General features: G+C 33.2%; 5 protein-coding genes and 1 long non-coding RNA gene across 6 annotated transcripts; all 6 read right to left on the bottom strand.

Moving 5' to 3' along the window:
- Positions 1 to 22,798: 22,798 nt before the first annotated feature.
- On the bottom strand, positions 22,799 to 26,307 carry LOC111999578 (protein BUD31 homolog 2). Its single transcript, XM_065778984.1, has 4 exons — positions 26,178 to 26,307; positions 23,875 to 23,976; positions 23,585 to 23,772; positions 22,799 to 23,105 (listed from the first exon to the last, which is right to left on the bottom strand). The coding sequence occupies exons 2-4, from the start codon at positions 23,966 to 23,968 to the stop codon at positions 22,950 to 22,952; spliced, it is 438 nt and encodes a 145-aa protein (XP_065635056.1). The 5' UTR covers positions 23,969 to 23,976; positions 26,178 to 26,307; the 3' UTR covers positions 22,799 to 22,949.
- A 4,414-nt stretch (positions 26,308 to 30,721) lies between these two features.
- Positions 30,722 to 31,888, bottom strand: LOC136069894 (uncharacterized). The gene is made up of 2 exons (XR_010631101.1): positions 30,981 to 31,888; positions 30,722 to 30,866 (listed from the first exon to the last, which is right to left on the bottom strand). It is a non-coding gene; the product is annotated as an uncharacterized LOC136069894 (long non-coding RNA).
- An 814-nt stretch (positions 31,889 to 32,702) lies between these two features.
- LOC111997452 (BTB/POZ domain-containing protein FBL11-like) lies at positions 32,703 to 36,509 on the bottom strand. Its single transcript, XM_065778998.1, has 4 exons — positions 36,221 to 36,509; positions 34,580 to 34,725; positions 33,448 to 33,786; positions 32,703 to 32,972 (listed from the first exon to the last, which is right to left on the bottom strand). Exons 1-4 carry the CDS (start codon positions 36,507 to 36,509, stop codon positions 32,703 to 32,705), a joined length of 1,044 nt encoding a protein of 347 aa, XP_065635070.1.
- Positions 36,510 to 36,908: 399 nt separating this feature from the next.
- Positions 36,909 to 39,896, bottom strand: LOC136060982 (pentatricopeptide repeat-containing protein At5g03800-like). Its single transcript, XM_024029538.2, has one exon. The coding sequence runs from the start codon at positions 39,853 to 39,855 to the stop codon at positions 37,042 to 37,044; it is 2,814 nt and encodes a 937-aa protein (XP_023885306.2). The 5' UTR covers positions 39,856 to 39,896; the 3' UTR covers positions 36,909 to 37,041.
- Positions 39,897 to 43,669: 3,773 nt separating this feature from the next.
- LOC111997474 (BTB/POZ domain-containing protein FBL11) lies at positions 43,670 to 58,313 on the bottom strand. The gene is given in 21 exon segments (XM_024029569.2): positions 43,670 to 44,120; positions 44,651 to 44,719; positions 44,834 to 44,878; positions 45,642 to 45,722; positions 46,153 to 46,208; positions 46,511 to 46,754; positions 47,238 to 47,576; positions 48,351 to 48,496; positions 49,626 to 49,754; positions 49,757 to 49,876; positions 49,879 to 49,905; positions 51,200 to 51,755; positions 53,150 to 53,301; positions 53,407 to 53,443; positions 54,221 to 54,326; positions 54,411 to 54,499; positions 55,766 to 55,815; positions 55,945 to 56,086; positions 56,754 to 56,874; positions 57,747 to 57,797; positions 57,965 to 58,313. Coding segments are annotated over 21 exon segments (2,913 nt in total). The 5' UTR covers positions 58,153 to 58,313; the 3' UTR covers positions 43,670 to 43,955.
- A 2,139-nt stretch (positions 58,314 to 60,452) lies between these two features.
- Positions 60,453 to 66,363, bottom strand: LOC111997460 (serine/threonine-protein kinase D6PKL1). The gene is made up of 3 exons (XM_024029546.2): positions 66,087 to 66,363; positions 63,077 to 65,060; positions 60,453 to 61,548 (listed from the first exon to the last, which is right to left on the bottom strand). The coding sequence occupies exons 2-3, from the start codon at positions 64,828 to 64,830 to the stop codon at positions 60,699 to 60,701; spliced, it is 2,604 nt and encodes an 867-aa protein (XP_023885314.1). The 5' UTR covers positions 64,831 to 65,060; positions 66,087 to 66,363; the 3' UTR covers positions 60,453 to 60,698.
- Positions 66,364 to 72,089: the final 5,726 nt, after the last annotated feature.

A 72,089-nucleotide genomic window follows, 5' to 3' on the forward strand; every position in this document is an offset into this window, starting at 1 on the left:
TAACAAATACTAACAACTACTAGAATAGCTATAGGGGGTTTCGTATTGTTCTATCTATAATACTTTGACTGGAGTTGAGCAGATTGAGTATTGGTGCTTCAATAAATATGCTGTGTTGACGTTAATAGACTCGGTCTTTGTACCGTTTTATCTAATACTCCTTGTTAGGGGTTAGGAGTTGAGCGATTTAAGTAATTCTAATAAGAAGAAAACTTCATATATAGACAAAAAAAAAAAAAAAACGTAAATATATAAAGTTTTACAATTTTTTTCTATGAATTTTCTTATTTTGAAATCGTTGCATTATAGTTTTATTATCAAAATGCTACAAGCTATATATCTTTTAATTTTTCTGTTAAATAAAATTTTTCTTTGACTTTTTCTTTTTGTTTGTAAGGACTTAATATATTATTAAAGGTACAAAAGTTTAAGGACAAAATTTTGTTACAAAATTAGTTGTAGCCTAAAGTTACAACTCTCACTAAACAAATTAACATAACTATATATTTTGAAAATATAACCGTTGAATTGTATGTTCTTTATGTTCTTAAAATATATGTTAAATTTTATGTCAATCGGATGATATTTACTATTTAATCCATAAACTTATTTTCTATGTATAATTTTAAATTACAAAAACTCAAAATTTAAAATTTTGATTAATGACATAACTACTGATATATTTTTTTAAAGATAAAAAAATCATAAAATTTTTTTAAAATTTATTATTATAATAATTGGAGCCGCCCTACCACAATGATAGCCTAATCAAAATTTTAATAACATAACATATGTGAGATTATCTCTTACCGTCACGCCCTATGCGAATATCACTATTTGTTTTCTTTTTAAAAAAAACTAATAGGATTAACTGATTAAGTAATGGATAACGACACTCTTGACCTCTTGAGTCTTGAGGGCGAACGTGAACCCCATGAATTATTCCAAATGGATAAGATTGGTTGGTCACTAAATGCTAGACTTTTTTTTTTAAGAATAAGTTTAGTGTCACAAATTTTTTCACAATATTACTACTTACAACTTTGCTACATAACAATTTATGAATAGTAAAATCATAAATCCACATAAACCAACTATTTTATTTCCACGTATCAATATGTAACAAAATTGTAGTAAAGTTATGAAAAAAATTGTGATACTAGACTCTCTTTTTTTTTCTTTTTTTAAAGAATCATTGAAAGCTAGACCACTGTTTATGTTTAATAAATATCATAAAATTTTAAAAGAATAATAGTTGCGGGGAGCTATACGAAAATGACATTTCTGTCTGATGATTTTGATTTCGTGTATATCCGTGAACTATTTTTTGTTTGTTTGCTTGTTTTGTTGTTTGTAAGTACTGGTAAACATCGATATTAATGACTTAGAGTTTTCAGAATTGCTGGCGGCGAGGTTGGTGACCACAACAATAGAACTTACATTTAACAACTTCCCGACCATTTCGTGGAAGAAAAAAAATCTTTGTTAACTGCCCTCTAGATTGATAACGATATTACAATATTAATATCTGACTGTTTCAGTTGATTGTTGTTGGCTTGGCCATACAAATTTTATCACAACTTACTTCAGCAAATAAGAATATTAGGCTCAATTGAACCTATTATAAAAATAAATAAAAATTCACTATTTGTGTCTTTATTTTATTAAGTTTTTGTGTTTGCTTCTTGAGAACTTCCTATTTGGATCATGTATGGATGGTTGTAAATAAAATAAGTAACAAGTCACAAAAAAAAAAAAAAAAAAACGTATAAAATAGTTATAAGTGTTGATATGTTTGGCTGAATTTTTAACTGTATATTTGGAGCTTTTGGCATTATTTTATATGTTTGCTTTAGCTATAATTTTTTTTTATTTTTAAGAGAGTTTCGACTTATGACATCCGTTTTTAATAGTGATTCTTTATCCTTACACAAGATATCAATTAATTTTTGATATAGGCGGGGATTAAATACTGAATCTCTTATTTAACTATCAAAAACTTTATCAGTCGAGATAAATAAAACCCAAATTAGTAATAATAAATAATAAAAGTTTAGATTTTATTTGAATTTTGAGCCCTTTTCAAGACGGGGTCAATAAAAAGATGGTGCTAAGGATTTATTAGGTGAGACTTGGCATTTTTTTTTTTTTGGTTTTTGATGCAGTGACTCTTGACATTTGACATTTGACTATCTACATAATTTAATTACATTGCAGTGACTTGTTAGAATCGGGCACAACCAAGCTTATAAGGTGTCGCTTTTTTTGCTTAATACTACACGTCAGAGTATTTAAATATAAGGTGTCGGCTTCACACGCACAAATTTTATGCTGTTATAAAAGGGTGCTACTATGTAGTTGTTAAACTTAGCTTAATCTAGCTAGCCGGACTAGTAACCTAGTCAACAAGTACCCATGTGAGTTCGATTGTTTAATTGGACAAGTTATCCATTGAACCAGTAAAGCCCAACACAACGCAGTGGTTTTTTGGCCACCAGTGCAACCCGGACAAGTTGTTTTCACCTTGTCAATTTTTTAATTTTGAACAAAATATCTTTGCATATTCATTACTGAATTTGGAACATAATATAAAAAAAATACAGTATATTATAATGAGGTTGACACTAGACTTTTTAAGGGGAAAATTGGTAAATATCTTTAATTTAAAAACTATGTAACAAAATACCTCTTTTATCAAACTTTTTNTCCACCAGTGCAACCCGGACAAGTTGTTTTCACCTTGTCAATTTTTTAATTTTGAACAAAATATCTTTGCATATTCATTACTGAATTTGGAACATAATATAAAAAAAATACAGTATATTATAATGAGGTTGACACTAGACTTTTTAAGGGGAAAATTGGTAAATATCTTTAATTTAAAAACTATGTAACAAAATACCTCTTTTATCAAACTTTTTAGTAAAGTGTCCCTGTTTTTGGAACTCAACATTAGTAATGTTGAGTTCTATGCATATTTTGCCACTTAATTTTTTTTTTTTTTAAATTTAAGTGGAACTCGACATTAACAATATTGAGTTCTTCTTAAAAATACACATAAACCTCAATTTTAAAGATGTCGAGTTTTACAATAAAATAGAGTTCCAAAATAGGGGCATTTTGCTGGGGAAAATAGGCTTTTGCCCTTATTTTAAATTAAGAAAAAAAAAATCTAGCACATTATCCCTATTTTGAAACTATTTAGTAGGATGTCCCTGTTTTTGAAACTCGATTTAATAAAATCGTGTTATATGTAAATTTTTAAGTGAAATTTGAATTTAGCAAAGTCGAGTTTCACTTAAATTTTCAAAAAAAATTAAGTGGCACAATATGCATAGAACTCGACATTACTAATGTCGAGTTCCACCTTTAACTCGATTTTTTTAAAAATTAAGTTTCAAAACAGAAACACAATGCTTAATAGTTTCAAAACAGGGACATTATGCTAAATTTTTTTTAAAAAATAAGAGCAAAAGCCCATTTTCCCCCATTTTGCTAAATAATTTGGAAAGAGGGGTATTTTGCTACATACTTTTAAAATCAAGGGTATTTACCTATTTTGCCTGACTTTTTAATAAAGATATAGTTTCAAGACTTTAGAATGTAATGCATGAGATTGAGATATGCAATATACATTTAATGTGACTTTGAAAATTGAGATATACTTTTTGTGCGGGTCGCAAATGAGGCCAATGGGCTCAACCCCACTTGGGCTCACAACAAATTTTTTTGTTGGGCTGAATTTCCTACTGTGGGTAGTTCTACAACCAAGGACTCAATGAGATCACTTTTCTCCTTCTCGGCAACACAATCTTTCCTCCAACTCCTTTCGGACTCTCTGTTTCTCTTCTCTGTTACCCCTGTTCTCTTTTCTCCCCTTTTTGTGACCAACCCCTCTTTCTTATCCTTCCCTCTTATTTATAGTGCTCAGCTCAGGCGTAGGTTATCAATGCCCTCATGTTTGTGCAACAGAGGGTCCAGTAGGATTTTCTCTAAGTGGGAGATTAGGTATGGGTGGCTTTGGGACTTGGTTCCCACCTTCGTCGGCAGCTCGGCAGGGTTGGTGCGTGCTTAGTGCTACGGAGGGTCCAATTAGGGGGATGGTAAGTGTGAGTCTCGGCCTGGGTGGCTTTGGGACTTGTTGCCCACTTCAAGTTAGAGCTAGGTAGTGGCGCTTGGAGGGCCTTCTTTGAGCCGAACAAAGTTGATGCGCTGTTTAATGATACCTCCGAACATGCTCGGTAAAAAATGTGCCGATCATAACTTAGCAGTGAAGTCCGGCACCCCCAAGCTGTGCTAGCGAGGGTTGGGCCGTAGGGTGAGTGAGGATTGGGCCCAAAGACCGCGTGTTTTGGTGCGGAGACTTGGGGCTGAGTAGGCCCAACAGTTCGGGCGCCGCACACTTTTATTCCTTGAATTTTAAGCCATGCAATGTAATAGAATTTTATTTAGTAACAAATTTGCTATAATTCCATAACATCCATTCATTTTATGTTCTCTAGAGTTGTTACTTATGAAACCTTTGGTTTAAATTATATTAAGTGGTTAATTTTACACTTAATTTTTAATTAGTAATTTTAAGCTTATCTATTTTTCAATTCTACATATTTATTTTATAATTTTCCAACCTTTTATATATATATATATATACACACACACTTAATCATGCAATTTGACCAATAATGGACTGGTTGAAGTAGTGCCCAATAACTCGACTCCTAGACTCGGTTAATATCTAGTTTAGATTTAATAAATAAGGTGCCAACTATTGAAATCGACTATATTGAACTGTATAGTACTTAGGAAAAAAAAAAAAAAGTCAATCCTCAACTACTCAAAGGGGTCTCAATAAATATTTTGTACATGGATATTATTGATGCTACATAGATTATAGGGTAGATTTAATCAATCTTTCTTAACATTCATGTAAATGACACTCCCCCAACATCTATATAAATGAGTGACAGACCTTCATAAAATTTTTATAAACGCAACTAATAAGTTCATGCCTTCTCACCATGTTACTTTCCAAATGAAATATTGATTTTTTTAATTATAAAAATTAAATACACATGCATTTATTCAAACCTTAAGTGATTGGAGTGTTTATATAAACTTCAAGGTAGTGGGAGTATTACTTATTCCATAGTTTGGGAATAGATCTCTTTAAAAATTAGAATATTCCATTATAAAAGTTAGGTATGGACTTATTTGTCTCATTTAAACAAAATTATAAAGGAGAATATCATCTTATTCAATTTTTTTTTTATTTGAATACAAGATAGAAATTTTAATATAACCTAATCTAAGTGTAAAAGTATGTGAAACTCCCTCATGGAGATTTGAACTCACCGCCTTTACCCCCCACACTCCACGAGCATTTATACTTGTGGAGTGACCACCGCACTAAGTACCAAAAGTGCGCGATAGTTATCATTCAATATTTAAAGGGGTGTTATTTTGTAAAACTTCAAAAGAAATTGGTTTAATCACGGAAAGAACGTTGCACACTCTATCCTTTTCTTTAGAGCTAATGAGGTGATCATATTAAAAAAATGAAAGTGGGAGGAATATAACAGCAAGTGAGAAAGGGATGGTATAATTAGTTGAAGCACACATCACATGATAAGTATATACTATCTATTGCATGTGTTTTGATTTGATCTCCTCATTGCTGTCATGTTTGTCCTAAAGCGAGAACATGTTCTACTGTTTTCCACAAGAAAAGAATACTATAGAGTTTGCTTAAGGTCCAAGGGGACAAAAATTTATTAAGGAAAAAAAAAAATTTCCTAATAGATCTGCGTGAAATAACAATAAACTTTGAACATATATAATTACATTTTTCGTATGTTTTTTTTACTTGTTCAGTTATAATATTCATCATTTAATAATCAAAATAAAGATACCTTGACGTGCATGGTGGAAACTAGTGCCTGGAAATTAATATAGCTCCCCCGATAGGAATATAAGATACATACCCCAAGTCAAATTTATTCAAGTATCTTGAAGAGAAGTCACACTTGTAAATTGCAAATTTGAGAAAGTATTGTTTGAGGGACAAAATTTATGTACAGTACACTTATATTCTATGAGAAAAAATCCACATGGCAGAATCTTAAAAATGGAATCTAAGGAACAGTACCTAAGTATTATACTTAAGTCTTGCTCTTCTTTGAGTATATGTTATTTCGGAAAGCATGGGTGCGCCTCCAAGGGTGGTGCATCCACATTCGACACGCATGGATGCACCGTGCGGTCGTTGACGCAGTTGCACGCGCTTCTATGGCAAATCTTTTTTTTTTTTTTTTTTTTTATTCAAGCCAAAATAAGTGTTTTTTTTTTTTTTTAAAGTAAAAAAATACGGCAAAACGCGCCATTTGACTCTAGTGCTTTCTTTCCCTTTTTGTTCCCTTTTCCATGTCTTCTTTGTTTATTTTTTTAAAAAATTTCCCAAATAATTTGGTAATTGTATCAATTTAAATAATTACTTATCATTAAAAAATAATATTATTTTGTAAAATTTACTCCATTATATATCGGCTTGTTTCCAAAGGTTCTTTATCTACTATTACTCTTAAATTGGTATATGTTTACTATTATATGAAAAAATATGCTTAGCAATATATAGAAAATATAAATAAAAATATATTTAATAATTTATTAATAAACGTATCCCGCCGCATCCGCACCCTACTTTTTCAAAAATTGCCAAGTCACCGCACCCGCACCCGAACCCGAACCCGAATCCGAATCCAAATCCGAATCCGCACTCGTGCTTCCTAGGTGTGATTGTGTTTTAATCCTTCAATGAAAACACACTTATACCTCTTCATCTAGCTTCACATTCAGGAATGTCAGTTATTACATCAATTTGATATAGCTTATCAAAATGTGCTATCAAAGCTAGTGGTGATCTTGGGTCTGGTTCGATCAAGTTTTGTTCCACCCAACACCCGGCTCAAGAACTTTGGTTTCAAAAATTGGCAATTGTCGTTGTAGGAACCACAATTGGGCTGTTATGAACTCAGTCATTCAGTTTATGGTATAATTAATCTTAAAGTGAAAAATAGAAAATTACACTATTAGGAGTAAAAAGGTCACAAAACTAACCTAAATTGCAGAAATAGGTCAACTTTCTTTCTTTTTGATTAGGAAAGAGTCATTGCACTTAAAAAGAGTACATAATCGCATCAAAAAAAAAAAAAGAGTACATAATAATTTTCACCGGATAGTAATTTCTTTTATTTCTATGTCTTGGATGTCAAATGTTGTATTTAAATTTTCAACAACTCAATATATATATATATATGTGTGTGTGTGTGTGTGTTTTTACACGCACGCGCGCATGTGAACCCCTCACATATCACTAGTTTTGACAATGCTCAGATTGTGCGGATGTGTGTGCCCAATACTTTTTTCCTCCATAAATGTTGCTTAGCAAACGGTCATGACAATAATAGGAACTAAGAAGTCAAACTATTACTAGAGTGCTTATGATCACCAACAATTCAACAATATAATGAAAAAAAAAAAAAACATTGTGGAAAATTTGTACATTGCTTTGGCATACAACCGGTTGTTGTAGAGCATTAGCTGGTAAATCTTAATCACTATTTGCTATTTGCCATAAGACTACAAAAGTAGACTGCCTTCAACTCTAAGCTAGGAGGCGCAGAAATGAAAATCAAATTATTTTGCAGGATGTGAAATATATATATATATATATATAGATGAGTTCAAGTTACACTTGGTGTAAGTTGTTATTGGTTCAAATTTGAAACTAACACTGAAATTGCTTTTTTGCCCTAACAATAATAACCAGTAACAACCTGCCACTTAGGATTTGTTGTAGAAATGTTGTAAAATTGTTGTAGACGTATCATTTCTCAACTTTTTATTCTAAAGAGTTACACATTTTCTAAACCATTGGATTTAAGTAGATTCAATGGTTAAAAAAGACACTCATTAATGATAATATTCTGATTAGGATCTCATTAATTATCTCTTATTTATTACATTGCATACCTATCTCTAAACCAAAAAATGTTCTAAGTTTTTCTCTCTCTCTCTCTCTCTCTCTCCTCCATAATTCACGTTTTTCTTTGCTCTCTCTTTCTCCTCCACTCAAATCCCTCAAAGATGCAGTTGAAATTTTGGAAAGCTGAGTTGAAGAAGGAAAAGCGACACATGCGAATTAAAATCTGTAAAATCTTTCCAATTCTCAAATGGGAAAAATGTGACATCAGATCTTATTGGGAATCAGATTTTAAACACCTGTGTCCAAGACCAGAAATCAATCTTCACTTCATTGTGGTGAAAAATTGAAAAGAAGGTTAAAAAATAAAAATAAAAAAAGGATTTGACATTGTACACAGAATCAATAATTTTTTTTTTTAGTTTTTTTTTTTTAAAGTTACCAGGGTTTTGTACATAGACACTCTTTTCTTTACCTCAGATCATTAACAATTTCCACCAATGCCAACGTAAATCCAATTGAGAGAGCAAAGGTATGCAAAACTACACAATATTCTCAGCCATTTCGTGCTCATTTAATAGTTCCTGCCTACACAAGTTTGTCATATGTGCAGGCTTATACCAGAGAAGCAAGACATTAAATAATCCATCATCACATCTTACTCTATGTTGATTTGCTGTAGGGTATCTCATGTCACATTGGTGTTATTACATAATAAAAAATTCTTAGCCGTCTTCGACCACAATGTAGCCCATTTAGAACTGCACCAGAGGTAGTAGCCATCACTCTTAGGTTGGTTGGTGATGAGAGAAAGTAGATAGAGTACATTATGGAGGAGAAAGAGAGAGCAGAGAAAAATGTGAATTATGGAGGTGAGAGAGAGAAAAACGTAGGCCATTTTTTTGGTTTAGAGATAGATATGGAATGTAATAAATAAAAGATAATTAATGAGATTCTAATCAGAATATTATCATTAATGAGTGTCTTTTTTAACCGTTGGATTTACTTAAATCCAATGGTTTAAAAAAAGTGTAACTCTTTAGAGTTACAATAGGTGAAACTTGAACCCATCTCATATATATATAGGCAAGTTTAAATGGCGTTGCTCAATTTCCCAAAAAGAAAAATAGAGAGTAAATTAAAATAAATAAATAAATTGTGATACATACTCTATTGAAAGGCCAAATGAGTCCAACGGATTGTTTATAAAATTCAAATTCACTTGAATATTTTATTTGTCCCGGGAATCAAGTTAGGTGAAGAACAATTAGATTCAAGTTAGAACTTAGGAAGAAAGTAATGAATTAGGGGTTTCTTATAAGGGTATTATAAAGTATTCTATGCAACTAATAATATATGTAATATAATGAACTATTGTGTCAAATGGGGCCATAGGATTGATTATGAAAATTATTATGAGTTTGTGAAAGATCTCACAAACAAATAATAGGAGCGAAGTAACTAAAAATACTTAAATATATACAGCCACTCATAAAAGAAACGAAAATTATTTATGTAGCTAGGTCTTAGACTTATGTTCATAGGTGACGATGAGGAGAAAATTTCACTAACAAATATGAATGTTACCAAGCTAATGGTACTCTCACAAAACTAAAACTTCAAATACACTTAAAAGAACTCTCTCTCCCTCACAAATAATAGAGAATAGTACGTATACAATATACTTGAAAACTTCCAACTAAAGTTGGCGGCTCACAAAGCGCATAAACCTAAAATTGAAAGCTTCCAACTAAAGTTGGCATTTACTGTTGGCGGGGCTTGCAAAGTGCATAAACCTAAAGTTGATAATAAATAGACTAATCGACTTAATAGGCATTCAATTTAAGCCACATCAACATGAACCTTAAATCTTATCAAAAAAAAGAAAAACATGAACCTTAAATATATGTAAGAGTAATGTTACACAATCAATTTATATAAGGAACTACTTTAATGTATAGTAGTTGAAAAGGATGTAACACATTTATTTTGAGTATAAAATTGTTATAGATTAAAATTCTGTCAAATTTATCGTAAACAATGACGATAACAATGGATCAGTTGAACTCAAATTTAACTAGAGATCCTTAGACATTGATAATAAAGTGAAACCTTATTGTTTTTAGGATAGTACCATAGATTGAGTTGGATTGGAAATTTATCAACTTAAAAGGAAGTTAGAATTGGATTAAAACGTAGAATTTTAGACCCAACTCACACCTCTAAGCAAAAACTAAAAAAAGTATTAGGTATGAGTCGTATGACACATATTCTCTTTCTCGTAGCTTTAATAGAGTGAATTGTTTGATCCGAGCAGTACTGCAATGGGTTGCATGAAATTTTGACATGAGTTCCCATTGTCCCACACTAAGCTAAATACCAAGGGCATCACTACTTAAAGATGTGATAGATGGATCAAGCTAAAAAAGAGTGGGGGACAGAAATTAATAACGTAGCTTTAGTACTGTTCCGTGATAATACATTATGATAAAATAAATTCTTGTTAATTAAATACATTAATTTTTAAAATGATATTTGAATATTGTTTAAAAAATGTGTCAAAATGTAATTTTGTAATATAATAATAATATAATGCGAGATTATTTGTAAAGTTTGTAGAAATGAGAAAATGAATCTAAGATTTCTTGTAAAGTTTACAAGATTACTCATGCAAGATTACTTGAAAAATAATCATCTAACATATTAAATTATTACAAAAAAAAGAAGAAAAGAAGAAGGCAAACTGCATTCTCATATCGCTAGGTAGGTGTTAGCCCCTTGGCCAAATTCTGCCCTATGACACACTCTAGGAGACATCAAGACGATAAAATCACGTAAATATTCTTTCATTGGCCTCAACCCAAGCCTTCTTCAAGTGATGGCCAGTCATAATATTCAATTTCAATGCCTCAATTATGAGGAAGACATTTTGAGATACTTTTTCATCAATGCTTTTCATAATTAAGTTCATGAAATTTATATACCTGACACCTTAATTTGTCCCTTTTTATTGATGAAAATTTAGATAATTTAATTTTTAAAAGAACATTATTTTTAAGAGAAATGCTATATTCACAATTTTTTTATAACACTTTTACAATAAATCCTACATAACAAGTTGTTATATACTTATATGTTATTACGGGTGGACAAAAAAGTAATATGAGTTGTGAATTAAAATTAGAACCAATAACAACTTATCACCTATAATTTGTTGTGAAAATGTGTGAATATGCCACTTTTCTATTTTTAAAAGAATATTTAGAAAATAGTATTACGTTATTATTTAATGTGCTATCTTCTAAATAAAGTGTATAAACTTTGTTGAGGTTCAAAATAATTAAATAGCCACAAATAGGCCAAAAAAAAAATAGAGATGGCAAAGGACTTTGGGCCCATTTCACCAAAAGAAAAAAGAGAGAAAATAAAGGGTGGGTTCTCAAATTAAAGAAAAGGAAGAAGAAAAGAAAGAAAAGGAAAGGAGCCCAGAGGATCTGATCCAGAGGTCCACGAAGAAAGGGGCCCAAGAAAACAGATAAAAGAAACAGCAAGCCAAAGGAAGCCCAGAAGGAAGAATTGGGTCGGGACGCCCAGAAGCAGTACCAGAGGCAGAGGATCCCTGGACGCGTGAGGTGAAACTAAAGCAGATTTGAAGAGAGAAAAGAGACAAAAGGCACGCAGACCTTATGACCCAGGCACACAGTGGAAGTACAAAGCAAAAATGCAGGAGCTTTGGTTCCAACCATTTGAAGAAAGAGACAAGGAAAAGTACAACTGGGAAAGCTGGAGCAAAAGTCAAAAGGGCTCAGGTCAGCCAACGGGAAAATCTAGAAATGGGAAGCTAGCTGGGAGACTTTCATTTGGTCGCAACAAAAAGAAAGAAACTATGAAGAAAAGGGAAACGACATGATCCTGAAGCAACCAGGCACGAAACTGACTTCAAAGGGCAAAAAGGAAAAATCGGTAGTACCCCGAGAGCCCGAAGCTGTGCTATAAAAGGGGGGGAAGGAAAAAGGATAGGGCATTCAATTCGGGATGTTTAGATCATTCGTTAAGGCATTTAAAGTCATTTCTCTAAAGTCTCATAGAGGTTGTAAAAGAGACTCTGTAAAACTAAAGGGAAAACAGAGGCATCTGTTCCCGGTATCCCAGAGGCAGCCACTACAGTACACGCTCGGATTCAACGAATTCAAACTTTGCAAGTCTTTGAAACTTGAATGGCTATCAAAGTCTGTAATTTTTGAACTCATTTGAACCTTGCATCATGTCTTAGTGAGCTTTGTAATCACAATTAAAAGAAACTAATGAAACACACCTCACTAATTAGAGGATCCCTAACGTGTTCTTTGCATTATATTTCATTTATTATGCATTTCCTTTACTGTTAAAATGTCATTCAATACGAATACTTTTTTTCGTTAGTTGTTTGTATTGTAGGAAGTTTGTTCTGTGCGCCAATCTATTCTTAAAACAGCCCTTTAGCTACGAAGAATTGATCCCAGTCCACCAAGAACATCTCACACGGCCCAGGATCCTTGGGCCATAGTGCTAAAGAAAATCGGCACTCTCACAAACTTTAAAAAAGTATCGTCCTTAAATTAAAACTAAAATGAAAGCTTAAAAATTGGGTATTGACTTGTTATTAATATTGTATTTAATGATTTTTCAAAGAGAAGTAGAACTCTATTTTGGGTTCCAAAAAAATAAAAATAAATAGCTAATTGATAGGAGTACTTAGAGAAAAAAAATCAATTAAAAGCTCTTAAGCAAGTATAAAAATAAATAACTACCGTCCACGTTAGGTGAGTTGGTACTTCTCCAAACATTAAAGGCTTGAGGGGTTTGTGGGCCCAAGTTCTAGTCGTTTCGGAATGGAGAGGGGTGAGATTATATTATTTAGATTGCTTAGCCCAAAAGAAGATAAGATTCAATTGGGTAGATAAAGATTGGTAATAACACCTCAAAGTGAAACACAACCAATCTCACATAAACTTTACCACTTGGGAAACTCTAATCAATATCAAAGAGGAGTGCAATGAGAGCAATACAACACAAAAAAAGAAGAAGGAAAAAAACAAAAATCCCTATTAGAAGCTCTCATGGTTCATTTATTTATTTCTTTTATTTTTTTGCCACATATGTTTGCTTTTCGTGTATGTGTTATTTTGCATCTAATTAAGTTGGTCCACCACAGAACAAGGCACCAAGCAATGTGGCTGTTAAGGAAGGGATTTTGTGTACTTTATTTTTCTTATTTTATTGCTCCAATGATAAGAATATGCTATTATAAGTTCATAACGTATTCCCGTGTTCAAGATTCAACATTATTATAGAGAGGCTAACAAGCGTGTCAATGCTTTAGTTAGGAGGGGAGCCCTGCTACCTCAAGATTTTGTTATTTTTCTAGAACCCCCAGCTGATATATCCTTGTTGCTTAGCCTAGACCCTGCTGGGGTTGCTTTTGATCGGATTGTTAATGTTTCTGGTGTTGTTATTTAGTCGTTAATGAATTTGCCTTTTTACCCACAAAATAATAATAATAATAATAATAATAACATATATAGTTTGTTCCAAAATTGGAACATATAGTAAATGGTTTCACTTCTTTTTAATTTTTCCTTCTTTTTTTTTTATTTTTTATTTATTATTAATTAAAGATAGCTCTGACCTTTTCAGGTTTAAACTTTGAAAATTGAGGGTTTTTTCTTGCTCTGTTCTTTGTAAGTTAGCTCTTTGGCTCTTTGCCAAAACTGCAGGTCAACTTAATTACCTGGTGGTCTAGCCCTGAAGCTATTTCCTGAGCTGTTATTTTCGTTTATAAATTATTTACATAAATTTGTGGACCAAGAAATTTTTATTTTTTATTATTTATTTTTGTTCACTTTCGTTGATTTATTCAAAATATACCAAGCAAATAAAATAACAAAGCTTATTACTAAGGGAAACTTGTAACATTTTTTTTGGGGTCAAATTACACCAATTTTGATAGAGACTTTATGAAATGATACTCTCCCAAACAATGACAAAATAACATTCCTCCGCTTTGGCTGTTTCTTGGCTTGAGATCTACTTCTAGGTTTGTATAAATGCAGTAAATAAGTACATAACATTTTACAAATGAAAAATATTCAAATTTTTAAAAAGATTCATACTCATTTATACGAGTGCCATTTATCCGTAAACTTAACGAGAAAGTGTTAATTCGTCCATAGTTTGAGTCAAAGTTATTTTTAAATAAAATGAAATATTCGGTTAAGAAAGTTAAGAAGTATGAATTATCTATTATATTTATACAAAACTCGTTTTCAAGTGAGATTAGTACATATTGTTTGTTTTAGGGGTTGTTACTTGTTAAGAATTTTTTTTTAATTATTTACAAATTATTGATAAAAGGTAAAATACTAATAAAATATTGATGTAGAATATATATATATATATATATAATAGATCAAGAAGTTCAAATCCAAATTACCAATAAATAAAACAAAAATTTAGACTACATAAAGTGCCACAATTTATGTCACAATTATCCATATAATAGATTGTAAGTGATGAAAAAAATGATGGATTCATGTGAAAGTGATAAGCAATCAATCACAATATGACATGTAAAATAATTATGACAAAAATTATAATATTTTATGTAGTATTAAAACTATTCTAAATAAAAGGGTTGCGTATCGCACTGTGTTATTATGGACTAATGTCAATTTGCGTAGGATGGCACGGGTTATGCGGTGAGCTGAAAATCAACTTTATCTGCTTTAAAAAGTAAATTATTTATTCATATTTAAAAACATGTAGAAGAGTTAGTGAATGAAAAGACAGAAGCCAACACAACACAATTGCACGCCAATGTTGACCATTATATATTTTATTGGATGCTCCAAAGATGTTAGTTTAAGCTCATCTTCTCAGGAAAAAAAAAAAGTTTTAAGCTCATTTGCTCATCTATATATAAGCTTTGTAATCACAATTAAAAGAAACTAATGAAACACACCTCACTAATTAGAGGATCCCTAACGTGTTCTTTGCATTATATTTCATTTATTATGCATTTCCTTTACTGTTAAAATGTCATTCAATACGAATACTTTTTTTCGTTAGTTGTTTGTATTGTAGGAAGTTTGTTCTGTGCGCCAATCTATTCTTAAAACAGCCCTTTAGCTACGAAGAATTGATCCCAGTCCACCAAGAACATCTCACACGGCCCAGGATCCTTGGGCCATAGTGCTAAAGAAAATCGGCACTCTCACAAACTTTAAAAAAGTATCGTCCTTAAATTAAAACTAAAATGAAAGCTTAAAAATTGGGTATTGACTTGTTATTAATATTGTATTTAATGATTTTTCAAAGAGAAGTAGAACTCTATTTTGGGTTCCAAAAAAATAAAAATAAATAGCTAATTGATAGGAGTACTTAGAGAAAAAAAAATCAATTAAAAGCTCTTAAGCAAGTATAAAAATAAATAACTACCATCCACGTTAGGTGAGTTGGTACTTCTCCAAACATTAAAGGCTTGAGGGGTTTGTGGACCCAAGTTCTAGTCGTTTCGGAATGGAGAGGGGTGAGATTATATTATTTAGATTGCTTAGCCCAAAAGAAGATAAGATTCAATTGGGTAGATAAAGATTGGTAATAACACCTCAAAGTGAAACACAACCAATCTCACATAAACTTTACTACTTGGGAAACTCTAATCAATATCAAAGAGGAGTGCAATGAGAGCAATACAACACAAAAAAGAAGAGGGAAAAAAACAAAAATCCCTATTAGAAGCTCTCATGGTTCATTTATTTATTTCTTTTATTTTTATGCCACATATGTTTGCTTTTCGTGTATGTGTTATTTTGCATCTAATTAAGTTGGTCCACCACAGAACAAGGCACCAAGCAATGTGGCTGTTAAGGAAGGGATTTTGTGTACTTTATTTTTCTTATTTTATTGCTCCAATGATAAGAATATGCTATTATATATATATATATATATAGGCAAAGTTGATAACGTATTCCCGTGGTCAAGATTCAACATTATTATAGAGAGGCTAACAAGCGTGTCAATGCTTTAGTTAGGAGGGGAGCCCTGCTACCTCAAGATTTTGTTATTTTTCTAGAACCCCCAGCTGATATATCCTTGTTGCTTAGCCTAGACCCTGCTGGGGTTGCTTTTGATCGGATTGTTAATGTTTCTGGTGTTGTTATTTAGTCGTTAATGAATTTGCCTTTTTACCCACAAAATAATAATAATAATAATAATAATAACATATATAGTTTGTTCCAAAATTGGAACATATAGTAAATGGTTTCACTTCTTTTTAATTTTTCCTTCTTTTTTTTTTATTTTTTATTTATTATTAATTAAAGATAGCTCTGACCTTTTCAGGTTTAAACTTTGAAAATTGAGGGTTTTTTCTTGCTCTGTTCTTTGTAAGTTAGCTCTTTGGCTCTTTGCTAAAACTGCAGGTCAACTTAATTACTTGGTGGTCTAGCCCTGAAGCTATTTCCTGAGCTGTTATTTTCATTTATAAATTATTTACATAAATTTGTGGACTAAGAAATTTTTATTTTTTATTATTTATTTTTGTTCACTTTCGTCGATTTATTCAAAATATACCAAGCAAATAAAATAACAAAGCTTATTACTAAGGGAAACTTGATAGTAACTGTACGGCCCCCGCGTCGTATCCTACATTGGGCCTTGGACCCTGGCCTGGGTATATGGCCCATGAGGCCAATCCCCTTATACCCGGCAGCCCACCCCCGGGCCACGCGTACTGCAAGCCCGAGCCTTGCTTCTTCATCGTTTCTCGGCAACACCTTTCCATGGAGATAGATATTTGACTCACGGGAAGACCCGCACTGTACCTACCCGGCCGCGCCCCGGAGAGCCACCGCTCCCGAGGACTATCGTGGAGGCAGGAACCAAGTTCCAACGCCACCCTCACAATTTCCCACTCCTACCTGACCACCCACTTACGATCGATAATAGTGGACCGCCGGTTGCACTCGTTGGCAAGTAATTATGACCTCTCCACTAAACTATGGCCTATAAATGCAGGAAGTTTGGAGAAGAGGGGGGTTGGAAAAAATGGCGCGCAGTAAGGAGAGTGTATGAAAAGAGTGAGCAAAAAGAGAAGGTGACTCAGACCCACGAGGAAAGAGAAGAAAGGACCTTAGGTCTTAGCGAGAAGAACGACCCAGTGTGGGAAATCCAAACCCACTATACAAGTAAGTTGTGAGCCCAAGTGAGGCCCAGTCCAACGGGTTTCGGTATCGGGCGCGCACAGTAACATTTTTTTTTGGGGTCAAATTACACCAATTTTGATAGAGACTTTATGAAATGAAACTCTCCCAAACAATGACAAAATAACATTCCTCCGCTTTGGCTGTTTCTTGGCTTGAGATCTACTTCTAGGTTTGTATAAATGCAGTAAATAAGTACATAACATTTTACAAAGGAAAAATATTCAAATTTTTAAAAAGATTCATACTCATTTATACGAGTGCCATTTATCCGTAAACTTAACGAGAAAGTGTTAATTCGTCCATAGTTTGAGTAAAAGTTATTTTTAAATAAAATGAAATATTCGGTTAAGAAAGTTAAGAAGTATGAATTATCTATTATATTTATACAAAACTCGTTTTCAAGTGAGATTAGTACATATTGTTTGTTTTAGGGGTTGTTACTTGTTAAGAATTTTTTTTTTTAATTATTTACAAATTATTGATAAAAGGTAAAATACTAATAAAATATTGATGTAGAATATATATATATATAATAGATCAAGAAGTTCAAATCCAAATTACCAATAAATAAAACAAAAATTTAGACTACATAAAGTGCCACAATTATCCATATGATAGATTATAAGTGATGAAAAAAATAATAGATTCATGTGAAAGCAATAAGCAGTCAATCACAATATAACATGTAAAATAATTATGACAAAAATTATAATATTTTATGTAGTATTAAAACTATTCTAAATAAAAAGGTTGCGTATCCCACTGTGTTATTATGGACTAATGTCAATTTGCGTAGGATGGCACGGGTTATGCGGTGAGCTGAAAATCAACTTTATCTGCTTTAAAAAGTAAATTATTTATTCATATTTAAAAACATGTAGAAGAGTTAGCGAATGAAAAGACAGAAGCCAACACAACACAATTGCACGCCAATGTTGACCATTATATATTTTATTGGATGCTCCAAAGATGTTAGTTTAAGCTCATCTTCTCAGGAAAAAAAAAAAAAGGTTTTAAGCTCATTTGCTCATCTATATATATATATATATATATATATTATAACGGGTGAATATCAGATAAAGTTCAATTAGAGTTTGAAATTAAATTTAATTTTGTGTTATATGTTTAAATTTATGTGAAGACTATATCATAATTATTCACTTAAATTTATATCATGTATCTACTTAAATTTTTATTTTGTACCAAGTGAGTTAATGAATATAAAATACTAAAAATCTAATATTAATGAACTACAAAAAAAAAAAAAAAAAAAACCAATCACATATACTCAATAAAAATCATCACACGTTCTATCTTATTAAAAATTAAAAAAAAAAGTATCATAGGTAGTATTAAATTTAGATAAGAATTTTAATAAATGACTAATTACATTTAATTTTTTAAATAATTTGATTAATTATTTATTCATTTATTTATTTTTAATAATTTGACTAATTATTTATTTTTTATAATAAAAATTGTGTTTAATTTTAAGAGTAATGCTACAGGCACAAATTATTTTACAACATTTTTACAAAATATTGATGTGGCCAATTTCTTATTGGTTTTCATTAGACTTACAATTAATATCATTTTTTCATTCACCAATAATCACTCACCACATCAGCAGTTTTGTAAAACTTTTTGTATAATAATTTATATTTCTAGCATTATTCTAATTTTAAATATATTCATGTATTTACATGAGTTACACGTTAGTGAGTAATAAACGATAGTCACACTGTACACATACTATTTGAAATCATTCCAATTATAATTGTGAGATCGTATTGCTAAAACACAACTTCAAAAGGGAGTGTCTATATAGCCTTCATTTTTTTTAACAATGTAGCTAAAGAGCCTTATTATCAAACTAGGTAACAAAATACCTGTATTTTACAAAACTCGACATCAATATTAAGTTCTAAAATAGGAATATTTAAAAAGTTACGTAGTTTGAAAAAAGAGTTATTTGGAAAGAGAGCTATTTGACTAAATAATTAAAAATTTAAAAGGTAAATAATCATTTTTCATTTGAGTGTTTTCGATAATAAATCATATATACGTCATATTCAATGGATGGTTATAGTCTGTGTCATACAGATAGGGACATTTGAGTTTGACTGCATGCAAACTAGCTGCACAACCATTCTTCTCGTGACTCGTGAGTCAGATAGCTAGCCAATAATCCATTATTTTCCAAATTTTGAGTGGAATCGCATCAAACAGTCTAGACATCCACAAAAATCAAAATAATTTTTATTATAGTAGTAGATTTTGTTGCTGTTGAGTGTCGACTTTTTATTTTATTTTTTATACCAATTATATCATTCCTAGTCAAGTAGTCCAAATCGTTTGGTTGAAAAAGCAGCAAGGTAGACCCCAATTACGAGTAATGATGTCACAAAATATGTAACATTTTTAATTTGTTGTATGCAACAAATGTCTGACAACTGATGTAACATAGTTATGGGGAAATATACGACCCTGTAAATAAAATCCCATTGCAGCAAAAATTTTGTGTACAGCAAATCTCAGCTATATTTTATTTTATAGTGTGACTGTGATTTTGAAAGTTGGGCAGTCTCTAGCCAATTTGAATGTGAGCATTCCTGAAATAATGCAATAAAAAGGAAAAAACCAAGAATCGCCAACTACGCCAAAACAGCAAAACCTAGAGTGTTTTTTTTTTTTTTTTATATCAAAATGTGGCCACCAAGAAATTAATTATGGAAAATGCTAATGAGTGCCCTAAGGGTACTCGTTAATAATCCATTTAAAGAAAATTTTTATAGAGAATGAAAAAAAAAAGTAATTAATATTTTGACAGTTTTTTTTATTCCTCATAAAAGTGCTATCTAAACTTTCCTGAAATTGATTATTAATGAATGCCCTAAGGGCACTCGTTTGCATGACCTATTAATTATTTACTTCTATAAAAAGAGTTCCCAGAACTCCGGAGATCGTGTTAGTGTGATTGGTTCCGAATAAAAAGGTTTTTTAACGGTGTAGAATACCATAAACTATTTTATAACTTTTTGTCACAACTTTGATGTGGCAAATTGTGAGTAAATAGTGATTACCTATCATTTATATATAGATCTACAATTTTTTCTCTATCATTTACACTCTAATAAATCACAATTGTGACAAAGAAGTCATAAGATAAGTTATGGTACTAGATTTTCACTTTTAAACTATCTAAGATCCAAAATTTTATATTACATTGAAGTTATAATGTTATATGGATAAAATCTTTATTTAAAAAAGTCACATTTTTTATAATGGTAAAACTTAGATATGGTACCTTAGGTGTAGACTATGTAGTATATTAGTTTTTCTAATTAAATTCAAATACTTAATTGCATTGACTAATAAAAAACAAATGTTGACGTCTTTTTCAAAGACAATTAAATATAATACAGATGTTTAAATTTAATTGAGAAACCTAATGTACTGTATCTAAGGTATCGGATTTGATTTTTAGCTTTTTTTTTAAAATTTTTTTTGTTTGATTTCATCGTTATATGGAGACAATGAAAGGAAAACAAAGAGAAGAAATTTGTGGTATCTGGTTCCTTGTCCTTGAGATATTTTTATTTCTCCAAAATTTACAGTGTCATCGGTATTTATTTTCTGCTTCCCTTTTTAGTGATCTTTATTTTCTTTTCTTTTTCATTTTCACATAAAATACTTGGATTTTAGTTGGCATGTATATTTTGCACGTTGGCTTAAAATGACAAAGTTGGACGCTACATCAAACTTAGCTTGCAAATCTGGCATAATCATTTAATTTGGTTAGGGAGTGTTTAGTTAAAAAAAAAAAAGAAAAAAAAAAAAAGAGCTTGAGTTATATTTACTTAAAAGAATCAATTTTATGAAATGAACAAAACAAGATCTCTAGATTTTATGAACAATTAGTTTTATCAATTTCATAGTTCATAATTTCTTCCAAAAAAAAAAATTCATAGTTCATAATTTATTTTTTAAGGATTTAAGTGATAGATTGTACATTTTTAGATTTGTAAGTTTTAATCTAGACCATGAAATGAACAAGATTTAAAATGGAAAGAATCCTTCTAAACTCATGATGAAGATTTGAAATAGAAAGAATCCTTCTTCCAAAGTAATGAAATGATGGTTGTTACACAAATGAAAGAAAATATTGTGTTTCTTCTTTTGACTTGTTTTGTAGACAACATAACATGTTTTCTCATTTCTGTTGACTGTCATTTTCCACGAACCAAGCACATAGAAAAAAGCAACAAAAAAAAAACCAATGGGTAGACACTCGATTTTGCACTCACACAATACAAAACACATTTTCTTGATTGAGATTTGCTTCACTTACTTTTATTTGCTGAGGGATGGACTTTTTTTATATTTTTTGAAATATAATTTTAACCTATGACATTTGCTTATGATAATTACATTTTATTACTAGATTAAGATACCAATTATTATTATTATTTTTTTACATTTTAATATTGAAGCATATGTATATATAACAACCTTTTTTCAATTAAAAAAAAATCCATAGTAGAGTTCCTAAAATTACATCTAAAAAAAGAGTCCAAATTTGATAAGGACAGGGTGTAAAACCTTTGTTTTACACCCTCCAACCATAACATGCCATATAATCTTAACATAACTTTTCACAATTTGAAAAATAGGACTGACCACACACAATCATTCATCTTATTAAGAACCCTCTAATAAAAAATAATAAAAAATCCCATCCTCTTTCTCTTGGAATCAAAGAATCATCGATGACCAAACCTCCACTTGCCAGTTTGACAACCATCGGAGACGCTGCCAGAGTTTGAAAAGGAAAATTTTTTTTTTTTTGGGATCCCCTACACTTGGCTTTGTGTGTAGCGGTGCTGAAGCACTTGCTTTTGACCATTTTGTTGCTAGGTTCTGCTCAGTCTTACTTTATGAGCTCTCAAGAAAAAAATCCGTCAAATATTTTTTTGAAATTTTGGTAAAGAATTTCTCTTTTTTGGGTTACCAACACTTAACTTTGTGTTTGACGGTGCCCAATCTCTTGTTTTTTGCCTAACTTTGTGTTTGACGGTGCCCAATCTCCTTTTTTTTTTTTGGGTCCTCTTCAATCTTTCACTGCACAAGCTCTCAACGATATCAGCCTCTTCGATGGTGTCTCTCAGTCTGGCGAAGTTTGTGGTGGGAGATTGAGGAGGCAGATGAGATTTTAGGGACTCCTTTTTACATTAGTTTGAAAAAGTGAAATAGGGTGAAAAAAAAAAAAAAAAAAAATTCTACAATAATACATATAAAAGATGTATTGATTTTCCAGTGAATCTTAAGTAAAAAGCTGATATGGTATGTCCTTATTAGTTTGTATAAACCAAGGGGTTTACACCCTGACCTTATTGAATTCATTTTCCTAAAAAAAATCTTTAAAAAGTTTTATTTTATTTCATTATTATTTTTAACTCAATTTAGCAGTCTTTCACTTTAAAAGGTTATATCTTTTAAACGTACAGTAAAAGTTAATTTGATTAGCAGAATCAAACACTTGATGGTGGGAAGGATCATGGAGTACACAACGGCAAACTTGAAATTTTGAGTCAGATTTCCAAACCATACTTAATTATAACAATAATTTGTCACAAAAAAGGCCCAGTTTAGGATAATTGAAACCAATAGATGGTTTACACAGTTGAAAGATTACAAGGCACCAAGATCTGTGAGAAAGAGAAGAATTAATCCCCACTTGCACAGCCCCTGCAACCGCAATGTACACACTCTATAACCTTCTCCTCTCTCAGGTGCTTCGGCACTCGGCACACACACGTGGTGGCAAAATTGTGATCCCTTGGTTGGATGCATCTTAAGCAGCAGAGACGTTCATAACCCGGCTGCAATTTAAACAGAAGAACAAAGTTAACATAGTGCGAAGTTATTAAATAATGAAGAAGAGATGAAACATTTTAGAACAAGTTTCCTAGATGAAACACAGGAAAAAAAATATGATTTCATGGAAACATTTCCTTGATCTTTCAAAGAAGTCCTACACTACAACACTTCGTATCAACCACTGCACAAATTATAACAAATAATTTAAAAAATCACATGGTATTCACACAATTCACCAGATATTCACAATAACATAAGAATTATAGTATGATTCTAACCATCTTGCATGTTTTCCCTACTCAGATTCTTAGTTATATTGTTTTAACTCTAATAATTGAGTGTGTATAAACTTTTGCTTCAGCAAATAGGACTAGCTCCCAAGTATTGGATGTGTCACCATGTCTGTTCCAAACACACCCACAAAAGAAGCTAAACACACTCATCAGTCCTAAATCCATATACGAGCAATTTTCAGACAAACCTTTTTCCATTTTGCAATTAGATTGCGGTCAGCATATCCTTGATCCAAACAGAACTCATACAATTCCTTGGATATTTCCTTCCTCCGGTGGTAAAGGTCAAAAATGTACCGACTCTTCTGATGTGCTAATTTGAAAATAGGCCATAATGCCTCGCATTTTCTCTTACCGTCATGGGGATCATTCTCAGCTGCTCAAAAAATAAAGGGCATAACATTGTTAGTTTCATAAAGTTCAGTGAACTTTGTGGTAAAAAAAATTTTACCATGTTACTATATGGGAAGATATTAACCTTCTCTCATCTTTCCTTGCAAATCACGAAGAGTAGGCTCAATTAGTTCCCATCCCTCTGGGTATTTAACACGGTTTGTTTTCACCTTTGGCATTGTTCTACCTGTCAAAGTAGCAAAATATGATTAATAGTTAAATTGATACAAATTTCCAAACCTTTCCTCTAGGAATTCCTAAATAACATCTACCATGATCCCAAAAGGAAAAATGAACTTGATCAGATAAGGCACATAATTCTAACAAGTATGCAATAATAAAAAATTATATATACACAAAACAATCAGCACATCTTTGAACATCCAACTCAAACTCAAAATCAATTTTGAAGATTTAATGCTTCACCAATGTTCTCATATCCTCATCTACAGGGTGGATCATGAAGAATTACTAGGATACTTTAACATAAAACAATGTTTCCCATATATTCAAGAAAAAATGTATCTTAGTGGCATTGACACATCTAAATGTGGCGAGCACAAGAAGCTCACTTCCTTTGGTATACAACAGAGACTAACAGTTGAAACTACAAATCTTGTCAGACAAAATTCCCGTGGGATAAACAGACCAAGTGGAGTGTGCAACAATCAATCTAAAATTCTCTAAGAGAAGAAATTTTCAAACTACATAATCAACTGAATGTTTGGAAGGTTGCAACTATAAAACAATGTCATTTGAAAAAGAAAATAATCAAATACCCAATTTAACATAGAAATACAAACTGAAGTTATAAAGAATTTTACACAAGTGAGACATATAAGTGCATCTAAATCAGGTGTTTAAACATGGTTGACATTATGAGACAATCACATATTTCAATTACCATGGTATAGCTTACATCCCAAAGCACAATGTTATAAGAAAGCACATCAAACAGGGAACTAAATAACAAGTTTAGAACTGATGGCTTTTGCCTCTCTTATGTAACATTATTTGATGCCTCCTACAAAAATTAAAAAGATACTAAGATGTTTCAAGTGATCGAATTCTAATGGTACCAAGTAATTTGAAGAGGGTGTCCAAGAATGATAATTAGGGGGAAAATTTTGATCTTAAGCAGAGAAAGCTTGTCTAGTGCCCACCAAAAACTCTTTCTATCCCCTGAAACATTTTTAATAAAAGGCATTCCATGTAAAATAGTATTTTAACAGTATGTAAATATTGTCAGCTCATGACCCATTTTCCAAACAAATCAGACCACCATCAAATTCTACATAATAAGCTTCTCATACTTACGAAGGGAAATGGGGACAGTAGGAGGACAGATGGTCATAAGGTGCACTCGTAGTGTACATCACTCAGTCTAGTTACTAAAAAGAAAGAGAAACAAAACACCAACCAGACATTCTCAGGATAGGTCAAAGTGATGCTAATGAGTGAATCTATCTACTAATAGACATGGCAAAACAAATTTCCAGACTGACAAGATTTTTTTTTTTTTTTAAGGGAAGCAATAAATCAGCTTACTACTTATATCAACATACTTGGGTAGTAATGTGAAGTGAGACCACATGGTGCGTAGTGAAACTGCTTCATATCAAATAAAACTTGTAATAATATTACATCATCTATGTCAAAGAGTGACATTAAAGTGATTTGTCCAAGTGAATCTTTAAGCCATGATTATTTGATGGCTAAAACTAAAGTTTCAAAGAACAATTTTATTGTCAATTGAGTTTGAAAAATGGTAACCTTTATAGGATCTAATTCTAAACTGGTCTAAACCAACACATACTGCATGAATGTGAACAAATTTGGCCGTTGAACAGACAAATCTAACCAATTTTTTACATTTATTTTTTCATTAGCTAATGAACTAGTTCTGTCCCCAAACCAATGACCTACAGAGCAAGTATGAATATTGCTACTTCACTTCCTGCAAAACTAAAATATTCAAAAACCCAAAATTTATCTCACTAAGGTATTCGTTTAAAGGACATAGAATCTTCAACCAAAAACTATAAACAATTACTTCAATAAAATTGCAGGACCTCTTAAAACTAGACCTAATTTCTCACACCCATTACTTCAAATATCAATCCCAAGCCATCTATGCCTCCACAAAACCCCACTTTGATGGACAATATCACAAACCCATTACCCACATAAATTGCCCCCCCCCACAAATTTTTACAACCCAGAACTGGTACTCACTAAAGATCAAAACTTTAGTTTCTTCATACATAGTCTATTAAAAAAAATCACACTTTTTCAAAGAAATTACAGGCTAAGAGCTATTGATAAGCTAGAAATTCAAAGTTACTGAAGTAAAATTGTCGAAAGAAACAAAAAAAAAATTGAACGTACCTGCAAGTTGAATAAACTAGGGTTAGGGTTTGAAGCAATTTAGGGAGAGAGAGAGAGAGAGTAAAGAAGAGGATCAACGAGTCCACACGGTCGAGTTGTGACGATGATGGGTCCGAATTCTTGTTTAAAAGAAAACTCAGATAAGCTTTTTTGAACCGACATCGTTTTATAATAGTGACAGTATAAGTGTGGGCTGGGCTGGGATGTGCTGGACCGGGTTGGATATGGGCCCACTCAACAATAAATAATGAGCCCGAGACTATCTAGGCCCATCTGGAATCGTTTCTCTCACTTCGTTTATATTTTTACACCACTCTCTATAAAACGTTAAATATTTTTTTTTAAATTTATTTTAGATATCCAGCCATTAAAGATTTGATTGACACATAACGATTTAGCTTCCTTCTTTTTTTTCTTTTTTCTTTTTTTAAATAATATTGTACGATTGTATTATTGCAAGTATTAACATGTGTTTGTCAATTTGGTTGATAAGGATTCTCTTTAGGTTTTTATTTTTTATTTTTAAATGAATCTCTATACTATAATTTTCAGTGTTGTAAGTTGCAAGATTGGGATCAGGTGCTGTACCTAGGTATTGTACCTAATGCAATTGTTATGAGTGACTAAAATTTAAAATTACAAAAAAATAATTTTAAATCTCAACCATTGAATAAAAAAAAAAGTAAAAATAGTAAAAAATTGTTGTGAGAGGAGGGGGGGTTAATTGCACGAGACAATTTGCCAGAGCTCAATCTAACCTTATCTGACATAGGCACCATATATGTTAGTTGGGACTTGGAAATGCATTACCAAGCTGGCTAGTTGGAGGAGGCATCTCATTTGAGTAGTTCATGATGCCATCCTCTCTCATAGTATGTGAAACCTACCAAAAAGTCTACATACAAAAAAAAAAAATTCACATACATAGATGTGACAAATTATTAATCGTGGGTATTAAAGTAATGTTAGTAGTGAGTCTCGATAAGAACTATAAAAGCTTGCCAACTCAACTATTTTAAAAAATGTGAAATTTTGTGTATGTAACATTGCTGGAAACTTACATATATGTCTATTCCACATGCTCTAAGTGGGGATTCATCATGGAGCAACAGCAACTAGTCCATTAGACAATTTTCCTATCCTTAACTTCAAGATGCACCTCACGTGTTAAAACTTAAAAGTTGAAATGTAGGATGACGAGTGCAGAATGTTTATCCAGCGAGGAACTCATTAAGAAGCAAAGTATTCACAAGTATGAGGATTGCAAGGGACCATAAGATATGATCACTTCAGTTGCTATTCGTCTTCCTTATTGAGTTTGTTTACCTTTCCAAATGTAATCTTTTATTCAGGTACGAGGGATCTATAACAAGTCTCATGGTATTGAAAGAAAGAATGAGAATATCTACCTGCACTAGTGGGCCCTATCAAGTCACCTTAGCCTAGTGTTTCGGTCTAATTCGGTCCATTTCGAACCACTTTGGTCTACTATGTTCAATTTCAATCCACTTGGATCTATTCAGTCAACTTCGGTCCATTCAGCCCAATTCTGTTCATTATGGTCCATTTCAGTCAATTTCGATCCACTTGGTTCCATTTAGTCCATACTAGTCCATTTCAGACAACTTCGGTCTATTACGTTCAATTCCGATCCACTTGGCTCTATTCAGTCGACTTCAGTCCATTCTGTCCAATTCTGTCAATTACAATCAAATTCGGTCCATTTGGTCAATTTCATTCCACTTGGCTCCATTCGGTCCATTTTGGACCACTTTGGTCTATTATGTTCAATTTCAATCAACTTGGCTCTATTCCGTCTACTTTGTCCATTATAGTTTATTTCGGTCTTCAGTCCATTTGGTCAATTTTGATCCATTCAGTCCACTTTGGTCTATTTGGTCCATTTTGGACTAATTGACATTAAATAAATTCTTTCTGTATGTTGCATTTTCAGTTTTTTTTTTTATTTTTTTTATTTTTGGATGAAAAGTATGAAATTTTATCCTATTTGGGCCAAGTTTTTCAGTTTTGGGTTAAAAAATACAAATAAAATAGAAATTGGAAATTAGAGATACAAGCCCCAAAAAAAGCAATAAAGTGTTAAATATTCACAAGATTACCTTAAAATTCAAATTTCAATAATATAGGCACTATAGTTATATTTGGAAAGAAAAAAAAAAGGCTACAATTCTAAGCTTATATAATATTTTAAACTTAATACAACAAGTTACATGTGTTAAAGGAAATGAGGGGTGTACTTTTTTTTTTTTTAATAAATATTTTTAGATATGTTCAAATCAGTCAATTGATTATGGTATTATTGAAAAAAAATCATAAATCTTCTTTGTAGGGGTATTGGGCCCAGGAGCTCATTATCTATGTATATATTGGGCTTGAGGCCCAAGCCGAGAACAAGAGATCGTCCAAGAAGGAGTAGACATTGTCAAGGGAGTCCGTATTAGTAAATGAAGAAGTTAGTTTTGGTCATAATGGCCCAGGAGGGTGGGCATTGGATAAATGCATCCTCGGCTAACCAAAGTAGAGGTCCGAAAAGGTGGTCTACGGTTCAGGGAAACGTTCCAAGAAGTTCTGTTGGCATGGATAAGCATTGCAGAAACATAGGACAAGTGGGAGACCTAAAATATCTAAGGAAAATACTGCTAACACCGCATTAAATGCACTGCAGCTAACTCTCTGACCGCATTAATGTGGAAGTGATACCTAAACAGTGATTTTCAGCCTTACAACTACTACATAAAGACTTTAGAAGAGTGTTAATGAAACAAGTATCAAGACAAACCATCTTACCTACACGTGGAGACTAAAGATGAAAGGGGGAAAAAATATAAAAGAAGAAGAAAGCAATGAGAGATAGGGATCGAGAAACTAAGAGAAAAATACTGTAGCATCAAGAACTGACTATGTAATCAAATTTGAAAGAAATATGTAAAAACAGATCTCCTCGGACTTTATCGAGGACAATTTTCTTCAGCACAAACTTGTCTATCTTCATTCTCTTGTCATCTGAATCTACTTTAGTAGTTGTCCGAGTCATTAAAGCCCAGTTTTCCAACCCACTATCTACAAATTCATTGTTTTGGATTTTTTTGGGCCTAAGTCCATCTATTTTTTGGACTAGAGACTCAAATTTGGTCCTTACATTCTTCATTTATATAAAACAATATTATAATTATATAATTTAAATATTTGTATTAAATTATGTCTTTTAGATATTCCTATTGATTTTTGTTGTATGCAAAATATTTTATATGTTCCATTTAAAACTAAAAAATGGAACATACTTTTAAATACAAATTTTACATTATATTCTTATAAAATAATTATATTACATTTTTCCAAGTATCTCGTGAATTTGCAACTAGTTTCAATAATGCCCGATCTAGTATATGATTGAGTTATGTCTTCATTTCTTTTTGGATAACATTTCAATAACATATCACCTTCTCCAAATGCATGTTTGAGAAATGTTGCATTCTCCATCAGCTTGGAAATTTAGTCCCACGAAATTGTCTAAGATTGGCGCATGTTAAAAATATATCTACAAGCAAAATATTAGGGAATCTACAACGAACAAACTAAAAAATTCATATTGCTTTCTTGGACCATTACCTCATGGCTCATGCAAAGGACAACTGCAATCAGCTTAGTATCAAGGACATCAAGTATAAAATATACAAAAATTCCTAACATATAACATCTGAAACAAACTTCTTGTGTAACAATGTACAGTTGTAGAGCACAAGATAGTGTCAAAAAGTGAATCATTGGTGATACCCATTTTCTATGCCTTGAATAGAAGTCGTCTTGATAATTCTAAATTCTAATATATACCTTTCCTTCTTTTTTCCTCTGAGCATTTAAAGTCTTTAATTTGTGGTGCTTAAGCTCTATTCTGTTATCCTGTTTTATCTGCCTCAGTATCCTGAAAGGTGCTTCTTGAGTACTGTGAAGATAGCAAGGTGCAAGTCCCAGAGATGTAATTTTAACCTTTCCGCTCATAGAACGCCCGTGCACGAGGAGACACTAGTGCTGGTTTGGAACAGTAAGAAACTCTTGAGAACAGTGGTGAAGGAAAGACTCTAAATATTGACACTGATACGGAGCCTCCACTAAATAATTTGGTAAGGTCACATTAATAATGGGTTAAGTTTGTGGCACATATTATCCTAAACTGTAGCCTCACTAATTTTGTTCCTCTAAATGGTCTTGGTCTTGGTCTTGCCTTGCTTTGAGGTTTTGATAGATGAGTCCACTTGATTCAACTGGGCAAAAGGTAAGCCTATGGTCACGTGGATTGGATAACATGGTAGAATGATGGAGTGGGTTTGCGTTCAATACAAGGTTTAAATTTGCCAAGAAGAGAGAGAGAGAGAGAGAGAGAGGGAGTGTCATTCCTTCTGCTCTATTTCTTGACGATGTTCTGAACCTTCAAAGGGAAGGAAGGTAATGGGTAGGATTAATGTTGCTAATTATATATACATTTGAAAAAGTATCCTTGGAAGTGGGTAAAAAAAAACTAAATATGCACAATATCTGAAGTTCTTTCCTTAGATTGATTAATTAATGTACACACTAGAGGGTAGTCATTTTGTAACCTACATCTGGAATGTCAAAGTCACCTCCACTTGCATCACACAAATCTAGAGATATCTTCCGAAGCATTGGTAACTGTAATCATGATTAATGGAAGAAAATATGACATTAGTTGTTAAACTTGATTTCTCTGACAAGAAAGAAACAACAGTAGAGAACAGTGACACTGTAATGAGAGTATGAGAGTACCTTTGAAGCAGCATAAAAAATGAAGGCTTTCTGTATCCCAGGACCCTGAATAATGTTGGTTAGATTCCAGCCCAGCGAATAAGCAGTCAGTCAGTTATAAATCTCAAAGGTTCATAAACAGGAATTAGAATCCAAATTATCCAAACACAGTAAATTTATCTTTATCCTACTTGAGGTGAAAAAAAAAATATATCGACAACAATTGACATCATAAAGTTCCAACTTCAACATAAAATATTGTCACGGTACAAATTATGTATACAAATTGTACCCCAATGAATCTATGATTTGGCTAATCACAGCCTCAATTCTGTACATTATCTAGTCATAACAGTATCTATTCACCTGAAAGAATTATGATGAAAATTAACTAGGCTGATGACTAGCTATTTTCAAACTTCAAAAGCAATGATCTGGTCCTTATAGAAGACCCACACAACCACAGATAATTCATAGTTATAATGCTATAATAATTTAATTCTTATAATGAATAAACTGAACAAAGTTAACAAATTTAGCTTATTTCCAGGTCTGTCAATGCAATCACAAAGCCTATAGCAACCACATTGCGCAATCTTCACCATATTAAACAGGGCTCTTTACAATTCAAACTAAACCATAGACACAAAAGGATAATATAACTAAAGCTATAAACAATAGACAAGGAAGTTCCAAAACAAGCAATGAACAATGAATATATTTGTGTACCATGTTCCAATGGGAGCATGTGCAACAGTACATTAATTAGATCCATTCATCTGAACATTAACTAGACCTGTATCCAAGATGCAAGAAAAAGAGCAGTAAAAGAAGGCTCACGTTATGACGCAGCACATTATGTCATCACATTTGGAAACATACATGAGCACTAAAAGAGAAGAAAATAATAATGCAACAACAAAATCATTCGTATGTTTTTTTTTTTTTTTTTGAGGTGGATGGGGTGGCTTGGATCAATTGTTATCAAAACAGAGTAAGCATTTTAGCTTAAAGCATCTTACAACCAATGTTAGAGCTTTATTCAAGGTTTTCTAAGGCTATATAGACCAACGTTTCTTTCTTGTTTTCCCTTATTTTTATTTTTCATGTTTTTTTTGTCCGGCAACTCAAGAAGAGCAAGAAGAAGAAGAAGACAGCAGGTGCTTTAACCACTACTCATCTACATCAGAAGCACTTTTGAACGTTTTAGTTGGAACTCTTGCAATTTTTGTATTTGATTTCTTGACCTTGTACACTCCGTGTGTACTAGGGTGTTCCTTTTTTATATCAATAAAACTTATTACTTATCAAAAAAGAATGTTTTAGTTGGAAGGATCTGTACCAAATTTTAGCATAATAAAAAAAAGGATTTCAGTATACATTTAAAAGAAAAGAGAGAATAAAAAACCTCTAGATGGATAGAAATCAAGCCTGGGCATCCATGTGAGGTAATCTTTTGAGAATCTGTGATAAAGGCCAAAAGATAGGGTAGTAAAACATATCAATTACCATCCAACAACTAGAAATGAATATGACCATTATTTCAAATCTGCTATAAAGATACGCTAAGCATAGATAAAATATAGAGAAAAAGAGATATGTCTACCATGCAGCAATAAAAAGAACCAATTAATGATGGGTCTCATACTCTCTCATTTGCTTCTTGTTGATATTTGAACTCGAATCATGAAACAACAATAAGAGGATTCAAGAACATGAAATTTATGCAGAATAATGCAAATTTTACTTTACAAACAATGACTCCTGACCTGAATTGAGAAGCTTACATCCCAGCAAGGAAAGCTCAACCAAGGTTGCACAATTCTGAGTCAAAATAACTAGATCATTATTGGTCATCCTAGGGGTTACTCTTTCAAGCCTCAATTTCCTCAGATTTTGCATAGAGAGGCTGAAGCTTAACATAGATATATCACCAAGGCAATAGCACAATGCCAACACTCCTAAATTTCTCAAATACGCCAAGATGTTCATTATGACAGTTTCAGAGATGGCCTGTAAAGAACCCAGATCACGAAATAAAGTCACAGCCAGAATAAATAAGTGTATTTCAATTCACAAGAAAAAAAAGGATTGTAAATATGCTACTTGATAAGTTATACTGATCTCAGTCATATGAGAGGTTATGAGACAATCTATTACGCAGGAGAAAGTAAGTTTGTCTTGTTCTGAAAAAAGAAAAAAAGTGCAAGAAAGGGCCTATCAATCATCCTAAACAAAAGAATATCTCCATGTGTCGTACTGTTTCAACCATATGAGATATATTGTCTGATCAATTTTTCTCCAGAGAATCAGAACACACAGTGAGCATAATTACTGTGAAGTAGTTATCCCAGACAGGGAAGCATGCCCTTGTAGTGAACAGAACCTACTGCATGTGTCAATCCCCTAATTCAATAACAAGTATCACGTAAAAGAATCCCCATTTTTGTTATAAAGAAGAATCTCGAATTTCAAAGAAAATTAATACCTGAAAATGAAGAATTACTGACTCTAGCATAGGACAAGCTGCAGGTAGTCGTTTCAGTGCATCTTCACCTAATGATCCACCTAAACCCACAGTCATTGACCTTAGTGACATAATTGCAGGTTGGAGAGCTTCCAGAGAGAGATAAGAAAATCCCCATCCTGAAGTAATTTCTTCCAATTTGCAATTGCCTAACTCAAGATACAAATCTTTATACAAGTAATAATTTTCTCCCCCCGAGGTGTTACTTTCCTGTCGAAATATATTTCTGCAGCCCCTCACATTCAAGCACTTTAAACCTGGATTTCCATGGACAACATAAGCTAATGCAGCTGCAGAAACCTGAAATTTTACAAGCACAATAACCCTGGGTTAAGAAAAAACAGGATGTTTAATAATTAGTACATCATCACCATGGTTGCAGCAACAAGAACAAGGAGACTTAAAAACACATGATCTTTCTATTTGGTCAGTGGTGTCAGATGCTGAAGCTTAATATCTCTCTTCCTTCACTCAAATTCAATAGAAATTTTTTGGGGTTTGTCACATCTAAAGCCTTAACCTTGATTGTCTACATAGACTGGAAATACAAAGAGAACACATGAGTGCCTAAAGAAGAATCAAACTTAAAGCCAAGAAAACAAACACACTTCTTTTTTTATATGCATCTTTCACAAGGACAGCATGCTCTATTTAATGGATTGGATTGGAGGGGCTGATAGATAGTAGCTCTATAGGACCAGCTGACCCAACAAACCATTAGACATGATTCTTCTTCGCACGAATACAAGATGTATTTTACAGTAGGGAACAATTAGGTTGAAAATTAAAACCATTTTGTTTCCTAGTCCAAAATAAAATAATTAGAATAATCTGGTAGGTCAATTTTTCCGTAGTTTGGGATTAAGGCTGCCTAGGTCAGATGTATTTGACATGCTGTATCTACTAATTCTATTTTCAGATTCAAACTAGCTAATATTCGTAAATTTTATGGTCATTGACTGAGTAATTCTTTACATCAGGATGAATATACAATACAATACATATACAATGCAGGGTCAAAAATATATAATACATTCATATACTCTCCAGGGGAAAATGGGGAAAAAATCAGGTTCCATAAATCATGACTAACCATGATATTAGAAATATCAAGCATCTCCAATGAAGAACCTGAGAAACAATGCAGAGCATGGTCAACAAGCCGAGTATCCCTCAAGCAAAGACTCTTCAGCATTTTTGTTTGAGATAGAAGCTCTAAAAGAGATGTTTCGTCAACACCTACAAAAAAAATTATACATATGTCTCAAGTACATCTTTAAGCATCATAACTTCTAAACTACTTTCTCTAAACCAACTATGAAAATAACTGAACATGAAAACCCTAATCCCAATTGATTGGATTTGGTTTTTTTTTTTGATAGATAATAGAACTTTTATCGAAAAAAAGAACATTGTTCATGATGATGAACACTATGGACATGAAAAAGATACAAAAAGCTCAAGAACTAAAGCTAACAGCTAACAAATTGTAGAAAGCAGAAATTGAAATACATTGTGTACGACCCCACTGAAATAAAGTACCGAAAAGAAGATGTTTTAAAAGATCTAAAAATCTCTCATTATCTTCAAAGATACAGTAATTACACATGCCATCTGAACATTTTATGGTTTCTAAGGTCATTTCTTCTGTTGAATGATAATCAATCACATTTTTCCTGATGTGAGTTCTTTCAAGTAATAGGCGCCTCAAGATTTTGAAAAGGCCACATAGATTGAGGGTCAAGGCGGCAAAAAAAGACATCAAAATTCATGAAATAACAAAATATGGAAACCCAAAGAAAGCAAAAGGCAAGAAAGGGGGAATTTAGCTAACCCAGAGCAGTTAACATAAAGCTTTGTTGAGTTAATTGAAGTACAGGCTTTCATCAAGCAAGTGCGCCAGATTTCCCTCACTCTTAATTGTTACTTCTATTCAGGCTTTTATTTAAAGGCAGAAAATTACATCAGTACCTTACTACATTATCAATCAATCCTGGAATGGAACTCCATAATTTCACCAATGTTAATAAATAAATAAATAAATATATATATATATATATATATATATATAAAAAGCGGTATGGTATTGTTAAATTTCGAGAATTTGCAATTTTATTCCTTGCCCTCCCACAATTAAGTAATTAGAAAGTAAAGGATTAAAAATCTTGACTATGAAGGAAGTTTACTTCAATGAAAATATAGCCAGATTATGGCCATGGTCCTTAACTCGTCTGAGTTAAATTCATCAGGTATTATGTGGGTGACCAGCTGTTCCCATGGAGTATTTGATGAGCACAGGCTATGGCCTACTCTTAATTGTTCTCTACAGAAAGAATTGGTGAATCACAGGAATTTTGGTAGGGGAAGGAATATCATATTTTGAAAAGAACCCTATTTAATGCAGAGAATTTGGTTGAGAGGATTAAAAGGATGTTTGAGGCAAGGAGCAAGCACATTGTCAAGACACTACATTTCTGGGTTTCAGTGAATTATTCATTGATTTCATTCAGAGCTTTTGGTTCTTTTTTAGTTTTATAGATAATTTAAATTTTTAGAATTGATGCAATTTTTTCATGAGTTTTCCTTGGTAAACTTCCTGTCCACTCAGGATCAACCACCTTAGAAAGACATATTAAAAAAAAAAAAGCCAATAAAAAGGAAAATAAAAACAATTATATTTCCAATCTGACAGAATTTTTAACAGAGAGAATAACATGTAGTAAATAACACTCACTCTTGCAGCCACCAATATGCAGCTTTTGGAGATTAGATATCAAAGAATTATGATTCCATCCCAAATCATCAGCCAAAGAGTTACCATAATTAGAAGAAATACCAGAGCAAAGAGCTAGAACTGAATTTTTCCCAAAAGAAGTATCGCATACTACAATTGAATGTAGTTTCATACAATTGCATATAAGATTTGAAATGCCAACATCTGTCACCGATATACACCCTTTCAGGTTCAGATCATGCAAGGAAGCACAAAATTTTGAAATATACTGGAGATCCAAGTCTGGCATAAACATTGAAAGAAATGGTCAGTAGGGTAGTGTATTCCCCCCACCCCCTTCTTCTCAAAAAAATTATAATTAAAAAAAAAAAAATCCAACCCAAAGGGGTATCACTATCAGCTAGGGACCACATTTCATGAAGTGGAGATACCTGATCAATGAAAGTGAGGGTTGAATTGGCTCTAAGGTGAGGCATACATGATTTTGATAAGTGTATGTTAGTACTTTTATCCACATTATTTACAAACCAGCCCACCGTCATCATCATATTTTCAAGTTTCATAGTTTCCTCCTTTTCTGTCCATTTTGGGCAGATACAGAAATGTGCCGGGTAGAGAATACATCCCTCCAATTCCCCCCCAAAGCATGAAGTTATATTCAAGACCATTGTCAGTAATTGAAGATCTATTTACTCAAATATTTCTACTGAATTTCTTCTATGGAAAATTACACATATATATACAATTTTTTGACAATGGCTTGGTGTTTCTCAACAATAAGAATGGAAGTTAAAAGGTTGTAAGATACAAGATGAGGGGGATCACCAGTAATCTTTGCATGAGCACTGGCCATTGGAAAAGCAATGAAACCCTGAAGAATCTCTTAGAAATATTTCTCTCTTGGTAACAACAGAAACATGCTTCAAGAATGTGTGGCAGTCCCCACAAAGAAGGATGTTCTTCACAATCCGAATAGGTTTTCCTGGCCTGCTCATCAGAAGCCCGTAAGTTGCTGCTAGTTTTGCACTGTGATTGAACAAGAAATCCTTCTTTTGATGCTCCTCTACATCATGAAGAACAAAGCTTGCGTCTGGCACATACCCAGCTTTTAGACATTCTAAGATCAGAATTTCTAATCCACTATAGATGTCTTTTGTTTGGGGATGAGATTTATCTCTTGCGTAGAAATAATGTATCTTGTTCTGAAAAATGATCCAACTTCGACCTGGGTGTTTCCGGAAGCCCATATCTCTCATATTCTCTCTAACCATTTCAGAGCAGTGCCATCTCCCAGATGCAGAATACAGATTTGATACAAGTATGTAGGTGGATGGATCTTTCGGCTCGAGAGCAAGAATGCGCTTTGCAACCCGTTTTCCAATGGTTGTATTTAAATGGATTCTACAACTATCAAGCAAGGCTCGCCAAACAGAGGCGTGGGGCTCAAAAGGCATTGTACTGATCATCTCCTCTGCTTCTTCCAGTAGACCCCAGTAACCCAAAACTCCAACCAAGGATGCATAATGGTCTGAAGAGGGCTCAATGTCATAAACGCTTTTCAATGATGAAAACAGGCTACGGCAATCATCAACTAAATTGGAGTTAGTGTGCCTGTAAGCTGAAATGGTCAAAACAAAGGTAACATTGTCTGGTTTTGTGCCTATCTTCTTCATTTTTGACCAGAGGGCCAAGGCCTCATCACCCTGCCTGTGGAAAAGATGGCCAGCAAGCAAACCATTCCATGAAACTGTGTTGTGTGTAGGCATATTATTGAATATCTTAATTGCATCATCCATGTTCCAACACTTAGAATACATGGTAAGCAAGGCATTTCCAACCATTAAATCAGATAAAAAACCAGATTTGAGAGCATGGCAATGTATTTGCTTTCCCATGTTATGATATCCTATATTTCCACAGAGACCAAGTACTGAAGTTGATGCAACTTCATCCACAACCATTGTTCCCTCGGATTGACTAATGTTGAATAGAGAAATTGCCTCATCTGGCTGCCCATTTCGAGCATAACCACATATCATTGATGTCCAAATCACAGAGGTATCCTGGTCAAATGACCACCGTCTGAATATCTTTTCAGCATCTTCCATCCTTCCACACTTTGTACACATATCAAGCAGCGCTGCTTCAATACAAGCATTTGATCCAAAACCAATCTTGAGAATGAACCCATGAATCTGCTCACTAATTTTGCGATCCATGAGCAATCCACAAGCACTAAGAACACTTGTCAAAGTGAATTCTGTTAAGTCTACACCTTCCTCCACCATTTTTATAAATAATTCCAGTGTCCTTGACCCTTGGCCATTTCGACACAATCCTGTCAAAAGAGCATTATAAGAAAAAGAATTCCTTTCTGGCATCTTATCAAATACCTCCACAGCCAACTCCACCAAACCAAAGTCCATATATGCTGTAATCACTTCCGTCCAAGTGATCATATCTCTTATGGGCATCCTCTCAAACAAAGCTGCCACATCTTTCACACCCCCACCACAGTTTGTGTAGAACCCAATAAGCGCATTGTTGACACTCAGATTTGCCTCCAGCCCTACCTTGATTGCATGGGCATGCACTTCTTGGCCTTTCATTATAGAAGCACTGCCAGTACAGGCAGTCAAAAGGGTAGAAACTGTAAAATGGTCAACTCTAAGCCCATCATTTCTCTGCATATCACGAAACAATTCAAATGCCTTATCATACATAAACTCACTTACCATACACGATATAACAGTATTCCACGACGCAATGTCTCTGTGCAGCATTTCATCGAACAATTTGAGCACAAATAAGAAACACCCACATTTACCATACAACCCCATAAGCGCATTCGAAACAAAAACAGAGTCTTCCAAAACCCCAAGTTTAATTATCATAGCATGAACTTGTAAACCCAGTTGTAAATCCAAAATCCGAATGCAGGCAGTCAAAATTGCAACAAAGGTATACTCGTTAGGCTCAATACCTGAATCCCTCATTCGAAAGAAAAGCTCCACCGCCTCGTGTTCTCGATTCGACTTCGAAAACCCAGATATCAACGCCGTATAAGACACCACATTGGGGCACGAAAGGCCGAGGAAAACATTGTAAGCTTCAGAGAGAAGACCCAGCTTGAGATATGCGGAAATGAGAGCATTGCTGAGATGGGTGTGCTCTTGGAGCTTGAGAATGCACGCGTGGACAGCGCTCACGAGCTGGGCGTCGCTGTAGCGAGCTGAGAGGCGAAGCAAATCAAATAAGGTATCAACGAGAGAGTTTTGTGCGTCGTTTGGTGATGAAGAAGAGCCACAGGAAGACTCGGAGGGCAAAAGGGTTGGTGTTAAAGAAAGTGGTTGGGTTGGGGAAGTGGAGAATCGGGGTCGGTGGTGGTGAGTTTTGCGAAGCTTGAAGTTGGAGAGTGAAGAGAATGGTGGTGGTGGTGGTGGAGTTTTGGGAAAGAGGAAGATTGGGCTATGGGGCGGAGAGGAAGAGAGAAGAGACTGTGGGAAACAGTAAAAAGAAGTGGCGGTTGCGGCGGTGGTGGTGGTGGTTGTGGCAGTGAGAGAGGGAGTGGATTGAATAACGGTGGCCATGAATTGTGAATATACAGGGCGCCAAATATATTCACGGATTGACATCCCCTGCAATAGCACAAATCCCAGCCTTCCATTTAATCCAATGGCTAATTATTTTGACACCTCACCCGTCCAGTTTGTTATTTATAATTTCTTTAATGGTATTAGACCTTTTTGGATTTAATTTATAGTCACTATGGTTACATTTTTTTTAATAATTTGCATTACTTCCACATCTCAACTGAAAACCATAACAGCTTATTACTGTGCTTTGGGCATGGCTGAATATGCTGTGATTAAATTTCTGTTTGATGATGAGCTTGTGTGCCCTTGGTGTAAATATGTATTACTACGCTTATAGCTTTTTTTTGGATTTGAAACCAGTGAATGGTTGTTGATGGGCTTTTCATGTATTAGTGTAAAAAAATTTGCCGTGGACGAGTGTAGTAATCTTCTTGTTGTTTTTTCCCCTTTGCTTTGATTTTTGTTATTGCCTTGCTTGTTATTTTTATTGTTGTTGTTACCTCTTGAGCAATTTTAGGAGTTTTATTTTTTCTTTGACATAAACTGGAAATTCTATTTCTTGGTCATGAGCTATTCTAAAAATCCTTATGAAGATTTTTTCTTTTGTCCAAATTTTTCTTTAAGTGCGTGTTATTTTCCTAAATTGGATTGACCATGCACTATGCAGCAAGGTATTATTCTGGTAGGATAATATGTTTGGCCTGTTGTAGTTCATTTTATACATATAATCTATGGCTCTTGACAGATGAAAGAGGAATTTTTTTGCTGTCTTGAATTGTTACTAATGAATTACATATTTTTATATGTTTGTTAGTGCATGCCCAAAATATTCTAGGTTCTTGTTCAAAATTATCTTCCAACATTTGGTGATTTTATTTTTCTTTTAATAAAACGTTAAGTTGTAGAATTGAAAGAGTAAATTAAATTAAATTAAACTGAAACAGAAAAATGGTTTGGAGTTGTTTGTGTGGTGCTAAATTGCACTGAGTTGTAGAACTTGTGTTCTTTATTGCATGGTGCAATTTGCCGGAGCACAATCCAACGTATCTGACACAGGCACCATGTTAATTGGGACTTGAAAATGCATTACCAAGCCCGTTTGTTGGAAGAGGCATCTCATTGAGTAGTTCACGAAGCCATCCTTTCTCAAAGTATGTGCAACCTACCAAAAAGTCTACATATACAAAAAAAAAAAAAAAATTCACATATGTAGATGTGACAAATTGTTAATGGTGGATAAAAAAAATGATATTAGTGATGGGCCTAGATAAGAACTTATAAAAGCTTGTCAACTCAACTATTGTGAAAAATGTTATGAAATTGTGTATGTAGCATTGCTTGAAACCTAGGTATATGTATATTCCACATGTTGTAAGAGGGGGTTCATGGAGCAACTAGTCCACAAGGCCGACCCTAGGCCTAGGGCCCCCTACTAGAGAAAGGCCCCAATTTTTGGGGCAAAATTTGATATATCTAAAAAAAAAAAAAAAAAAAATTAGAGATATAGGAAAAAAATTAGTTTTATAATTTTCTTCTACTTTTAAAAAGTTCCAAAGTATTGAGTAACGCTAGAGATAATACAACTTTAGATATATAAGTCTTACAAATAGAGTAATGCTATAGTTTTACAAACTATTTTACAACATTTTTACAAACTGTTGTTGTGATCAACTTCTTACTTGTTCTCATCTAAGCCCACCGATAACATCATTTTTTTATTTATCTATAATCATTCACCACATCATCAGTTTGTAAAAGTTTTTGTAAAAGAATTTGTATCTCTAACATTTTCCCTTACAAATATATGTGTCACTAATCGCAAGAAATAATTCAGATAGAAAAATGCTAAAAATATTATTAATTTTACTTGAAAAGTTTACAAATTGATGTGACAATTATTATGATATGTGGACGTCAATAACCTATTAAATGCATTTTTGAATTATTTTTTGTGATTAATGATACATTTTTGTAAGCCTCATGATATACAATTTATAATATCCCTAACATTATTCAATCAAATACTTATTTATTATCTTATTGAAGTGTTACGAATCATATTCATTTCTACATTGTTTGAAAGTTTTTTTAAGTAAAATTTGTTATAACTTTAACATTTTTCCCCAAAAAAAAAAAAAGCATATTACAAAATAAAAGGAATAGATTTTTGTTATAAAGAAATTATGATATTAAATACTAGTTAAATATTATTTAAGTGATAACAAAAAGATCTAATTTAAATATATCGCCTTAGGCCTCCAAATTTGTTGGGCCACCCCTGCTAGTCCATAAGACAATTTTCCTAACCTTAACTTCAACAATGCACCTCACGTGTTAAAACTTAAAAGTTGAAATGGAGGATGACAAGTAAAGAATGTTTATCCAGCCAGGGAGGAGCTCATTTAGAAGTAGAGTAATCACAAGCATACGTATTGTAAGGGACCATACGATATGATCACTTCAGTTGCTATTCCTCTTGCTTTGGCGGCTGCTTCTGGAGCTCTTATTGTGAGTTTGTTTACCTTTCCAAATGTAAAAAGAATGAGAATAGCTACCTGCCCTGGCTGAAGGCTCCTGCAAGTTTATTAGTTTGCTTTTAAACAATAAGTTTTTGAAATTCCGTCCATCTAATCTATTGTATTTATTGTTTGCTATGCTTCTATTAAGTTATATTAGCCTAGCGTTTTGATCTAATTCAGTTCTTTTTGGACCACTTCAGTTTATTACATTCAATTTCAATCCACTTGGCTCTATTCGGTCAACTTTGGTCCATTACATCCAATTTTTTGCATTATAGTCCATTACGGTCAACTTCGGTTCATTTGGTCAATTTTGATCCACTTGGCTCCATTATGTCCATTTTGGTCTATTCAGTCCATTTTGGACCACTTTGGTCTATTACATTCAATATCAATCCACTTGGCTCTATTTGGTCCACTTCGATCCATTATGGTCCATTACGGTCAACTTCGGTCCATTTGGTCAATTTCAATCCACTTGGCTCTATTCAGTCCACTTTGATCTATTAGGTCCATTTCGGGCCACTTCGGTCTATTACGCCCAATTCCGAGCCACTTGGTTTTATTCAGTCTACTTCGGTCCATTCTATCCATTATGGTCCATTTCGTCAATTTCAATCCACTTGGCTCCATTCGTTCCACTTTGGTCTATTCGTTCCACTACGGTCCGTTCCATCTAATTCTATCCATTATGGTCCATTTCTGTCTACTTAGATCCAATTTGGTGCACTTCTGGCCTATTTGGTCCACTTTGGTCCATTTTGGACTAAATGACATTAAGTTGATTCTTTTTGTATGTTGAATTTTCAGTTTTTTTTTTTTTTTAAAAAAATGAATGAAAAGTATGAAATTTTATTCTATTTGGCCCGAACTTTTTAGTTAAAAATACAAATAAAATAGAAATTGAAAATTAGAGATATGAGCCCAAAAAAAACAAAAAGTGATAAATATTCACAAGATTACCTTAAAATTCATATATATATATATATATCCCTATTGATTTTCTTTGTACGCAAAATATTTTATATGTTCCATTTAAAACTGAAAAATAGTACATACTTTAAAATACAAATTTTACATTATATTCTTATAAAATAATTATATTACATTTTTCCAAATATCGCATGAATTTGCATCTACTTTTAATAATGTCCGATCTAATATAAGACTGAGTTATGTCTTCATTTCTTTTTCAATAACATATCACCTTCTCCAATTGCACGTTTGAGAAATGTTGCATTCTCCATCAACTTGGAAACTTAGTCCCGCGAAATTGTTTAAGATTGGCCCAGGTAAAAAATATATCTACAAGCAAAATGTTAGGGAATCGACAATGAACAAACTAAAAAATTCATATTGTTTTCTTGGACCATCACCTCATGGCTCATGCAAAGGACAACTGCAATCGAATCAGCTTAAGTATCAAGGACATCAAGTATACAGCATACAAAAATTCCTAACATATAACATCTGAAACAAACTTCTTGTAACAATGTACAATTATAGAACAAGATAGTGTCAAAAAGGGAATCATTGGTGATACCCATTTTCTATGCCTTGAAAAGAAGTCGTGTGACCTTACCAAATTATTTAATGGAGGCTCCATATCAGTGTCAATAGTTAGAGTCTTTCCTTCACCACTGTTCTCAAGAGATTCTTGCTGTTCCAAACCAGCACTAGTGTCTCCTCGTGCACAGGCGTTCTATGAGCTGAAAGGGTAAAATTACATCTCTGGGACTTGCATCTTGCTATCTTCACAGTACTCAAGAAGCACCTTTCAGCATACTGCGGCAGATAAAACAGGATAACAGAATAGAGCTTAATTACCACAAATTAAAGACTATAAATGCTAAGAGGAAAAAAAGGAGGTATGTATTAGAATTATCCTAAAATGTAGCCTCACTCATTTTGTTGCTCTAAATGGTCTTGGTCTTGCTTTGCTTTGAGGTTTTGATAGATGAGTCCACTTGATTCAACTGGGCAAAAGGTAAGCCTATGGTCACGTGGATTGGATAACATGGTAGAATGATGGAGTGGGTTTGCGTTCAATACAAGGTTTAAATTTGCCAAGAAGAGAGAGAGAGAGAGAGGGAGTCTCATTCCTTCTGCTCTATTTCTTGACGATGTTCTGAACCTTCAAAGGGAAGGAAGGTAACCAGAGGGTAGGATTAATGTTGCTAATTATATATACATGTGAAAAAGTATCCTTGGCTGTGGGTAAAAAAAAAAAAACTAAATATGCACAATATCTGAAGTTCTTTACTTAGATTGATTAATTAATGTACACACTAGAGGGTAGTCATTTTGTAACTTACATCTGGAATGTCAAAGTCACCTTCACTTGCATCACACACATCTAGAGATATCTTCCGAAGCATTGGTAACTGTAATCATGATTAAAGGAAGAAAATATGACATTAGTTGTTAAACTTGATTTCTCTGACAAGAAAGAAACAACAGTAGAGAACAGTGACACTGTAATGAGAGTATGAGAGTACCTTCGAAGCAGCATCAAAAATGAAGGTTTTCTGTATCCCACGACCCTGAATAATGTTGATTAGATTCAAGCCCAGCAAATAAGCAGTCAGTCAGTTATAAATCTCAAAGGTTCATAAACAGGAGTTAGAATCCAAATTATCCAAACAGAGTAAATTTATCTTTATCCTACTTGAGGTGAAAAAAAATATACATCAACAACAGTTGACATCACAAAGTTCAAACTTCAACATAAAATATTGTCACAGTACAAAATATGTATACAAATTGTACCCCAATGAATCTATGATTTGGCTAATTACAGCCTCAATTCTGTACATTATCTAGTCATAACTGTATCTATTCACCTGAAAGAATTATGATGAAAATCTAGTAGGATGATGACTAGCTATTTTCAAATTTCAAAAGCAATGATCTGGTCCTTAGAGAAGAACCACACAACCGCAGATGATTCATAATTATAATGCTATAATAATTTAATTCTTATAATGCATAAACTGAACAAAGTTAACAAATTTAGCTCATTTCCTGGTCTGCCAATGCAATCACAATGCCCATAGCAACCACATTGTGCACTCTTCACCACATTAAACAGGGCTCTATACAATTCAAACTAAACCATAGACACAAAAGGATAATATAACTAAAGCTATAAACAATAGATGAGGAACTCCAAAACAAGAAATCAACAATGGATATATTTGTGTACCATGTTCCAATGTAACAGCACATTAATTTGATCCATTCATCTGAACATTAACTAGACCTGTATCCAAGATGCAAGACAAAGAGCAGTAAAAGAAGGCTCACATTATGACGCAGCAACAGATCTTCAATAGCTGCACAATCGAGTAGAGAAGAAACCCCATTTGCTGTGACTTCTCCACATTCCTAAATGTCATCACATTTGGAAACATACATGAACACTAAAAGAGCAGAAAATAATAATGCAACGACAAAATCATACATATGAGAAAAAAGAAAAGAGGTGAATGGGGTGGCTTAGATCCATTGTTATCAAAACAGAGTAAGCATTTTAGCTAAAAGCATCTGACAACCAATGTTAGAGCTTTATTCAAGGTTTTCTAAGGCTATATAGACCTACGTTTCTTTCTTGTTTTCCCTTTTTTTTTTCTTTTTCTTTTTTTCCAGCAACTCAAGGAGAGCAAGAAGATGAAGAAGACAGCAGGTGCTTTAACCATCACTCATCTACATCAGAAGCACTTAAGAACGTTTTAGTTGGAAGGATCTGTATCAAATTTTAGCATAATAAAAAAAAGGATTTCAGTATACATTTAAAAGAAAAGAGAGAATAAAAAACCTCAAGATGGATAGAAATCAAGCCTGGGCATCCATGTGAGATAATCTTTTGAGAATCTGTGATAAAGGCCAAAAGATAAGGTAGACATATCAATTACCATCCAACAACTAGAAATGAATATGACCATTATTCCAAATCTGCTATAAAGATATGCTAAGCATGGATACAATATAGAGAAAAAGAGATATGTCTACCATGCAGCAATAAAAAGAACCATTTAATGATGGGTCTCATACTCTCTCATTTGCTTCTTGTTGATATTTGAACTCGAATCATGAAACAACAAATAAGAGGATTCAAGAACATGAAATTTATGCAGACTGATGCAAATTATACTTTACAAACAATGACTCCTGACCTGAATTGAGAAGCTTACATCCCAGCAAGGAAAGCTCAACCAAGTTTGCACAATTCTGAGTCAGAATAACTAAATCATTATTGGTCATCCAAGGGGTTACTCTTTCAAGCCTCAATTTCCTCAGATTTTGCATAGAGAGGCTGAAGCTTAACATAGATATATCACCAAGGCAATAGCACAACGCCAACACTCGCAAATTTCTCAAATATGCCAAGATGTTCATTATGACAGTATCCGAGATGACCTGTAAAGAACCCAGATCATGAAATAAAGTCACAGCCAGAATAAATAAGTGTATTTCAATTCGCAAGAGGAAAAAAAAAAAAAAGATTGTAAATATGCTACTTGATAAGTTATACTGATCTCAGTCATATGAGAGGTTATCAGACAATCTATTAGGCAAGAGAAAGTAAGTTTGTCTCGTTCTGAAAAAAGAAAAAAAGTGCAAGAAAGGGCCTTTCAATCATCCTAAACAAAAGCATATCTCCATGTGCCGTACAGCTTCAACCATATCAGAAATATTGTCTGATCAATTTTTCTCCAGAGAATCAGAACACACAGTGAGCATAATTACTGTGAAGTAGTTATCCCAGACAGGGAAGCATGCCCTTGTAGTGAACAGAACCTACTGCATGTGTCAATCCCCTTATTCAATAACAAGTATCACGTAGAAGAATCCCCATTTTTGTTATAAAGAAGAATCTCGAATTTCAAAGAAAATTAATACCTGAAAATGAAGAATTACTGACTCTAGCATAGGACAAGCTGCAGGTAGTCGTTTCAGTGCATCTTCACCTAATGATCCACCTAAACCCACAGTTATTGACCTTAGTGACATAATCGCAGGTTGGAGAGCTTCCAGAGAGAGATAAGAAAATCCCCATCCTAAGGTAATTTCTTCCAATTTGCAATTGCCTAACTCAAGATACAAATCTTTATACAAGTAATAATTTTCTCCCCCTGAGGTGTTACTTTCCTGTCGAAATATATTTCTGCAGCCCCTCGCATTCAAGCACTTTAAACCTGGATTTCCATGGACTACGTGAGCTAATGCAGCTGCAGAAACCTGAAATTTTACAAGCACAATAACCCTGGGTTAAAAAAAACAGTATGTTTAATAATTAGTACATCATCACCATGGTTGCAGCAGCAAGAACAAGGAGACTTAAAAACACATGATCTTTCTATTTGGTCAGAGGTGTCAGATGCTGAAGCTTAATATCTCTCTTCCTTCACTCAAATTCATTAGAAATTTTTTGGGGTTTGTCACATCTAAAGCCTTACCTTGATTGTCTACATAGACTGGAAATACAAAGAGAACACATTAGCGCCTAAATAAGAATCAAACTTAAACCCAAGAAAACAAACACACTTCTTTTTTGATATGCATCTTTCACAAGGACAGCATGCTCTATTTAATGGATTGGATTGGAGGGGCTGATAGATAGTAGCTCTATAGGACCAGCTGACCCAACAAACCATTAGACATGATTCTTCTTCGCACGAATACAAGATGTATTTTACAGTAGGGAACCATTAGGTTGACAATTAAAACCATTTTGTTTCCTAGTCCAAATAAAATAATTAGAATAGACTGGTAGGTCAATTTTTCCGTAGTTTGGGATTAAGGCTGCCTAGGTCAGATTTATTTGGCATGTTGCATCTACTAATTCTATTTTCAGATTCAAACTAGCTAATATCCGTAAATTTTACGGTCATTGACTGAGTAATTCTTTACATGAGGATGAATATACAATGCAGAGTCAAAAATATATAATACATTCATATACTCTCCAGGGGAAAATAGGGAAAAAACCAGGTTCCATAAATCATGACTAACCATGGTATTAGAAATATCAAGCATCTCCAATGAAGAACCTGAGAAAGAGTGCAGAGCTTGGTCAACAAGCTGAGTATCCCTCAAGCAAAGACTCTTCAGCATTTTTGTTTGAGACAGAAGCTCTAAAAGAGATGTTTTGTCAACACCTACAAAAAAATTTATACATATGTCTCAAGTACATCTTTAAGCATCATAACTCCTAAACTACTTTCTGTAAACCAACTATGACAATAACTGAACATGAAAACCCTAATCCCAATAGATTGGATTTGGGTTTTTTTTTTTTTTTTTTTTTTTTAAAAGGCAAGAAAGGAGAATTGCTAGCCCAGAGCTGTTAACAGAAAGCTTTGTTGAGTTAATTGAAGTACAGGCTTTCATCAAGCAAGTGCGCCAGATTTCCCTCACTCTTAATTGTTACTTCTACTCAGGCTTTTATTTTAAGGCAGAAAATTACATCAGTACCTTACTACATTAACAATCAATCCTGGAATGGGACTCCATAATTTCACCAATGTTAATAAATAAATATAATAAAAAGAAGCCATACCATAACAATTTAAAGCTCGTTTTGCAATTTTATTCCTTTCCCTCCCACAATTAAGTAATTAGACAGTAAAGGATTAAAAATCTTAACTATGAAGGAAGCTTACTTCAATGAAAATATAGCCAGATTATGGCCATGGTCCTTAACTAGTTTGAGTTAAATTCATCAGTATTATGTGGGTGACCAGCTTTCCCATGGAGTATTTGATGAGCAGAGCTATGCCTACTCTTAATTGTTCTCCACAGAAAGAATTGGTGAATCACAGGAATTTTGGTAGGGAAGGAATATTATAGTTTGAAAAGAACACTATTTGATTTGGAGAATTTGGTTGAGAGGATTAAAAGATGTTTGGGCAAGGAGCAAGCACATTCTCAAGACACTACATTCCTGAGTTTCAGTGAATTATTCATTGATTTCATTCAGAGCTTTTGGATATTTTTTGAGTTTTATAGATAATTTAAATTTTAGAATTGATGCAATTTTCTTCTTCTTCTCTCTCTCTCTCTCTCTCTCTCTCTCTCCTTCCTTTGTTTCCTAAATCCATATCTTTTTTCATGAGTTTTCCTTGGTAAACTTCCTGTCCACTCAGGATCCACCACCTTAGAAAGACATATTTAAAATAAATAAATAAAATAATAAAAAAAGCCAATAAAAGGAAAATAAAAACAATTATAGTTCAATCCTAACTGAACTTTTAACAGAGAGAATAACATGTAGGAAATAACACTCACTCTTGCAGCCACCAATATGCAGCTTTAGGAGATTAGATATCAAAGAATTACAATTCCATCCCAAATCATCAGCCGAAGAGTTACCATAATTAGAAGAAATACCAGAGCAAAGAGCTAGAACTGAATTTTTCCAAAAGAAGTATCGCATGCTACAATTGAATGTAGTTTCATACAATTGCATATAAGTTTTGAAATACCAACATCTGTCACCGATATACACCCTTTCAGGTTCAGATCACGCAAGGAAGCACAAAATTTGAAATATACTGGAGATCCAAGTCTGGCATAAACATTGAAAGAAATGGTCAGTAGGGTAGTGTATTCCCCCCACCCCCTTCTTCTCAAAAAAATTATAATTAAAAAAAAAAAAATCCAACCCAAAGGGGTATCACTATCAGCTAGGGACCACATTTCATGAAGTGGAGATACCTGATCAATGAAAGTGNCACAAAATTTTGAAATATACTGGAGATCCAAGTCTGGCATAAACATTGAAAGAAATGGTCAGTAGGGTAGTGTATTCCCCCCACCCCCTCTTCTAAAAAAATTATAATTTAAAAAAAAAAAAAAAAAAAAACTCCATCCCAAAGGGGTATCACTATCAGTTAGGGACCACATTTCATGAAGTGGAGATCATTATTTCAACACCCCCCTCCCTTTGGAGCAAAACTCATAAAAAAAATAAATAAATAAGGCAAAAAAATTCTTTTCATCCCATTAATTGGGTCAAACTTCAATTTCCATCCCTCCAATTCAAAAAGTTGCAATTAGTCCCTGAAAAAATTAAATGGTATCAATTTCATCCTTCCATCCATCTATTGTTAAAGAAGGGGCATACATGACAACCAAAGTGCAGATGGGCATGTTAAAAAGCTAACATGTGTACATGACCTAGAATAAGTTTTACGAAAGATAGATAGAAGGATAAAATTGATACCTTTTAAATATTTCGAGGACGACATTGCAACTCATTAAATTTGAGGGACGAGCATATATATATATATATATATAATCACTAAGGTGCAATACGTGCTTGCATACACTAGCTAGAACTTCCCTCCAAACACATCCAAGATCAAGATTGTACAATTCATTCTCTACTTGATGTTTACAGGTTTAAATAAAAAAATAAAAAAATTGCTATGACAAAATTTGTGCTCATATCAATTGCATTGCGCACATATTGTGGTCTGGTCTATCCCACTGATCCCTTGTTCCATAAGAGAAATCACAAAACAAGATTTCATAAAATGATGAACTCTACCCCATTAACCCATAAAGATTTTTAATGAATCGGAGTGCAACTTCTAGGATGTGTTTGAATACTGCTTATTTTGCTAAAATTGAAAAATTATTACTAAAAGTACTGTAGATAAAAATAAAAGTTAGTTGAAATAATACAGTAGAGCCATGAATAATGCAAAAAAGTGCAATGGGGCCCATAAATAATAACAAAAATAAGCTGTAGTGAAATAATTTTAATTTTTCATTTCAATCCAAACGCACACCTAATACCACAAACTGGATATGACAAAATTTCTTTGGTGGAATTTTGCAAAATGACATAATCTCACCACAGAGATCAGTTCGGCCCTCCAGCGTGAGTTTTGTAATATTTGATAATAATAGTCCAGGCTTCTTTAATGATAAAACATCCTCAGGATCTTCTCTAACACCGACAGACTTGTTTGATAGTAGCAGAGCAATAGCTGCACTTGAGGATGCAACTGAAACTTGTGCTGGTATAAGAGGACTAATATCAATGGTTAAGTCAACTTCACAGAGCAGAGGGCATTTCTGCACCAATTGATGCAAAGTTGTTGTCTTGAAGTTCAAAAGATAAGCTGCTTTTAATGTTCTTATAGAAGGAAATGACTTGCTGAAGCATGTAATAGCCGCTTCAAGATGCAGCCTTGGACACTTGGAAATATCTACCTCCTGTACCGATTCAAATGATAGCATTGGCAAACCCTGTGAAATTGGACATTGTTCTCTCTCAAGACACCCAAAGTTCATTGTAAAATTTTTAACACTCTTTCTTAAGGTGGGGTCTATGCTATATGAAGAAGGAAGCAAAGACAAGAGAAGAATCGCTAATGTTATCTGTGGACAACCTGAAAGGTTCACCTTCTGCACAAAGAGGAAAGATTTAAGTCATACAATAATGAAGATTTTTTTTTTTTTTTGATAAGTACAATAATGAAGAATGTGCAGGTGAAATGAAAATTGTGCATCTCAACCGTAATTAAGGCAGGTGGAATTGGCTGCACGTCAACTTAGTGACATAAAACTACAGATATTGGAAAGATAAATAACAGAAAGAACCTGAAAGGTTCAGTTTCTGCGAGGAAAAATTAAGTGATACAATTATGAACTACATGGCAGAGACAAGTTTAACAATTGGAGCCAACGGTAGGTAAGATTGGCTATCTATGCAAACTCAACCACATGACTTCCTTCATGAATTTGATACACATAAATAAAGAATTCCTCCATTCTAGAGACACCCAAGGTTTTTTTTTTTATAGGTAATGTAAAATATGATTAAAAAAGTAGCCAACCCGAGTAATTGGGGATGTATTGTGGGGGAGAGACTCCCAAGGTTTGTTAAAATCAGAATCCTATGTATGATTGATGGAGGGGATTCATAGATCAGATCAAGGATCATAAAATCCTACTTTCCATAAAAAATAAGTAATAAAAATAATTTTTAAAAAAGCAAATATATATATATATATTAGCGATTATGGTATATGTTAAAGAATTATTAAAATCATTAAAGGACAAATGATAAAATTCCATATAGTTCAGTTTCTATACTATACATCTCCGGTAACTAAAAAAATATAATTTTTTCAGCAAAATTTACCCAAAAAAAACTGCATATGATAACACCCGCCATGTTAAATTGTAACTCCCCACTAACCTAAAGAAAAAGGAAAAGCTAGCACAACCACTTTGAATTCCATCTACGTATAAATCTTCAATTTCTTAGTCAAACACCATGTTAAATTTTAACTCCCCACCAAACAAACTGCATATGATAACAATCCAATTCTAATCCAAATTTTAGTAGCATCTTGTACAGCGGGTGATTTTTTTAAATAATCTCAATTTGTCAAGAAAAAAAGAAGGATCTGACTTTAAGAATATCATGTATCAAAAGAAAAAAGTCTCACTTTCCTGTGTAAATAAAATATCTAAAATACCCCTTTAATACTTTTATCCAAACACCCCTTGATAATCTGTTGTACCCAAATCAAAGAATGATAACCAGAAGTGAAAAGGGTAAATTAAAATGACCTCACTTCCACCACTACCTTTTCTCAAGAAGTTGAGTTCAGAAGATAAAGCTTATCCATGTGTAACTGGCCTTATTTATCAGAAAATCACTCAAAGATTTATTTCTATTTTGTCCTACTAGCTTATATTTTTCAACCCAACTGACATAAGAAGCCAACCAACTCCCATAAAGCTCATTGCATAAGCTCAAAGAGCACTTATAGATTTAGTATAGAGAGTACCTTAGAATATTCTGTCAGCCGAACCCTGAGCTTGTGCAAGTCACCATCTCCTAAGCCATTCATGGAATTTATGGGTGGAACACTCATTAGTTTAAAAATTGAGTCAACACTCTCCTTAGAAAGCTCAGAGAAATGGCAAGACCTTCTTTTCCCTGAATTATGAAACCAATCAACTTGTATCATTAATGAATTTGATGAAGAACATGAGTAAATATCTTCCAGTGCTTTAAGAAAAACATCCAGAGAATTGAGCATACCTGCAGCAAACCACAATGGCAAAAGGCTAACGCGGATCTTTTCAACAAGAACAATGAATGAGTATAAAGCAAGAATATCACAATTACTTAAATATTATAAAAATGCTAATTTCCAGACAAGAAATAGACAGATTCATCCTAACTTAATTCTGGTCATTCTGATTTCATAAATAAAAAATAAAAATAAAAAGTATAATTCCAAAAGATGATTTAAGAAAATTAAAACCATTCTAAAATCACATTTATAAGACTAGCCAAGAAAATTTATAAAAGAGTTGATAAAAAAGCTCTTATAGTGAAGAGATCGATGATTAAGAAAATTAGAGTCATAATGAAATCACATGTATAAGACTAGCCAAGAAAATTTATAAGAGAGCTGACAAAAAGTTCTTATAGTGAAGAGGCAGATGTGAGATGACATGTTTTTTAATTTTAATTTCAATTAAAATATAGACAATACAGCACCATTTGAAGGGTCCTATTTTATAATGATAAAATAGGTCATCATTTGTTATTATGAATAGACCACTTTCATTCCGCCATCTACCAAAAACTAAGGTAACAAACTAGACAGTATGTCAAATTTGTCACACTTTGCATGTGGATAATCTTTTCCAATCTCATATATAGCTCCATCATTTATTGAATTTAACCTATAAATTACAAAATGGAATAGAAGGATTTGACCTGAGTTTAGTTAAATAAAACAAATTCTCTTTCACTCTAATCTTGTACTTATCTCCTAAAAGAGAGGGAACTTTCACTCGAAAAGTCTAATTGTCCTCAAGTTAAACATGAAAGCATCAAAGCTTACTTGTCTAAAGATGTCGTGACAATCCTTGCTAGTTAAGATGAAGTTTTCCAACTGTTTGGCATTAGCATCAACCCAAACTAAAAGTGCATCCGAAAGATGCATTTCACTGTAAACGATCAGAGAGATTTCAGAATTCCCAAATAGATTATATAACATTGAGTTAAGCTATTTGAGAGAATAACTGATCCACCTGTCAACCGTCAAATGGGGGTGCTCTATGCAAGATAATAACAAATGGTATGGAACATCTCCAAAAAGTTTGCTAGACATGGCCCACATCTGCCCAAAACAACACACCATCATCAGCTTCCATTAAACAGAAAGAGGTTCCAACAATGTAAAAGCAAATCACTTGCACAAAGTAAAATCAAATTATCACAACTTTTTGAATTGCCATCCAGAAACCTAGCAATGCTTAAGCCAAACATACAACAGAAGGAAGAGTGCTCAAGTGAATAATCACTTATACGTATTTATAAAAAAATAATAATAATAATAAAATAATCACTTATAAGTATTTACTTGACCCTGACTGCTTATTTGGTATACATAGCCAACAAGGGAGCTTCGCAGACTGGCAGATTTGACTAATGTGGATTTTCTTTGGCACCTAACAAGAGACTATGTCTCTTCTCAAACTGAAGCAAACTCCATCAGAATTTTGATTACATCTACCTTGGTTCATGATATTTTTCTTTCCTTCATCATTCAGCTATATCTGTCTAAAACCATCTTCACTGTAAAATCCTCAATAACAACTTCCTTTCTCTTTGACCCGGCCCATAGACTTTTAGGCTTTCCTCCAGTCCTTCTAGCCTTCCTTGTCTCATTCCTCACCATCGTCAATGAAACCCTCCTTTTTTGGGCTTTGCATGAATGATCAGAACTAAACACAGGACAGCTGTACATGGTGTTATATTTAGGTTAATCAGTTTCCTCTGTGGGTGTATAGCTTCAATTATGCAGCATGCTGCACAATCAGCCAGAAATAACCCAGTAAGAACTGAGTCAACTTACTCTTTCACCTACACTTTCATATTTATATTCTGTGTAAATTAAAGTTAAGAAAAAAGGAAAATTAAATCAAACAAACAAGATCATCAATATCATAGCATGAAAATCCACACAAGATATTGCTTGCTGAAAGGCATTATACAAATACCAGAAAGCACTAGCTAGATGGAGGACAGTGGGTTTCAGAGCGTCTGTTACTCAGTACCAAACTTGTGCAAACTAAATGTTTAAGTAGGATTCTTTTATAATAAAAGATTATGAGGAAATGAGTGCTTAAAAGATTTATAAAAAAATATCAAACACAAACATAACCTAATCAAATACAAGAAGTAAATGAAATGCTATACAACATGTGCATTAGACCAAAAAGAAACATAGAAAGTCAAGTACGATTTGAGCATATAATATACTCTACCATGAATAATTACTGAACAAACCATCTAATCATGCAGAAATTTCTAAAAAAGAAACAATCTGAGGTATATATGGTGGATGCTTAAAGGTTAAAGCTAGAGAATGGTTTACACTTACAAAGTTCCTTGCAAGAAAGCTAGCACATAATTCCGGAAGAAAATCATTTGCTGCAATGAATTCCAAATACATCTATTAGAGTGAAAACCATGATGTTAACTTCAAAAATTAAACAATGAGAGGCATGATTTTACATGTTTTATCATTTTTAACAGTAAAAAAACCAGAGAGATCCTCACCACACTCTAAACCAAATTTCCAAATATGAATCAAATCATCCAATTGTAATTGAAGTGACGCAGACCCCTCAGAAGAAGATACCTCAGAAAACCAAGTTTTACACTTCAAGAGAAGCATCTCCACCCCAAAATAAAGCGCACCCTGGAAGATTAGCACAAGAGTTTTAAAAGAGGAATATATAATAAAGTTTGATTTGAGAAAGTCATACATAGCTGTCTTGGTTTCAAACTTTAAGAACACAGCTTGTAGTTTTTAGCTAAAAAATGGCAAAGTAAAATGATCACATAGATCACTTTGAGCATTTTCAGTTAGGGTTACAATAACTAATCTCCAATCAATGAGAAATGAGGCGTGCTACATGTAAATGTTAATGCTACCACTTAGTATTGGTTATGCAATCAGAGCAGATTTTCAAGGATGAGAATTGGCTAAGTGAAATGTTATTTGGAGCAGGATCTCTATGGGATAAACATTAGAAACATGAAGGTGACATGCTGCTTATCATTGGAAAGTGGCACAATATAGACAGGCTTATATGTGTTGCCCAACTAAAAGTTAGAGTGTAGGAGTAATCCAATATAATGGAAGATACATTGAACAATATCTTTAAAAGCAAAATCATGTTTTTCCTTCTTTTGAGAATCAAATTTAATAAAGAACCAATGCAAAAAAGGTTTACTTTCCATATTAATCCAATATATTACACATTGCCCGATCCATATTGCAGATCATCATTAGGGTACTAGCAACAATAGTAGTACCTGTAAGGGTGAAATAGTAGAAATATCAAAACCATGTAAATGATTACCTCAAAAAGAGGAATGAAATTATTCGGCGTAATATGCAATGGGCAGCCATATATGCACTTCAGAACATCCACAAATGTTTCCAGGCTCCACTGAATTGATATGCAATCCAGGCATGATTCACTGGAGAAGATTTAGGTGATGTGAAAGAATAAATACATTCAGTTCAAGAGTTTCGAGATTAAAGATACGCATTGATCACAAGAGGACAACAAATAACATTTATCTCAACCAAGCCCAGTAAAACCAAAAAACAGAACCAATCTCCCTTTCCATTACTGTGACACATCTCTTATTGCATCTTATGCTCCATTCAGTTGTCCCAAAAAAAACATATAAATAGAGGAAATCATAATTTCTTGAATTTTAATTTTTGTTCTTTGACAAGTAATAAATTTTATTCAAAGAGAAGACTATTCTTATAAAGCATGGACATTTCATTTGGGGTTCCATAACCGTGTCAGAAACTAGACACGCGTAGGAAACGCATGCGTGTCCAAGCCATATCCTTTTAGACACGGAAAGAGGAATCAAATACTCTTTCACAAAACAAATAGAGCATTCATGCTCTAATAGTAAAATGCATATGAAAATTAATAAATACTCTTATTCTTGGTTTGTATTCTAATTTCTAATCATCCTTTAATAGTCATGAATTCATTTTATTATCCATTATTACTTTTAAATTGATATATATATATATATATATATTTAACATTATATGAAAAATAAATGCTTAACACTATATAGAAAATATAAATATATTTAATAATTATTTAATTCATGTTCACAATGATGAACCAAACTCTGCACTCAACAGGATTAACTACAACGAGTCGTTTGAAAACTGTGTTTTCCATTCTATGCTCAATTTTCTCGGCAACCAAACAAAGGCTTAGCCAGTAATACATTAATAGAACAAATAATCAGACTAAACCAAATTACCAAGCCTATTAATAGTAATAACCGGTAAAAAAATAATTCAAAGCTATTACCTAAAGCTGCCACGGAGGAGGCCTCGAAAATACGAAGATTGTTCAATGAGCCTGTGATTACCCATAGAAGGAATCAAACACACTGTAATCAGCAACTATAATTTAATTCTTGAAAAGGAAAATAGACTATTTCGTTTTTTTATTTTTATTTTTTATTATAAATTTTCTCTCACTTTCCCGAGAACCAAACAGTTGAGAAGAGAAGAGAAGAGACTGGCCTATTCCGATTAGCGTGAATTTGGAGTGTCTGGGAACAGAGGATCGTGTGCAAGTCCCAGCTTAGGATATCTGTGGTTGAAATGAGAATCTCTTTTTTGTGTTTGGACTCTGACTCTGCTTCTGCTTCGATCGGGTTGGGGTTTGTGCAAGTGAGGATAACGAAGTCATCGTCGGAGCTTGATTCCATGGAGGAGAACTAGTATTACAATTCCATAACATAAAACTGGAATTGGAATTACAGGTTCAGAGATTTGCGCAGTGAGGTTGGTTTGGTTTTCTTGGTTAAGGAAAATTTAGAGAGTCGTTGTGGGTGTAGTGTGGTACTTGCCACTTTCCATTTTTCTTCTTCTTTAAACCCAACGTTGCTTTCATCTCGATCCAACGACATCATATATCTACCGTTAACTCGTTACATATCTCGGCCCAACGGCATCAAATTTAGCGTCGTTTACAGTAGTCTTATTATTTTTTTATTTTAAAAATAAAATGTATAATTATACCTTTAAAATGTGAAATAAATAAACAAAAGACAAATCAAAAACTAATAAATAAAAAATTGTATTAAGAAGGAAGACATGAACCTAAAGGAGTTTGTTTAATGATTTCTAAGACCTCATAATATCTATGAGATCCTCAGTTAAAAACTTCTTGTCCCCATTTTGAGGTCAGCTGATAATTCTCTGCATATGCTCGAGAAAATAGTCAAATACTTAAAGATCCCGATAACTTGTTTGTATAAAAATAAAAAATAAAAATAAAAAGAGAAAGGGGAAGCAGGGCTTCCACTTATATTAAAAACATTTAAATTGTCAATTTTGTCACTATGGTATCAACTTATATTTGTTTATTTAAAATTATTGAAAGAGTTTTAACTTTTATCTCTAACTCAAGATAATAATAATAAAATGGCTATGATTGTCAATTTATACGATTCCCTACTTAACTGTGATAACATCTAAGGGAATGATAACTAATTCCCTTCTCCCTACTTTTTTTTTTTTTTTCAAATATTATTTGAGAAGTGGATCGTGTAATTTCATTAATCAGCAATAGCAGAAAACAGCCATTACAATGATTTAGTTTGAATAATATCAGCAATACAAGTAGGTGTCTCTTCCATACATACAAATTCAGGACCCAAAAATTTGAGCTCTTCATGCCAAATTTTGAGCTGCGCTTTATTCCCTTCTCGATGAACATGCCCGAAAGACCAACTACTCAACTCCCTAGCAGACATTTTTGCATCTTCAATAATAGCGCCCAGTAGAGAAAAATTTCCTGATGGGGCTTTGAGAATTTGGAGCTAATCACCTTCTATAATCGCATTCCTGAAACTTGTTTCACCTGCAAGTTTTATACCTCTTATGAATGTCAAAGCTTCGATTGTCTCCGCCATCATGAACATCATTGACAACCTCAGATAGAGCAGCCAAAACCAAACCGTTGCTGTCCCTAAAATCCACACCCATCCCACCCTGTGTTGATTCCTTGAATAGAGCTGCATCAATATTCGCTTTGTACCAGCTCATGGGAGGTGCACACCAGTAGATTTGTCTGTTTATCTGCCCTGACATTGTTGTGTCTCTTGCAAGTTGATATTCAGCCTGATAGTTGGATGCCCACTAAGCTATCCAGTGGAATTTTATCAGGCTCATTAGCCCATGTTTTGTTCCAACAAAACCATATAGCCCAGGTGACGATCATAAACAATTCATGATCACCCCTTCTCTCCACTTAGTTTTTAAAACATGCAAACAAGAGAAATGAGTAACTAAGGTTACCTCTGATACCACCAAGCCAGTCTGTGAATAGGCTCGGGAAGTAGAAGAGAGTGGTGGGGATAGGACAGGGGTATTGATCCGAAGTAGTGATTATCTCATGTATATATCCATTCAAAGGTCATTCACAGACTGATTTTTAATGGCAATAACTTCGCCATCAGCTTCTTCTCTTTAGGGATTTGGAAAAATAACCCCAAAGATGAGAGAGAGAGAGAGAGAGAGAGAGAAAGAGAGAGGTCCAATACTCGGTTTTTCTTTTTGTCAAAAAAAATGAACTGCTCAAGAAAATCAAGTTAGATGCTCTATGATATGTAAAAATATTTACAACCAAATACATTTCTGAATTCTTTCGCAGGAATTGATTTCAATACAAACGCCAACTAGAAATCAAATATATTCCGGAAATGGATCCAAATTTTTTTAATGTGTTTTTGGTCTCTAGGCTTACTCAATCACAGATTCACAGGTGATGCATTCCATAGATAAACTGACAGGATGTTCAATCAAAAGATGATATAATAATCCAAAATATATATATATATATATATATATATAAAATGATGAGCTTTATGAAGAAAAAACCCCACTTACCCCAAAAAAAAAAAAAAAAGCAAGTTCCATATGGCCAGGGTTTTTTTTTTTTTTTCTTGGGATTGATATATACACTGACCCCAAAAAGTATAAACTAAAAAGATTGCAACATATAGGATCTTTAGAGGTAATCTTGGATTGAAAATGTGGTATTTCTCAAGGCAACTCAGGCTATCTCATGAGTCATGAAGCCATGTATCAAATCCTCAGCTACAACTTTCTATACCATAAATGACAGGCTTTTACCATTCTCAACTAAATTTACATTTTAGGCTACATATTAGATACAACAGGGGAGGAGAGATCTAAATTAAGAACTAACCTAATTAGAGAGCTTCTCTTCCCAAAAGTAGTGCTTTCTCTAAAACAATTCAAACTCCAGGTGCTCTCCTGTAGCTTCACACTCCAAATACTTATTTGATTCCTGGGAAGCCGGGGTTGCAAATCCTAATTCACAAAGGTCAGGTAGCTCTGGTGGAGTGGTGCAACGTATCAATGCCCAATTCAGGCCTTCAAAGAAGGGGTGCTGCTTAATCTCAGCAGCCCCTTTCATGGATCCTAACCGATTCTCTGGCTCCTTTACCAACAACCCTCTGATGAGATCTCTTGCCTGGAAACTGACAAGTGGGCTGTCAGGGAATTTGAGACTCTGCAACACTACATTAGCTAAAGTTTCATCGTTATTACCACCTTTAAATGGTGTTCTACCATATAGAAGCTCATAAAGAAAGACACCAAACGTCCACCAATCAACTGCAGCTCCATGACCCGCTCCTTTAATGATCTCAGGAGCCAGATATTCATGGGTACCAACAAAGGAATTGGATCGTGCATCGGTGGGCTCAGCCACAAGCTGTGGCAACGATCTGACCTTGACTGCAGGGTCAACTTTTAACTTCCTTGTTTTTGCGGCAGAAGGTAAAAACCTAGGGCTGAAGCAGGGGACTTGACAGGATGGTTCAATGCAGAAAGGTTCAGCACATCTAGAATCTGTACATGGGCCGGATATCCTCACAGGATCTGCAGTGGATGAAGATGAAGATGATTTCAAGAGAGTTGGACTCACAGTACATCTGAGTGAGAGGTCAAAGTCTGTGAGCATAATGTGACCATCTTCCCTAACAAGAATGTTCTCTGGTTTTAAATCCCGGTACACAACTCCAAGCATGTGCAAGTACTCCAAAGCAAGGAGGACTTCAGCAACATAAAACCTGCACACACACAAAAACTTTAAATTAGTTTTAACATACTAGTGGCCTAATTTTGCTAAGATAGATAAGTTCCAGCACCAATCTCAATGTTCATAAAAAAGAGTACGGAAAGACATACAACCAAATGCTGGAGCTCTTCAAAGCTAACATTCACAACACGAACTGATGTTAAGGATGAGGAACAGAAGTTTGGATCTAACACAAACTAAAGAGTTGCTTAGTAGTTAATGACCCTTAGGTCATCTGCACCACTTCCTGGTGTTTCCAACATACTCCACTTAATTTGTTCAAAAATACAAAAGAGTTAATAAGATTTAGAGCTTTTTAAAGTCAATGCACCGTTGAGACAATTTGTGAATATCTTTGGTGATGATGGCAATTCAGCGAACAGCTGACATTGATAAGAAAAAGATGCTTACTGCAGTTTGTGGTGACAGTAGTGGCAAAATTGGTACCATCAGTTTTTTTTACATGATTAAGATGGAAAAGGCAAAATGGAGTGGTTTCATAGATGGACCAGAAGGTACCAAGTCAATGCACAAGCAGGTGCAGTTGGTAGCTGAGAGCAGCAGCAGTGGTGTTGCTTGCTGAAGATGGAAGCAGAAACAAGTCAGCAAGATGCAACAAGGGCAACAGGCTGCCAGATGAAGGTGAAGGTATGACATATTTGCCTTTTTAATTTTTATCTAAATTAGCTTAGCTTAGTTTCAATTCAAACTAAATTATTTCATAATGGATTATGATATAGTACACAAATGTATCCATGCTGGGTTGACTTTAGAAATGTTTATATAGAGAAGTGCACAAGAAGCAGCAAGTACAAGTCATTCAGTAGGTGTCAGTCAGCCCAACTAGTAAAGTTTTTGTGGTCAAACAAATATAAGATCAAACCCAACTGAGAAAGAAGGTTATCTCCTGTTGTGTAGCCCACAGGCCTAATGGCACTCCAGTGGAAAACAAGCAAACAAACAAAAACAAAAACAAGAAGCCATTAAAAGAGTATCTCTTTGTAAATACTTGATCATATTGAATCAACAAATATGCATGGAACAACCACATGATAATTGAAAATGAATTATTATATAGATCAATTAGAGTGAACTAGACGACTAGCACGACTGTTTGCTTATTAACTTCAGATAACCTCAAAATTAAATATAGGAAGACTCTCTAATGTTAGAGAATCCACACCGGTGCAATTTATGTACCAAACTAATTCACATCTCATATATAGCTAAAGTGATGTAAAATAGCACTAAAACCTTCACACGAACAAAGAACAAGAAATATAAAAGCCTAAGTACTACTTTCAAATTCCAAAAGGCATGATCCAACACTAACATGGTAAAAAAAATCCAATAAATTCACACATCAGTTAGAGCCTTATGCATACTTAATTCAAATATGTTAGGTTTAATATTGTTTCTAGGTTTTATCTCTGGTTTTGTATTTTGTGCTTGATTGTGCATAATGTTAGGTAAAAAAGGGGAAAAACTGATATAAATGGACCATCATTCAAGTATTTTACCTAGCTGCTGCTTCAGGAAAACACCTGCCAAACTGCTTCTGCCGTAGGACATGAAGATCTCCACCTGGACAATACTCCATAACTAAGCATGATAAATTATCTGCCGTGAATTGGGTATATAGTGTTGGGAGAAATGGATGGTCCAGCATTCTCAATATTTCTCTTTCAGTTTGAGCCCTTGGCATCTTATTCCTTCTAGCCAAAAATTCATTGTCCATGACCTTTATAGCAAATAGGCAATTTGTACCAATCAGCTTCGCAAGATATACAGTTCCAATGTCACCACAACCAAGCTTCTTTAAAAGATTGAAGTGACTCAAACCCAGGACTCCCTGCTGCATTCGTGCATGACGGATGGCTTCCCACCTCACATCCTTTGACATGTGAGGCCTGTTACCACAACTAGACCCACTCACATTGCTCTCATCACTGATACTCGTGCTACTACTATACTCACCTTGACTACTTTTTGAACTTTGGGAAAATTCCCCCTTCTCTTTTGATTTTGTGTTCTTTTTCGCTTTGATAACAACAGCTCTGCTTTTACTAATGCTGTTTGAGGCGATGCCTGGCTTGCTTGCTCCAGAGTGCACATTATTTGGGCTTACTTCAATGGTTGGACCGGCTGAGTGGGACATTAGAGGATCTTGTTTGAACTCGTTACTTTCATTCTTCAAAGTACAGTGGCATCTCTCACAAACCAGTTGACCTTTACTAGCATGCAAGTCATTATTAACTTTGTCATATGCAGTAGAAGTGCAGGCAGCAGAGCTTGAATTCTGCTTTAGTTTCTTCTTGACAGAAGTCTTGTTCCTAACAACTGATTTGACAGAGCGGGGGGTATTCCTGGATAACTTGCTCGCCCTACCACCAACAACTGAACTAGAAGAAGGTACAGCTTGCATCCTGCCTTTCCGCCCAGGCTTAGGTGCCGCTGCTTTATTTGCTAACTTCATTGAGGCAGGAACTTTTTCAACCAGCTCTGATATGTTGCCAGCAGTACTAGAAGAAGATGGAGAAGGTGCAGATGCATGCTTCTCTTTCTGTGCAAGCTCTACCTTTGGTGTATGATCCCCAACTATCCTTGATGTAGAAACAATCTCATTTTGTATATTACCAGCATTATTTTGTGTTTTTGCAGCAGTAAATCGAGGAGAGGAATGAGAACTTTGACTTGGTGACTTCATGTTGGGCATTTGACAATGCTCAGGCATCTTCCCAAAAGAATTTGATTTGCTTTCTCCTGGCACCAGTGATATTTTGACCATACTCCGTTTACCTTCGGCTAAGGATAGGCCAGATTCACTAGCTTCAACCACAACTGCATTGTACAATGTCTTTATCCTTCCAGCTTCTGAGACTCCTGGAGAACCAGTTGACTTCGATAACCGTTTCATAGCAGCCATTTCTGATGCCTTGGAAATGCATAGCTCCCTTAATGCCTGTTTCAGCGATACAGGTTCTGAATTCCCAAATCTCGGTGAATTAGACATACCGACTGTAATCGGCCTTTTCAAGGCACTTTTGTTTAATGGGCTTGTTCCATCTTGTGAAAGACGCAAGTCCTTGGACAAAGGTTTAAGACTAATTGCCTCAAAAAGTTGATTAATATCACCTTCTATGGAATCCTTATGTCCAAGTCTGAGCAGAGGAAATTTCCGATCTTTGTCATTATATGACCTAGAATGTTGACCACCTAGATTCAGCTCCTCACTTGCTTCAACAATTTCACAAGTACCGGAAAACGAACCCATTACAGGGTTACTCTACTAAAGCTACTTGAATGTAATGCCAAAAACAGTAAGATGGAATTCAGTCCTGCAACATTTATCCTTAAAGGTCTCTAAAGAAGCACTTCAGACACAGGAAATTCATGGAAAAAAGAACAGAACATGTAATTTAGACTGTTTGTAGATCAGAGAAGTTCACAATTTGTATAGTTTTTACACTTCTTTCACTGGCCCCATATTATGACATCTAAACCCTGAAATGACAACCAAAGTTTGGATAACGTCAGCTGACCAAAAGTCAATCAGATAAATTGAAATAAAAGGCAAAGGTACATTTTGTTCATATCTACAACAGAAATTGCAATCACTGGTGGCATAAACCACTAATCAACAATAATATGCCTTTAATGAGATCTTTTTAAGTAGTTGGTTCTAGATTTGGAAGCACAACACTGCAGCACTACAATATCCAATCAATTATCTGATGACACATGAAAGTCACCTAACCTCATAAAAATTACAGTAACCTTAACATAATAAATTATTTTAGGCACTTTAATCTAACTTTGTCTTTTACCAAAAATGTTAGACGAAAATTCAACTTTGGCATTACAGATCAAGAATATACTAATTACAATGTTTAGTCTGTCCTGTTCATGATTTAAATGTCAATCGTCATAAAGCTAGCTCCGAAAAAAATCACAAATCTAAATACAATATGCCAAGCAAAAAACCCAGTTGTAGACCCATTTATACTAAGAACTGTTCTACATTTTTATATACTCAGATATTCAATTACTTGTCCAAATAAATGGATCAGAAACAAAACCTAGTTGTAATTTTGAATGTGCCAAGCTAAAAAAAAACCCAGTCGTAGACCCATTTGTAGTAAAAACAGCTTTACATTTTCATATACTTAGATATTGATTTACTTGTTCAAATTAATGGATCAGAAACAAAGTGAGGCAAAACCCAGTTGCAATTTTCAATTTTCTGGCAGTCAAGCTTAAACACATCCCTGATTTAACAAACTAAAGCAAATCAAAATGAACCCAAAAAACAAATCATCAATACTACTTCAACCAATTCATGAAAACAAAAACAAAACAAAACAAAACAAAAAAAAAAAAACGCTAAACTAAACATAAATGGAAATAAAGAAAAACCCAGATGGGGTAAAGTTTGAAGGAACCAAAATCTGAAACATAAACATATATTTACAATATATATAATATGTGTCTAAAAAGTGAAATGAGGATCGCAGAGAGAGGGAAAAGTACCTGAAACAAGAGGTGGGGTGGTGTTGCTTTTTTACACATTGAGTGAGACACTGTCATAAAAGCTGAGGAATGAGGAAGGAATCGAAGTTCAGGCTATGGAAAACCCTAGAGGTGGTGGTGGGTGTGGTACTGGTGGGGTTTGAAGCGGCAGGGGAGAGAGAGAGAGAGAGAGCTAGGACGATTTGGCACAGTGTGTTTTTCTTTTCTTTCCCATACTGGCTCTGATTATTTTGAAGATTAAAGGGACCCACGTTTATGCTGTCGGGCGAGAATCGAGGAAGAGGGAAATACAAAAAAAATTTATAGAACGGAAAAAACCAAACAGGAAAGCAAATAGGTACATGTATGTACATTGTACGCATGTATCTATCCTTATTTTTGAATCCATAATTAGTAAGATATTAAAAATATTTTTTATTTAAAAATTTATGCTAGGCAAAAAAAAAAAAAAAACAATGGATTATAAAGTGAATTGTATTTAGAAAAAATGAAAATTTAAAATGTTATAACTAACCAAATAAAGTTTAAAAAAAAAAAATTGAAACGAATGTATAAAACATACACACAAGATATCACTAAAAAAATAAAAAATAAAAATATAGGCATAGGATAAACTTATTGTAATATCTATTTATTTCTTTAGAAGTCATATAAATCAATTTATTAGATATCATTTGATTTGTGGATTAGATCATTATTGTAAAATTTAATTGCTTTCCTTAAACTCTACCTAGTCCCTCCCTTAAGAAATCATATAAAAATGTTTAGGTTAATGGTTTTTAAAATCGACTAATCGAGATCCTGAGTGAAATCAATGAGAGGATACTTGTCATTAAAATATACTATACAAAAATATATATTGATGGGAGGATATTCTAGATCTAATTGAGAATGGTAAAGTTATACTTTTCATTAAAAAAAAAAATCATTGTAACAAAGCAATGTAGTCAAGAATCATCGCCATATATATAGTAAATCTTTTTTAAAGGGAAGTTATGAATGATAACCCAAATAAATAAAAACAAATTTAAATAGATAAATCATAAAAGTACTTATCTTAAAAATATAAATAAGTTTTTAACTATAAAACACTATAGCAATACCATCAACATGAGTTTATTTTTATTTTATTTTATTCTATTTTTGAAAATCCAGACCCTAAGGCCAAGTTTTATTCAATGCAGAAAAATTACAATGAATTTCTAGTAAGAAGAGGAGCTATATCATCAGGAGTAAATTCAATCTAAATCTATAGCTCATTGCCTGACTTGGAACATGAGATTAAATTTTAAAACATGGATTCAATTAAATATAAATATAAGTTAATTAATCATTAAATTGTATTGCTTCCTTATGTGTTTTTTATATACCATATGAATAAAGGGAAGAGAATAGAGTTTTTGGTTGTCTTAGTGAATAATTCAAAGTATGATGACCATTAGAATTAGTATAAATTATAATATGCACTGTAGCATTTTAATATTAAATGGTTAATTTTAGTATTTTAAAGAATAATAAGTAAGTAAATCTGATATAAAGATATGAGATTTAATGTGGTAAATGAGGAGTAAGTATTATCAAATTTGGAATCCCACATTATTAAGAAGAGAGACTCATTCTTTATATATAAGTGTGGTGGTTTATTAGGCTTAAATGTATTGGAGGAAAAATTGGGTTAGATATGCACATTAGGGGAAGGTGAAGGGAGAAAGTCTGTTGCACTAGTCTTGGGCTTTGCCAACCAAGATGGCTTGCATCTCCTTAAAGAGAGCAAGAGTCATTTATTTATAAATGTGGTGATTTATTAGGATTAAATGTATTAATTGAAAATAAAGGGAGGAGGGCTGTTGCACTGTGGTGATTTATTAGGATTAAATGTATTGATTGAAAATAAAGGGAGGAGGGCTGTTGCACTACTCTTGGGCTTTGCCAACCAGGAGGACTTGCAATCCTTAAAGAGAGCGAGAGTTGTGCCTCAGTCGAACTGTGTCGAGATCTTCATTTACATTTATATATATATATATATATATTTTTTTTTTCTTGTATGTTTTTGTATTTACTATTTACACTAAGATGTCAATTAGAGACAGGGAATTTTATTTTAGAGAGAGTATGGATGATGGATCTATTGCAAAAGGTCTTACAAAATTATAAATATGTCAAATTTTATGAAGGGATCGTCCTTGGCTCCCTGCCAATCTATTCTACCACAATCCTATTAATTAAATATCCTAATGTGATATAAATCGTATGATCTTAAACATTTCATATCCAAAATTTAGCAACCTGTTAAGGTTAGACCATTCCATTGCAAACAATCTTCTTTCTTTTTTCTATTATTATCTAACTTACTCAATGACATATATAAAATTGAATGTTCCATTCTCAAATTTAAAATTTCCCTTTAGGTTCTCATTTTGTTGTGAGATTATATAGAATATAATGGACATCTTCACATATCTTCATTTATGGCCAAAATGGGTATTTGCCCCTTTCACCAAAACTTTCCAACAAAATGTTCTTATTCTGAAACTATCTAGCAAAATGCTCTTGTGTTTAAACTCAGTTTTCTAAAAATCGAGTTTCAATGAAAAACTCGATTTTTAGAAAATCAAATTATGTGAAATCAAACTTTTAAAAAAAAAAAAAATACATGGAACTTGAGTTCCATGTAAAATTTCTCACATTACTCAATTTTCATCAAATCGAGTTTTTCATTGAAACTTAATTTTCAAAAAATTGAATTTCAAAATAGGGACATTTTGCTAGATAGTTTTAGAACATAAGTATTTTGCTACATCTTTTGGGCGAAAATGACAAATGCCCATTTTGCCTTTCATTTATTTTATCATGTTATCAACGTAAAATTACTTTTTTTTTAAATCAAAACAACTTATATAAATGTATAAAATTTGAAGTTACTAGTATATTTTATAGCTGGCAATTAATTATTTAATATATGATCTAAAAAATAATTCATAGCAATGTTTTTTTTTTTAGGTACGGTAGGATTTTCATATGCTTCGCTTATTAATTACTATCAAATTAAAATATATACTTTTTTTTTTCAAAAATTAAGAGATATACTAATGGGTTCTTCTTCTTTTTTTTATGTATAAGTGGAATTCCAACCATATCCATTCTTGAAAAGAAAATATATTTTACTAATGGAACTAAGTGAAACTCAAAAAAAGAAAAAAAAGAAAAAGAAAAAGAAAAAGTGAAACTCGCACATTCATGAATCTTGAAGTAAAAACAGACCCAAAAATAAATAAATCTGCATTACCCTCGAAACCCCACCCACTGCAATGATTATGATATAAGGAATACCCAAACTCTTTTACCATCAATTAAATGGTTTTCATCATTGTCAATACTGAATACATTCCAATTGCTCCGCCTAACCACATAATGATACACCAAACATCACATTATACCAACCGTATGATTCATTTCTGGCCACCTAAATCGTTAATCATGGCCAAGTCAAATTTCATCTTTCATTGATCACAAATCACTAAATTACGGATTTAACCATTATAAGGGTTAACTTATAATGCCTCAAAAAAAAAAAAAAAAAAAAAAAGGAGGTTAATTTACAAGAGTAGATTTACAATGGACTTTAACCCAAAAAAAAAAAAAAAATAGTCAACAATGTATTTTATTTTTTCACAAGTACTTTTTAAAATTGATTGTATTAACTTTTAACACTTACAATTTTGTGAGTTCTAATTACTTCAATTGGTAAAACATCTTATTATTGAATAAAGAATCTTAATTCAAATCTTATCTACTTTAAAAAGAAAATCATTAACATTTTGATTTGATGATAGAGGCTAATAATTAGGAAACAAAACTATCAATTGCAAATGATAAAGTTTATCTCTAAATTATTCACGTGTATTATTTTAAATAAGTCACATGATTCATAAAAAGTCATATAATTAAAAATACACAAGAATAATTTTTTTTAATTGCAGTACAAAATTTATCCGAAAAAAAAAATAGCACAAAATGTCAATTACATGCTAATACAAATTTTTTTGGTATTAAAAAAAAAAAAAAAAAAAAAAAAGGTAATACAGCCTATTATTACCTAAGAAACAAGCTATGAATGAGCTCTGCCCGGCTCCTACCACACACCTATAAATTGGCTCTATTATTCAAAGGACCCCACATCAGTAATAATCATACTTTTGATATTATTACAGAATTAACTGCCAAGAGGCAATAATTGCTGTTGGTGTTTTTTTTTTTTTTTTTTTTTTTGGTGTGTGGAAAATGGAAATAATTGTTGTTATTGAACCAATATCAATGTGAGTGGGATATTGTGTACCGCGTAACTTTGGAAACACAAATTTTCTGACCATTTTTGGCTTGTTCTTAATGACATGTCCCCAGTAAAGCAGTGCACTTTATAAAATATCTTTCCAGATTGAAAATCAAATTTTGATAAATGATTGAAAAATCAAATTTAATATAGATCCAATGTAAACTCAGTATTAACTCATACACCAAACATGCTAAATGGAGAGGCAGCCAAAGCCATATACACAGTACAATTACAAGTCCACAATTTTATTAAAAAAAAAAATTACTACAAGTCTACAATCTCTTATAAGATTAAATATTTATTCAATCCCCACTGCAACTTTTTGCTTTACCTTTTTAAACCATCTTCAAGATCTAAACCACTCCTATTTTAATGGCTAATTTAGACGATTCTCCCATTAATTATTATTTAATATAAGGTTAAGCAACCGAGAGCATCAGGTTACTTACTAAACAATAATTTATATGAATATAAATGCCAAAATATATATATATATATATATTATTCTAACTACAATTTTTTGTGAAGCAGTTGTTAATCTTGATGAGCTTAGATTAAACTTTTAAATAGATTGATCGAGAATCCCATGCAAATGCATATAAAATGTTGACTAAGCTCTACCCTCTTCCTTAACTACTAATGTTTATATTATCCCAAAAGAAAAATGATTTTTTTTTTTTTTGGGTATCTTATATTTGGGGTTTAGAAATGTTTATAATGAAAGAACCCAAACACTGACCATCTTTCTTTTTTTTTCTTTTTTTGAGGATCCACTGACCATCTTTCTAGCCTTTGATAATTGATTGACTTTTAATTAAGCAATATTTATATCATATATCTTGATTCTGGAGTTAACTAAATAACTTTGCGTATCTCTAGATAAACATGACATTCACTTAAATTTTTTTTTTTCTGATACCCAGACATTCACTTAATTAAGTATATAATTTTGCATTTTTCTAGATGAATATGTTTTTAATTGGGAGGTGGTTGGTAAGACTTACAAGGGAGTGCCATGCATGTAGTCCTTCGTGGCAGGATTGATTTTTAGTTTTGTTTGTTCATGGGTTTACAACTTTACATACTAGCTTGCTAGCTAGTATTGTAAATTCCATTGCTCCAACATCAAAATGGTTTGATTTAAAAATGCTTTATAAACTTCTTTTCAAAAACTAAAACTAATTTTCAAATTAGCCTCCCAAGAACATAAATTTTACACTCCATGAAAATGTTTTTTTTTTTAAATCATGGGATTTCACATCATTGAAAAAGTTTTTCAACAAGCCCATGAAATTCCCCCTTGAAAAATGATATCCAAGAAATTCATGAAATCTTCTTTTTGAAAAAGTGCTTTCCAAAATTCATGAGATTCCATTTCCTTTGAAATTTGTTGGAGCATCTCTTTGAAAAAGTGTTTTACAAAATCCATGCGGTTTCATTTCCTTTGAAAATTGTTTTCCAAAAATAAATGAGGTTCTCTCTTTGAAAAAAAAAAAAAACGTTTTCCAAAAACCATGAGATTTTCCAACAAGAAAATTTTATTTGAAAATGATTTTCCAAAGGATTTGAAACTTTACCCCTGAAAAATGATTTTCTAAAACACATGAAATTTGTCCTTTTAAAAAAAATGTTTTCTGAAACCTCTGGGAAATCTCCAATTCTCTAGAATA

Source organism: Quercus suber, unplaced genomic scaffold, assembly GCF_002906115.3.
Source record: "Quercus suber isolate HL8 unplaced genomic scaffold, Cork oak 2.0 scaffold_195, whole genome shotgun sequence".
In the NCBI taxonomy this organism is placed as follows: Eukaryota; Viridiplantae; Streptophyta; class Magnoliopsida; order Fagales; family Fagaceae; genus Quercus; species Quercus suber.

Bases quoted from the DNA above. Each gene is read 5' to 3' on its own strand.
- LOC111997460 (XM_024029546.2), bottom strand. From the start codon at position 64,830: ATGGGTTCGTTTTCCGGTACTTGTGAAATTGTTGAAGCAAGTGAGGAG. The intron at 61,549-63,076 runs GTAAAATACTTG...GTGTGTGTGCAG, and splicing joins TTTCCTGAAGCAGCAGCTAG to GTTTTATGTTGCTGAAGTCC.
- LOC111997452 (XM_065778998.1), bottom strand. From the start codon at position 36,509: ATGCCAGACTTGGATCTCCAGTATATTTCAAAATTTTGTGCTTCCTTG. The intron at 34,726-36,220 runs GTGAGTGTTATT...TTTTTTTTGTAG, and splicing joins GCATATTGGTGGCTGCAAGA to GTGTTGACGAAACATCTCTT. The intron at 32,973-33,447 runs GTATTAATTTTC...GGTTCTTTACAG, and splicing joins CAGTAATTCTTCATTTTCAG to GCCATCTCTGAAACTGTCAT.
- LOC136060982 (XM_024029538.2), bottom strand. From the start codon at position 39,855: ATGTCAATCCGTGAATATATTTGGCGCCCTGTATATTCACAATTCATG.
- LOC111999578 (XM_065778984.1), bottom strand. From the start codon at position 23,968: ATGCCAAAGGTGAAAACAAACCGTGTTAAATACCCAGAGGGATGGGAA. The intron at 23,773-23,874 runs GTTAATATCTTC...TTTTTTGAGCAG, and splicing joins GCAAGGAAAGATGAGAGAAG to CTGAGAATGATCCCCATGAC. The intron at 23,106-23,584 runs GTTTGTCTGAAA...TTTAAATTGCAG, and splicing joins TAATTGCAAAATGGAAAAAG to CCGGGTTATGAACGTCTCTG.